This window comes from Prosopis cineraria, unplaced genomic scaffold (genome assembly GCF_029017545.1).
Source record: "Prosopis cineraria cultivar Desert tree isolate PC_DT_omini unplaced genomic scaffold, ASM2901754v1 PC1, whole genome shotgun sequence".
NCBI lineage: Eukaryota > Viridiplantae > Streptophyta > Magnoliopsida > Fabales > Fabaceae > Prosopis > Prosopis cineraria.
This window is the reverse complement of record NW_026555332.1, coordinates 17,050,843-17,122,931: the sequence shown is the minus strand read 5'-3', so window position 1 is coordinate 17,122,931 and position 72,089 is coordinate 17,050,843. Positions and strand designations below refer to the sequence as shown.

Genomic DNA, 72,089 nt, shown 5'->3' with positions numbered 1-72,089 from the left:
TAAGGCCTAAAACATCCATTAATGACATTTGCTATAAATAATCTCATTTTTAACTTCCATTAACTTATGCAACCTTTATTAATCTTAACTGACTCTATTAAACTATTTCATTTGCTTAATCAAGGGTACTTAGCATTAGAGTTAACTCTAAACACATTATTAACACTCTTAAACACTATCATTAGCCTAAACTAATAATTAGAAACATAAAACAACATCCCAAGACTCCATTGAAGTCATAAGGAAATGTAGAGCTTAGCTCAAGATTCAGACCTTATCCTACTATCCTAAAATTTAATAGAAAGACAAAGAGCACGGAAGCATGGAGATGAGGAAGCTTACTTAATGATTTTCCAATGTCAAAAAAGCCTCCACTAGTCATACTAGCAAAGCCCTAATGAGCTCTTCATGACCACCTCTTGTTTTCTTAGTTGAGCATACTAATTCTAAGAGTGAGTATGTGTTACTAGCAAGAGGTGATACCTTGCAAGAATTCAATTAGTAGGGGAGTCCATAGTCTATGTTTGGGGAGTAGTGACATTTAGTTAGGTTACCCCTCAAACTTGGGAAACCTTAGGATAGTTTGGCACGAATTGGTCCTATTATAAGTAGTAGCATGTGGACTCAATTAGAGGGAATAAGGAGGAGATAAAAGAGTAATAATGATTATGCATGCATAATTATTGTGATAATGTGATCTATATTATATTTACTCACTTTACACGACTTTAAAAGCTTATGCTTATATGGTAGAAGTTAGAATTTATTAATTACTAAGATGTTTATCTCATACTTTGGTTAACATTTTACAGGTGATGCTTTAACCAGTTGCAAGGGAAAGGAACTAGAGGCAAAAAACTAGATAACTTAATTACAATGCCTCCTTGTGTTTTGTGTAGATGATTTGATTGTATAACTCTCTCTCTCTCTATATATATATGTATATATATATATATATATAGTGTGTGTGTGTGTTACCAACTAGGAACACATTTTGCATTTGCGATTGAATTTGGAATTATATTTACACTAGATGCATGTTTAGCCATGTTATGGATAAAGCCAATAGGGTTGTGGTTAGCTAGTGGGTCTAAATATAGATTTATAAGTATATTTATGGAATGAGAAGTATGATGGGATTATATTATTGTGTGGAAATGACTCCCTTGATTATTATGCTTGAATTGCACACTTGGGAGGTCAAAATGTGTTATATTGATTATTAATTGAATATGATGATTGTCATGTGTTTGTTTAAGTCCCTTGAGCATGACTCGAGGCCTAAATGAGGCTATAGGCTTGTGGTTATGGAAATGGACACTTAGGTTGTTTTGAAAATGAAAATGTGAGGTTTTTAGTCCCATACATTTGTATTTTGGACTGAAACTAAGGCTAATAGTTAAAGCTCAAAAAGAACTTCATTTGGGTACTTAAATCACCTCAAACGAACATTAAATGGAAAAAAGGTGTACACCAAAAGTTTGATTCATGGTGTTGCAAGCATGCATGAATGCATCCTATGTTGTGGCCCATGATATAGAAAAGGTAAGCTAGCCAACACCCTCTATGTTGTTAGCAGCATTGGATGTGCAATTAGCCATGGTAGACTTGTCAATTAGGATGAAATTACCATTTTGCTCCTAACTTGATGTGTGATGCTATTTAATTATTATAAGACCCTTATGTCTGTTAGAGTACTCTAATTTTTTATGCTTGAGTTCAAAGATTTTGTATTTTATACTTTCCAAACATAGGATCCTATTTTCAAAGTATTTTTAATTCTAACTTGTGATTGTCTTCTCAGACCATGATTAATTCTATCTACTATGGTAATGACTATTATAGGATCTAATCCCTTATTTTCATGGTAGTGAAAGTTAATTGGTGGGTTAATTATGGTAAACATTATAGTTATTTAGAACAATGAATCAGTTTCCCCTATCTTAGTATCATCTAGGCAAGAAAGAAGCATCTCAAGCTAGTGAAGGCTGTGAAGCATTGGTGTATATGAGCTAGTGAAGTTGGAGTAAAGTTTCTTGAGCAAGAGAGAGAAGCATGATGCAAGTTTGAGAGAGAGAGAAAGAAGATAGAGTTTGACCCTATGAATAAGTTGGAACCCATGGAGTTAGTTGGAAGGTAGCCCTAGGTGAGCTTTGAAGGAAACAAGTTAGAAGATGATGAAGAAGAAGATGGAATGAAGAGAGATTAATCCTACTTAGGGTCATTTATGTAGTCCCAGTGATGGTTTCTAAAATGGTGTCATTGTCAACCATTGCTTCAGCCTTTGCCCATCACTGTTGCTCACATGCGGTAATATCTTAAAAATTTTAAATAGGATTAATCAAGTTAATTAAAGGGAAAATGGTAAATGGTAAATTGAAGGCTAACTCAAGTAAAATGCAGTTAACGAATAGCTAATAGGTTTATTGAATCTTGATTGAAGCTTAAAGTTGGACCTTAGGTGATATTAGACTATATTAGGCCCAAATGAATGGAACTAAATGGTGGGTTTGCTTATTGTATCATTTGCCACGACGAATTGAATGTTTCATAAATTTAAAAATGTTAATGAATTAAATAATGAAAAAATAAATTTAAATTATAAAAATTTAATTTTAACTATATAGACTTTTATTAAATTAAAATATTTTATGAAGCAATTTTTTACCATTTATCCTCTACTGTTCTTAAATGTAAATTTTAACATTCTTAAATACACATTTATTTTTTTTGGTTTATACATTTGTTATTTTATATTTTTAAAAGATATTATATCTCTACTATTTAAACTTGATCTAATAATATAAGTAGAAAGGAAATGAAGAGGAAGCAAAGTGAAGAGAATGCTCTTTTACATTGTTCAAAGTTGAACTCAACCTTGTAAATTTTCAAAAAATAGAACTCTTGACAACATACTTTTAAAAAATTTGATTTTTCTCTATTATATTTTTTATGCCAAAATATTAAATGTTTAGATTAAATTTTAGAGGAAATAATAATTAAGGACCCTATAAGAATATTAATGACAATTATATACCCTAAATTATTAAATTTTTAATAATAGATCATAATTCTTACTTGTAATAAATTATCTTTTTGTTGATTGATTTGAGATTTACAATAGATTTTGGTCAATTCCCATTTAATGCTATAAAAATTTCCAAGTATTTTTATTAAGTTCTTTTGCAATAGTAAAAAAAACCACAAGTGATTGCCTTGTGATTCACAACTAACTTTCATAAATTTCTAACTAAGATTAAAAATAATCCCAAGAGTATTTTGAAGATTTTTTAAGTGATTTATCTATATATTGATAGCAAAAAAATACAAGGAGAATTTTAACTAAGGATCAAGGAAGAGAAATATTTACTAGTAAGTCCCAAAAAAATTTGAAAATTCTCTATAGGTTTTTTGGACTAAACAGGAATAAAGTTGGTGGATAAAAAAATTGATATGCTCTTCTACAAAAGAAAAAAAATTATTAACAACTAATGTTGGTAAATTAACAAGTTAGATAATTAATGCAACATCATTAAAATCAACCTCTTATTAATCAAACTAATTAAGGATAATTAAGTAAGTTAATATGGTGTGTGGTAAAAAGGACTAATGAGTATTTTGGATTGCAATTTTAGCCTTAGATTTAGGTCCAAAGTGAAGTTAGGTCACTTGTGCAAAATCCTAAGTTTTCTATATGAGAATTATTAGTGCTTCTAAGAGGTATTTTGATTAAATTTGATAAATTATTGCTTGGTAGTGTTTAAGGGAGACTAATATAGCTTTTGAATCATTGGATAGCCTTAGAAAGGGCTGGATTAGAGGTTGAGCTGCTCATGGCACAGAGAAAGGCTCAATTTATATAAGAGGTTCTTTGTGCCATGTGACACAGTGGATGTGCCAATGCACCGCAACACATGTATAGAAATTTGCATATATCAGATATACAATTGGCTAAAAACTAAAGGAAAGAAAGAAGGAAAAATAAGAGAAAACAAAAGAGGAGACCCAAAGGCAGTTAGGGCACAATCTTAAAAGCATCTTTGAGGCACACTAGGCTAACTACACTATGGGTAAGCTTCCCTTTCTGCCTCCTCTCCCTTTTATGCAAATTTTGATGCTTTTGAATATAGTTGAGATTTGTTTTCGATTATTCTTGGGTAATGGACAAACCTATTAACTTATTTAAGGTCTTGGAAAGTTAAATTAAGCATTTAACCCTAGGTTTATGGGTTTAGTTTGGATTTGGAATTTTTGTTAAAGGTTTGGACAAACCCTAGGCATAATTTGAGAGTTTTCAAACAATATGAATGGCTAAATGATGATTTTGATATATTTGGGTGCTAAATAGGATTGTTAAAGTGTTTTAGAAGGGTTGTATTGTTAGATAAGGAAATTGGGTGTTATGGGTACTTGAAACCTAGTGAATTTGAGGTTTATTCGGAGTGATAATTGATAATTGTCACTTAATTATGTAGATTGAGTGTTGCTTAAGCTTTATCATGCGTATAGAATGTGTGGAGCTAATGTTGAACCATGGTAACTTTTTGTGACAAATGATTGAGGTAACGAAATAATTTATACTATTTGATTATATTACTTAACTATTTGTGAGTAGATATGCATGTTTGCTACTTGTAATTTGATAACATTACATATTGCAAAATATGATTTTTGTGCATATGAAATGATTTTGAAATGATGAAGTTTGTGAAAGTTTTATATGATCGTAGTGAGAATTGGATAGGTATATAAATTATGTATGAGATATATGAGCATAATCATATTAGAGGGTGGGAGTTCATCTAAAGGAAGGAGTAGTGAAAGTTTATATGGCATGTATCTCCTTAGTGCTTAGTGAGACATGGTGTTGGAGATTTTTTCCTTAGTATCCAAATGGGATACGACATTGGAGATTTACACTCCTTAGCATCAGTGATGCGGTGTTGAAGTAATGACACCCCAATTCATGTGCAATAGGAGGAGACCATAATTGAAAGTAGGATAGGACACCTTTAGTTGGGTGATCCTACTAATGAAGGTGAGCGCTAGTCATTGTGAATGTATACTTAGCCCAAGAGTGTAACATCCTAAATTTCTTAATCCTGAGGTTAGTGGTTAATCAAGGGTAAAGTGATAATTAGTGTAGGATTAGAGATTTGGATGACTACTTGATAAATTTTTTCATTAGGATGTTGTATGAATAGGTAGGGGTAGAAGGAGTGTGTTTCGGGTTGAAGCAAATGTGCATAGTGAGAATAAATCTCACTGTGCCATATGACGCATGGACCAGAAATGACTTTTTAAGTCCTGAAATCTGGGTGACTTTTATAAAGGAAAATTTAAAAACACAAGAGAAAAGGAGAGAAGAAGGGTTGATTAGCTAAGGCAATCTATTTCAAGTCATTGGAAGGTGTATCTAATCAATAACTTAGCGAGTAAGCCACATATAACTCTTATATTTCATTTTACACAAATTTCTTTGAAAATGAGTTATAGGAAAATTGAATCAGTGGAATTTGAGGGGTTTGATTCTTGCCCAATAGTAATAAAAAGGTTTTTAAAAGTTAAATCAGACTTTTGTGACTGGTTTAAAGCTGAACGATAGAGCTTTAAACCCGTAGGTTTAATTTGGCCCTTAGAGAGAGAATTTAAGGCAGAAATTGGAGTTAAGTGAAAAAAGATCGGATGAGGTGGTGTAAAGTAGTAATAAAGTAGTAATGGACTTAAAATAGATAAATGGATGAGAGTTTACGAATGAATATAGCCCTAAGTAGTAAATAACTAAAATGTGCCAAATATGTTTAGATTGGCATATTAGACGTGTGAGTAGAAAAAGAAAGCTTGAGATAAGTTATAATGGTGATTGAAACCCACGAGTAACCTTTCTAGTGATAGAAGGGTTGAGGTAATAATAACTTCCTTTGTTTAACTATTTGTTATAACTGTATGTAAGTATGCTATGTAGTGCATGAAATGGTTTTCAACTAAGCATGATTATGGCATTTTGTGAATGTTGCATGAAATGACTTTTGATTGGATGAAAGGATTGAAAAATGTGATTTTATATGGTTTGTATATATAAATGTGTTATATATGAGAAAACATGTAAAATAGTAATGAGGAACCTTGAGTGGTTCAGAAAGCATGATCATAGGGGCGAGAGTTTACTCAAGTGGAAAGGTGGTGATAAGACCACATGGTATATTCTCCTTAATGCCCAATAGGGTTTGGAGAAATACCTCCTTAGTGCCTTTTTAGGCACAGTGTTGGAGAAAATCTCCTTAGTGCCTATTGAGGTGCTCTATTGGAGATTTGAGACTCCTTGGTGTCTATATGAGATAATGTTAGAGTCAATGACACCCTATTATATGTATTGAGAAAAATCATAGTTTGGAAGTGAGATAGAACACTTTTAGCTAGGTGTTTCTACCACTAATGGTGAGCTCAATGCCAAAGAGAGTGTACATTATCTAAGGTAAGCCTATGGTTTTGTGTCAGGGTGATTTGAAGGTTCGGTCAGTCGTGATCATGATATGGTATGTTATGTGATACTTGTGCAAGTAAAGTAGTGTAAAGAGGTAAAATGTGAAACATTGATGTGACTTAAGTGAACTTGTGATATATACTATGTTAATGAGATTTTAAATGATATAATATGCTTTACTTTCATATAGTTGCATGTGATAGTTGATAGGAGTGAGCTATTATGTTATTGAAATTTTTATCTCACCCCCTTAGTTACATGTTTACAGAGCAAGGTAGTAATCAAGGCAAGGAAAGAGAGTCTTGATCGGTTTGAGTTATTGAAGCCGTGCATACTCTGAGTTTGTGTAATGAACTTGTATATATATGTGTAAATGAGTTACCATAGGGTTGCATGCATGACTTAAGTAGTGATTTTGTGGAAACCTAGCCCAAATGCATCTATGTGTGGTGAACTTGAATAAAAGGGGCTAAGGTTTAGGTGTGTATATGTTGAAAATGATGTGAATGTGGTGAATATTAAGCCCATATGTGAAATTATGATGAAATGAGTAATTTGGAGTTAAGATTACATTGTAAATATGTTATGAATGTAATTCTATGTGATTATGTTAAGAAAAAAGCCAAGTGGGCTAAGTTATGCTAAGTAATGGCAATTTGTGTAAAGTTAGAAAATGTGTAAATTGATTGTTGAGGGGTCAAATTTCAATATATGTGTAAAATTATGATGTAATATGGTCAATTAGGTGTATTAGGTCCTTTTGGATTTAATGCAAGGCCTTGTGTGGTCCAATGAGAGGAAGGGATTGATTTGAGTGCTTCGGTGTGAATTTTTTTTAGAAAAAGTGACTTTTTATAGCCAAGTGTTGAAATTTTGATCAAATCATTAGATCGAATCCAAACTTATCTCATTAACTAACTTATGAGTTAGGCTTCATGTGGGTACTTGAATCACTTTGATCAGACGTCGTATGTGAAAATGGTGCATATTAAAAGTTTGTCATTTTGCTATCAAGATGATAGTAGAAGATCAAATAGGCACACTGTGACGCATGGTGTCACATGCCACGGTGCATGGCATAAAAAGTTATGTATGTGGCTTCATGCCACATGTCACAATGCACGTACTGCACGCCACCGCACATTGGCCTGTATTCCAACTTGATTTTAATGCATGTAATGGATGAGATAAATGTCTATTATTTATTTTTGCTACATATTCTCTTATGTATTATAATGTATTATGATTTTATGAATCAAGTCTTTGGCTAAAGCTTTTCTAACAAAATTTTATTACTGAATTGTGTATTTGGATATGGTAGTTCTTGTAATCTTCTTCTGTATTGAGCGGATATGGGAGGGGGTTACAAAGAACTTATGGTTTCAGTCGGGGTGATATGGAAGCTCGAAAGGTATAATGATCATGCTAGAGTGGAAATGAATATTGATTATGAAAAAGATAATCTTAAATTATGCTAAAAGTATGTTTTGATGTATATAAGTTTTACTCCCATATGGTTGTGCATATTAAATAATAATAGTGAATTATTTTGTTGCTGAGATATTTATCTCACCTTATTGTTATATTTTATAGGTGAGGGCTCTAATAGGGGTAAGAGAAGGAAGAGACAATTAAAGAGTGAAGAGCTCATTTGTATAGCTCTTCTCCCTTGTCACTTTGGCCTTTTTTACGAATATTTTATGCATTTTGCCAACTTAGGATCATGATATTATTATGGTATTACTTACATGAGGATTTGTGATATGTGTACGTATCTCGGCCTAAGATTGATACTATTACGGTTGAATAAGTGTGTTCGGCCAAGATACAATTACGAGTGATATAATTGTGATGATTTATGTGTGAAAATGACCAAAATAATATTTATGTTAAGTTTTATCCACCCCTTTATGTTGTTGGAAATTGAAGGTTTGATGGTCATTTTAAGTATAATTGGTTATTTGTGTGATATGATTGGCTATGTGTGTTGTGTGTGGTCTATTTGAGGTAGGCAAAGTGATTTTGGAGCTAATGGCATTTAATTGTGTGAATTAGACACCTTCAAATGTGCTTTTAGGTGAAAATGGATCACTGTGGCTTCAGTGCCCATCTTTTAAATGGTTGAGAATTTGAGTGTGAGACTGGTGCTATTAGTTAAAGGGCTCGAAGAGTTTCATGTGGATACTTGAACCACTTAAATCGAACATCAGATGATGAAATGAGGCACTCTAAAAGTTCAGAGTGTTGTCATGATAGCAAATTTACTGTCATGACAATAGGTGCGCGCTATGGCGTAATGCTCACTAAGGGACTCATCCCTTTGTGCCATCAGCTATGGCAGGCGTGGCCTACGCCACATTATGCCAGTTTCTGGAGAAATTCTAGTCTTCTTCTATTTATTTTTATGTGTGGTTTACTTCCTATGCTTCCATTATCCTATTTGATTTATTTTAAATCATAGTTCGAGCTCAAACAAATTTTCAAAAAGAGTTTTTTTAGGATCCCACAGTTTTAAACTAATTACCTTTAAACCCTTAGGTTGTAATAACTGTTACTTGAGATTTTAATTAATCCTAGTTATCACAACAGCTTGTTAATGTTGTCTTGATAATGTTAAGGCAGATATTACAACCTGGACCTCAAAAAGGGAGGAAAATAAGGAAACACGACTTTATGCTAGATGCTATAGCATGTGTGACAAGCGCTATGGTGCACACACTAAATTTGACAACAATATAGTGGAGTTTCAATTTGAAAAACAGAGAGAGAAAAGAGAATTGAGTGAGAGAGAGAGAGAGAAGGAGAACACCAAGGGCTTTGTTAGGGCTTTAAAATTCAAAGCTTTGAGAGCATTTTGGAATATCTCAATACAAGAGGTAAGTTTTCTAAGCCCTAATCTTCCTTCCTCTTCCTCTTTTGATAGTTTTGGTGGTTAAGGTTTGTTGTTAGATAGGGCTTTCAGACTATAAAAGTTATAGGTCTAAACCCATTAACTTAAATAGAGTTAATAAGGGTTGTTTTAGTTATTTAAACTAAGGTTTATGAGCTAAGCACATTTTCATTGGTTGGATGCAATTAATGACCAAAAATGCATTTAATAAGGTTGTTAGAGTTGGTCGGGAAGTCGTTAATGATGGTTTGTGAGTTTAATGAAGCTCAAGGGAGCTAAAGTGAGTTAATAAACCTAGTGGCTAAGCTAAAATGTAGGAAACTAAGGTTTTGGGTATTTATAGAGTTGAAATTGGAACATATATTTGTATTAATTAGTGATATTGATGCTAGTGGGCTTGACTAATTGTAGATTAATTGTCTCATGCACCTTTCTGGCTTGAGGACAAGCTTAGAAGCATTTGTTTAAGGGGAAAACCTTTAACCAAAAGATTTGAGGTAACTAGGGAAAATCTTTTACGTGTAGTCGTTTATTAATTGATTTATGTTTTTGAAAATAAATTCCTTGATATGAATGAATGGATTGCATGATTATAAATATGTGGACTTAGACTAAAATATTTGATGATAAATGTGATATTTGAATTGAAAATATTTGAAATATCACAATTATATTTTAAAATAAGAAGTTGATGATTCGATGAGGTAATTGGGTTATGATATTAGCTTTGAGTACAATATGAGTATATTAGAATGGGAATATGAGTTGTGTGTGATAAGTATAGATAATTGCAACGCTCATATGTGATGGCTTATTGTATGAATTCAATGCTTTTGTAATTGTATATGTGAATATGTAAAATGAATGAGTATAATTCATAGCATGATCATTATTGGTTGGAGTTCTCCTAAGGAAAAGATTAGATAAAATCCACGTGGTAATAGTTGCCAATCGTTGGAATCGAGGGGCAAGCCATATCCATTATTTGTTGAGAGACTGTCCCATTATTTATTGAGGGACTTAAACCTAGCTAACTTTACTAATTTGTCGAGGAGATTAGCCCAAGGTATATAACATCCTAGTGATTTAAGAATGGGGAAAGCCGTAGTTTAAGAGTAGGTGTAGTGATCTTTAGCTGGGTCACTCCTCATAGTTAGTGAGCTTAGGTAGTCCATGCATATGGATGGGGCCTTAATTAAATTATAACTCATGGTTTTAAGGAAGAGGCATAAAGAGGATAGAAGGATAGTTAGATCATGCATTCTTATCCAATGTATCACATTGTTGTTAAATTGGTGCAAATTGTGATATTTGCTTTTGTCATTGTCACACTATTATTATTATTATGGCAATATGCATTGTACAATGATTGTGGAAAATGATAATGTGATTTTATTGTAAATTGAGAAATTTATATGTTTATGAGTATTTGCATATGTTAAGTTTTCAATCAATAAGCAATTCATAGATTATATGTACCTTAGTTACTATTGTACCTATTCTCTCTCAACATTTTGCAGGTTCTAGCTTGAGTGCTAATAAGGAAAAAGCTCCAAAAGCTTAGAAATTTGACAATCCTATTGTAAAGCCTCTTGTCTAATTTTTATTTATATGTAATTATAAAGATATTGCCAATTAGGAATGCATTTTGAGTATACTTACACTCTAGGGATTCTCATAACTAAATTATTGTACTTTTAGTCCTATAATAGTTATATGTAAATTTAGTTATTTTTAATATGGCCAAAATATTAGTTAGGGCTAAGCAACAGCTCATGACCCAATACACCCACCTAAACTCAGTCAAAATGAGTGGAGCCCCTTAAGGGAAAAAAAACAGGCAGGCCACTTATATGGGCTAGCCCATTAACAAGATTTATAGTTGGGACGAGCTACAAGTTACCCCTCAGGCTAGCTCGTCTCGACCCATATATGATTAACTTAAAAAATTGTAAAAAAATATCATACATGTGAGTCAAAGACATATGACCTATTAAGCAAAACAAGTAAATAATTTAATTTTAATTCTCAAACTCTCTTAGCCAATCTAGCATGCAAGATTTGACACTAGTGGCTTACTCTTGCACACATTTTGAATTCCAAAAATTGATTAGGCATAGTAATTTGTGATCTTCATCTTCCTCCCTCTCCCTTATCTCCTTCCCTCTCCCTTGCGTTGATCAGTGTAGATAATAGAGATATGACCAGTTGCCTCTTTCCCTCCTCCCTTGGCATGGCAACACCTCCCCCAAATGCCATAGCGACTCTATTCCTCCCTCAAGAGATCTCAAACTCAAATAGAGTTTGATCTCAAGACTGAAGCTCCTCCTCTTCTGTAAACTTTAAAGCCTTGTGCCACATCCTTCCACTCTATATCTAGAGTCTAAATTTAGAGAATTAATATCTCTGCTACCTCAAACTCACAAAGTTGCCATCACCACTACCTTACTTATGGAGTTGCCATCATTCCCTCTCCCATTGCTTCCTGTTGATGTCGTGTAGCTCATCTCTTCTATTCTTAATCAACTTATTGTTTATATCTCTTGTTGGTTAAGCTTTATTCTAGATCTATAAATTTGTTGATTTGTTGAATGTGTTCTAGATCTTTCCTATTGCTTTGTTCTAGATCTGTAGATTTGTTGAATGTGTTCTTGATCTCTCCTATTACTTTGTTCTAGATTTGTAGATTTGTAAATTTGTTAGTTGTAATATGGATCTAAAACTTGATTTTGCCTCTTCTTGATTTTATCTTTTGTTTTTGTATAAATTTGTGGTCTTACAAGTGGAAACGAGCTAGCCCGCACCCAATCTAACTCATGCAGGTTAGCCTAACCAATTTTTAAATGGGTAACAATGGGCAGACTATGGGTACGAGCTAACCTATGCCTATTTTAACTAATACGAGTGAGCTTTTGGTAGCCCCTCGAGCTAGCCCATCCCGCCTATTGCTCGGCCCTATTAGCACAAGTATAGTGAAAGTTATAATATTGTTAGAGTTGAATCAATTTGAAATTATGTCATGATGAACATCCCCTGTTATTTTTGATATTGAGGGATTGAGGATTGAAAATGAGATATTATTGTTATTATGTGCATGTGGTATATTGCACAAGCTATTCTATGTAACACCTTGATTTTCTAATCTTGAAACTAATTGCTAATTTAGGGTAAATTAATAATTAATGAGTGATTAAAATTTTGGATGAAGGTTGGGTATTTGGACTCATTGGAATGTTGAATGAACAAATACGGTTGGAAGGATAGCATTTGAAATGAAGCGTGTACGCATGGTGAGGATTTATTAGATAAATGATGTGTGAAGCATGTGAAAACAAAGGGAAAGGAAGAGGAAAACACAAAAGGAGAGAAAAGGAAGTCAAGTCTCTACTAGGGCAAGAGTTTTTGAAGCATTGGGAGAAGTTTCCGACTGATAGTTTATTAGGTAAGTTTTGTATTGCCCTTAGTTTCAATTCTACTATAATTTCTCTTAGTATAACTTATAGAGAAATTTAATTGAGGAATTTTAAAAGAGTTTGTTTCTTACCCTTTTGTAACTATTTTAGGATTAAATGATAAAGCTATAAGGTAGTATGCTCAATTTTAACCCCTAAACTAGAAAGAAATGAGAATAGGAATTGAGGAGGAAGTGTGTTAAAGTTGATAGATGTGATAGAATGGGATAATTGGGTTATGAGGAACCTAAATTGATCAAATAAAAGGAAAGAAGCAATTAAATATGGTTTTTAGTGGTAATTAGTACTTTCGGTCAATTTGATTAATTGACTAATAGTGCCAATTATGTGTAGATTGGAGTGTTATGCATTTAGATTAAGAAAGGAGGCATGTAAGGAGGCATTAATATGAGAAATCCATAGGTAATCTTTCTTGTGATGGAAGGATTGAGGAAACCGAATAACTCACTCTATTTGACTATCTAATGGAACTATTTGAGAGTATAATTGCTATTGCATGAAATTATTTTAAATTCTACATGATTTAAAACACATGATTTTTGTATAAAAAGAATTTCAATTAAACAAATTTACGAAATATACGATTATATACTATATATATACATAGATTTGAATACAAACAAGTGATTAGTATGAAAGCATGATCATAGGAGGTAGGAGTTCGCCTGTAGGGAGAAGTAGTGAAAGTCCATATGGCATATTCTCTTTAGTGCCCAACGGGGTGCGTTGTTGGAGAATTTTATCTCCTTAGTACCTATTGAGGTGAGGTGTTGGAGATTATCTCCTTAGTACCTATATAGGGTGCGGTATTAGAGATCAAAGCTCTTTAACCTCCGTGTGATGTAGTTTTAAAGTAACGACACCCCAATCATTATGAGTGATAGGGGAAACCATAATTTTGGAAGTGGGACAGAATACCTTTGGCCAGGTGATTCTACAACTAAATGTGTGCTTAGATCAATGAGTGTGCATTAGCCTAATGGGTGCCTATGATTTTAGTTGAACTGATAAGAAGGTTCGAATGGTAGTGATAGGGGTATAAACGGGTAAGTACAGGCCACCCATAGTTGTACCCATTACTCGCCCGTTTTTGGATAAATGGGTGGCCACTCACTCATACCCACATATGCCCATTTGCACTAGTTTAAATTTGGTGCAAATAGGTATGGGCAGGTACGGGTGGGTTTGGGCTACTCGTTTACCTGTAACACCCACTTTCTAAAAAAATAATCAAAACATATGTTTTTCATCTGAATGTCCAATCTAGTAGATCATCCAAATGTACTAAAAGGGAACCTATTTCAAGCATTTCACAAATTTAGAGATCACTCATTCATCAAAACTTCAAGATTATGGCAAAATCATGGAAAAAAAATAAAAAGTAGATCTTCACAGAATCACAGTAGTGCACAAATCCATAAAACACCATTATTTACAAATATTCTTTATTTATAATCAAAGATTGTCTAAGCAAAATGATAGAGCCCATGATTTCTCTAAGACTTATAAGAGGAGAGTGCAAAAGAAGAATAACTCATATGGAAAGGGATCAACTGGTCAAGATGATTATCCCTTAATCCATAGCCGTATGGACCAATGAATCATGATCTTGTGTTATGATTAGTATCTTTTAGACAGTAAGAGCTTGGAAAAGGCCATGCTATGAGTTTATATGTCTTTTGTTTGTTTTGAGGAGGGTATGTCTTTTTGGTGAGATTAGTGAGGAGAGACTGGCCTCTCGAACGCCACAAGGAGGGAACTCACTTTTGTGAGGTTTGTATCTTGTGTCACTGTTATTATTATGATCAGTTAGGGGAGATAGGGTTTTGGCCAGAATTAGAGGAAGTCCTTATAACTCTGATTCAGTTTCTCTCATTTAAATGAAAAACCTCAACATTTTCCCCTCATTTATTGTTGAATTGGTACCAATAGCTTGACACGAGGATGCATTTATGCAACTGGGTTGAATTCAAGAAAGAACTGTTTCATCATTTTCATTCTTCACAATCAAGAGGTGAGTAAGAGAGGCTTTTCACAGCAAAACAAGAGAAGACAGTGCTAGAATTTTTGTAAGAGTTCAAACTCTTGTCTGCATCATTGAAAGAAGCTTTAGAGGAGTGTTTGATTGGTGCATTTTGCTTTAGATTAAAAGACGAGATTTGGGCAGAGTTGAAGCTAACAAAAACCATGACCCTACTAGAATTAATAGAGATGGTAGTTTGTGTTAATGAAAGAAATCAAATGCTGGGAGAATGCAAAGAAGTTAGGGTTAACTGAACCCAACGTCACTAATTTAGGCCCAGATCAGATTTGGCATAACCCTCTTATTTCACACGGGTGGCTTACGTGACCAAGTCAAACAAGACTCCAGTAAATGTAGCAACATCACAAGCAGAAAAAATAAGGAAACCAGAGGCACAAACAGAGAACTCTAAACTTGAAAGTGTGTTGATTCAGAAATTGCTTACTAGAGATAGTTGGGGCTTTGTTTCAAGTAGAGACAAATATAGCCCAACCCATCAATGTAAGAACAAGAACCTCCAGATGCTGATAATGGAAATGGGGAATGAAGTACTCACAGACAAGGGAGATTCAGCACTAGAATTAGATGAAGAGTACCCTGAAACTAATGAAGAAGGGACATAAATAGAGTTATCTCTAAACTCCATGGCTAGGTTCGGTGACATTCATACTATAAAGGTTAAAGGTTCTATTGGGAGCATAGAGGTAATCATTCTCATTGATAATGGGGCCATACATAATTTTATTATGAAAGATTTGTAGAACAAATTGAGGTTACAAACTAATGAAATATTCGAATACGCTATCATAGTAGGGGATGGGTTCAATGTTAAAGGGAGGAAATGTTGTAAGGACCTTAGTATGATGGTGCAAGGGCTTAAGATTAATCAAACCTTCTACCCTTTTCCTCTCAATGGGGTGGATGCAGTCTTAGGTATGGAATGGTTGAAGTCATTGGGTGATATGAAGATTAATTGGAGTCAATTAACAATGAAAATTAGCAAGAAAAGGGAATGAATCTGTTTATAGGGTGATCCTAATCTTTCTAGGAATCAAGCTACTTTCAAGTCCTTAATTGATCTGTTAGGAAGAAAGGGGAAGTGTTCTTGATTGAATATAATGGCCTAACGAGTGATATTGAAGGTACGATAATTCTAAGTCCAAAAATTCAGACTTTGATGGAAAAAATTTCCTATGGTCTGTCAACCCATTGAGGGACTCCCTCCATCACGTTGTAAAGATCATACAATTGTCATCAAACCAGGAGAGCAACCCCCTAATTTAAGGCCCTATCGGTACCCTCATTAACAAAAAAATGAAATAGAGAGCATGGTGAGAGATATATTGAAAGCTAAGATTATTTAACCAGGTGACAGCTCTTACTCAAGTCCGATGTTGTTAGTGAAGAAAAAAAATGAAAGTTGGAGATTTTGTGTTGACTATAGAGCCTTAAATAAAATCACAGTCCCTGATAAATTTCTAATTCCAGCCATTGATGAGTTAAAGGGAGCAACAGTCTTCTCTAAGTTGGACTTGAAATTTGGATACTATCAAATTCAGATTAAGGCAGGGGATGAGCATAAAACAGCATTTCGAACACATGAGGGACATTATGAATTTAAGGTAATGCCTTTTGGGTTAACTAATGCCCCCTCCACTTTTCAATCACTAATGAATGAGGTATTTAGGGAATATTTATGAAAGTTTATGCTGGTGTTTTTTGATGATATTTTTATATATAGCAATGACCTAACCTCACATTTGAAGCATATAGAAATTGTATTTTTTATTTTACAAGAAAATCAGCTTGTGATAAATTTGAAGAAGTGCAGCTTTGTCCAACCCAAGATTGAATACTTAGGTCATCTTATATCTAAGGAAGGAGTTCAAGCAGATCCGGCTAAGATAAAGAGCATAGTGAAGTAGCCTAAGCCCAAGAATGTGAAATTCTTGAGAGGATTCTTAAGGCTTACCGGGTACTATCACAGATTTGTCAAGAATTATGGAAAGATTGCTAACCCTCTAACTGATTTACTTAAAAAGGATGCTTTTAAATGGACATAAATAGCCGAGGAGGCCTTTGAAAATCTCAAAATAGCTATGACTACACTTTCGGTACTCGTCATGCCTGATTTCACACTCCCTTTTGAGTTGAAGACTGATACATCCGGCACTAGCGTGGGGGCAGTCTTGATGCAGTAAGGCAGACCTGTGGAATATTTCAGTCAAAAACTCTCAAATAGGGCTCAACAATGCTCTATCTATGAAAGAGAGCTTATGGCTATTGTGATGGCAGTCAAAAAGTGGCAACATTATCTTTGGGGATAAAAGTTCAACATCCATACTGATCAAAAGGCTTTAAAATATTTGCTAGAACAAAGGGTAGTTGATGAAAACTAGAAAAAATGGATCTCTAAATTAATAGGATTCAAATTTGAAATTGTGTACAAGCCAGGAAGAGAGAATAGGGCTGCAAATGCTTTATTTAGACAAGGAGAATTGCTGGAACTAATGGGATTTTCCTTATGGTAGTATAATAATGTGGAGGAATGGAAGAAGGTGCAAGCTAATCTGAAATTGAGTAAAATTCTACAGCCACTCATCACTGATAAAAAAAGGTTAGAAGGGTACAACTTAATACATGGGTTCCTACACTATAAAAGGAGGTTAGTTCTACCAAAAGGTTCCACCAAAATTTCCTTATTGCTTAAGGAATATCATGACTCTCTAATAGGGGGCATTCAGGCTATTTACATACTTATAAGCGGCTATCTAATTTTATGTATTGAGAGGGAATAAAAAGGGATGTCCAACAATATGTAGCAACTCGTGAGGTATGCCAAATGAATAAACACCAAGCATTGTCTCTGGCTGGCCTGTTACAACCATTACCTATTCCACAAAATGTTTGGGAGGATATTAGCATGGATTTCATTACCGAGCTCCCTAAGTCAAAGAGCTATGACACCGTACTTGTAGTTATGGACAAGCTTACAAAATATACTCATTTCCTTTCTCTTTCCCACCCTTTTACTGCTAAAGATATTGTTGAAATGTTCATAATAGAGATTGTGAAGCTGCATGGTTTCCCTAAAACCATTATTTTTGATCGAGACAAGGTCTTTATGAGTGAATTTTGGCAAGAATTATTCAAGCAGGCTGGTACTCAACTTTGTCTCAGTTTATCTTATCATCTTGAATCTGATAGACAAACTGAGGTGTTAAAGAGGAGCTTAAAGACTTACTTGTATTGCTTTGTGAATGAAAAGCCTACTCAATAGTCTAAATGGCTATCTTGGACTGAGTAATAGTATAATACTTCTTACCACGATGCAACTAGTATGACACCTTTTAAGGCGGTGTATGGTAGGGATCCTCCTGCATTCTTGAAATTAAGTAATGAACTTTCAACTATTAAAGACGTGAATGAGCAAATCTAAATTCCATATCAGATTATTTCTCTTTTAAGAGATAATTTAGCTAAGGCTCAAAGCCAAATGAAAGAGCAAGCTAATAAGCAAAGAAGGGATGTGCAATTCAAAGTTGGGGACCTTATTTATGTGAAACTAAGACCTTATAGGCTGAAAAATTTGGCTAGGAAGGTCAATAAAAAGCTAAGCCCTTATTTTTATGGCCCTTTCAAGTTGGAATTACCACCCACAGCCCACATTCACCCTGTGTTTCATATTTCACAACTAAGAAAATATGTGCCTTATGCAGTTATGAGTCCAACCATTCCTCCAACCCTTTCTAATGAACTAGAATTACAAGTATAACCTAAAGATATAAGAAGGGTATGCAAGCTTTTGAATGGAAAGCAAGAGGTATTGATTAAATGGCAAGATTTACCTAAGTTTGAAAATTCTTGGGAATGTACAGAATGATCAGCAACCAATTTCCATCCTTTCCCCTTGAAGACAAGGTGAAACTTTTAGGGGAAGGTAATGATAGAGCCCATGATTTCTTCAAGACTTATAAAAGGAGAGTACAGAAGAAGAATGATTCATATAGAAAGGGATTGACTGGTCAAGATGATTATCCCTTGGTCCATGGCCGCATGGAACAGTGAATCATGGTCTTGTGTAATGATTAGTTCTTTTGGATAGCAAGAGCTAGGAAAAGGCCATGCTGTGAGTTTATAAGCCTTTTATTTGTTTTGGGGAGGGTGTGTCTTTTTAGTGAGATTGGTGAGGAGAGACTGGCCTCTCGAATGCCAGAAGGAGGGAACTCACTTTTTTGAGGTTTGTATCTTGTGTTGTTGTTACTATTGTGATCAGTTAATGGAGATAGGGTTTTAGCTAGAGTTAAAGGAAGTCCTTGTAACTCTGATTTGGTTTCTCTCATTTAAATGAAAAACTTCAGTATTTTCCCTTTATCTATTGTTGCTACTATTTTTATTATTGTTTTTGTTGAGATATTAGTTTCGGTCTTATTACAAAATGTGATAGATAATGAGAGGAAGTTGAAGTTAAAGTCATTGCACTAATCGATTTAAAGTCCTGATAAAGTTAAAGCTAAAGGTCGACAGGGTTAATGAACAACAAAGCTGAAAGCTCTCTCATGACTTAAGTAAACAGGGGAGAAGTTGAAAAATAAGGTAAAGTGTGACTGGAAATATGAACGAGTGGAGCTCTCTTACGATTGTGACTTAAGAAAACAAGGGAAAAGTTAAAGAGCAGGTGGAGTGCGACTAGGAACTACAAACGATAACTTGAACAAGCAGAGCTCTCTTGTGATCGTGACTTAGGTTAATAAGGTAAAGTGCGAAATGTGACTTGTAAGTGGCAACTATGAATGAATGGAGCTCTCTTATAACTCAGGCAAATAAAGGAGAAGTTGAAGAATAAGGTGAAGCGGTGAATAGTGAAGTGCTATTGCAAAGTGCAACCAAAAAAACCAATAGATTTAGTCACGATTAGGCACGTACTCACTACTTAATTAGTCACGCAATACAGAATTGCATATCTAGATTGCACACAAAGGCAAGTCGACAATGAGTGTTTTTTATTTTTTTTAAACTTGGAATTAAAGTCAGGACTTGGGCGAAGTGGGTAACGCAGAATGCACGGGTTTGGGCTTTTGCTGTTATGTTTCTGACTGTAGGCTGGCGTTTTCCTTTTTTTAATATAAATTCTGGCTAAAGAGTGGAGACTAATGTGGGTTTTTTAGGAGACTAAAAAAATAAAAAATATATATGGTATAAACGGGCAGGTACGGGCCACTCGTGGCCTTACCTGTTACCCACTTGTTTATTCATGTATCAATAAATACTCGCCTATACCCATTTTTCTTCCTAATTTTGGAATGGGTTGACCTATTTTTGAATAGCTCGGGCGAGTATGGATGGGTTTGTAAGTTTGCAGGTAAAATGCACACCCCTAGGTAGTGATCATGTTAGTGATGGTGATTTATAGTGAAAATAATTTTATGAAGTGATACTTATGTTATATGTTATGGTTGACTATATATATGCTATGCTTGCTTATAGTTATTTATGATAGTTAGTAGTAATGAGTTATTCTATTACCAAGATTATATCTCACCTCGTGGTTACATTTTTAGATGTTAAAGTTATGAGTTGGGCAAAAGACAAGACACAAGACCGGCATAGTTATGCTATTACTACTTCATTTTAGAGTTTGTGTAATGAATTTATCCTTTTATATTTCTATAATGATTTAAGTTGCCATAGGGTCATATGCATATTTTGAACTGTAACATGTAGTGATTTTGTGAATCTTATCCCTGTATGTGAGAAAATGTGATTTATATGATGAATTACGCCACGATGGGTTAAGATTGAATTGCAAGTAGGTTGTAAATATGTTGTGAAAGTTTGAGTAGTAAGTATATGATGATTGTTAGAAAATTGGCCAATAGTGTAACAAGTAGTGATATTGTAAAGCAGCCCTTATTTGTGTAAATGGGCAATAAATGGCCAAATCTTGATTTATGTATATGTATGTTGTAAATATTAGTCAATTAGGTGTGAATGATCCTTTTGGACTTGGTTTTAAGCCCAAAATGATTTAATGAGATAAAGTGTGTGATTTAAACACTTTGGTGCATGAAATTTTTAAAAAAGGTAACTTTTTGCACCTGAGTATCCAAATTTAGATCAGAATGTTAGATTGTATCCAAACTTATCTCATTAGCTAGCTTATAAAATAAGCATCATGTGGGCACTTGAATCACTCTAATCGGACATCGTATGTGGAAATGGCACACGGTGAAATTTCACTTCAGTAAACTATCATATGATAGTAAAATTCTGTCATGTGCTCTGCAATGTATGGCACAAAATGGGAGCTTGTAGCTCTATGCCACATACCGCAGTGTATGTGGTGCACACCCCGGTGTGCTGCCCAATTTCTGGCCTCATTATTCTTATATTAAAGCATGTGTTTAGAGTGATGTATACGGTTTTATGTTTTTCACTGTGCAATGTATAATATGTATTTGATTTTAAATGATTTTAACTAAAGAGTCTTGGGTCCCAAGCATTTTCAAATTAGATTTTCCTTGAGTATAGCTTTGTGGTTTGAAGTAGTGATTAAATCAACCCTTCTTTATATTGAATATGTGGTGGTACTATAGTTTGGTATGAGGAGAGCTTACATTCTAAGTCTCTTGAGTATAGTCTAGGTTAGAGCTGATAATTTAGGCCAAGCCTAAATCTGCCCAAAAAAAGTTAGGGTTAGGTTTAGCTATATAAGCTTTTTAAAAAGAGTAAGATAATTCAAGCCCAATTCGAATAAGCCCAGCTCGAATGAGCCCAACCACTAGAATTTATAGCTATATATACATATAAATTTGGCAATTTTGGTTAAGCCTGATTAGCTGGCCCAAACTCACCCAAAAAAATAAGGGTTAGGGTTGACTATATGAAATTTTTTTAAGAGGATAGGATACTTTAAACCCTATTTGAATAAGCTGAGCTTGAATTAAGCCCGACCTAAATAAGCCCGACCTACCTTAATTACCGACTCTAATATAGATATTTGTTGTAGCTTTTAGCACAAGTCTTGAGTTTTGGATACCCTTATGACGTGTCAAAAATATGTTTATGTGTTCAACTCCTTTATATGAACTTATTTGGGAGTAAACCTATACCTTTAAATAGACTATGAAAAGAATTTTTTACAAACACCTAGATTGGATGTCGAACAGAGAAATAGGCACATTAGAAGTTGCCCCTAGGTGCTATCATATAACAGCACAATGCTACCAAATTTTATGCCGCATGCCACACATAAAGAGGAGAAGCCATGGTGTGGCTGATAGAAATAATTTATTACACACTTTTCTATACTAATTAAGACCACTAATCATGTGTTATTAGCTCAAAGTGCACTCATATTGCATTAAAGTTGAAAATTTACCTAAATGTTTAGTTTTTATACACTAGGGATATTTTGGTTCAAAAATGAACTTTTAAGAAAATGTGTAAGAAAATTAAAAATTTTATTTAAATTATAGAAGAAGAGTAGTCAAATTAATTTTTACAAATTCATTTTAGTTTGGGAGCACCTAAATAAAAGTAAACACTTTTTTTATTGACTTTCTCAATTGTGTTCATTTGACCTAGTTTTGGGTTTGCATTTATGTGTGAATCTTGGATGAATTTATGCACCCATTACTTGGACATTTTTAATAAATTTTCCCTTCTGAATATGAATACAATGCTACACTTTAATTAGATTTTATGATATTACATTTTACTAAATTGAATTATGTGGATTTTGTGAGATAGGTGAAATATGCACATGTGTATCAATTAGGTAAACATGTCAAAGGAGAGAAATATGATTATTTGAGTATACAACTGCTGTGATTTGTAGGAGCAGATCTAATTAAATTATTGATGATGCATCGGATTAAGATAGAACACTTTGGAATCATCTACAAGTTGATAAGAGCATGCCACTTTACAAGCCTCTTCTATATAACTTAGATCCACTTATATTTTCATTTCATTTCATTTTATTTTAGTCAATTGGAGAGCTTAAACAAAGCAATCTGCATGTCCTTTTCCATAGACAATTAGATCAAACTTATCTCTTAAGCCATTCCATCTCTCATTTTTCTCTCACTTGTTTAATAAGTTCATCCATTGTTCTTCATTACATGGCACCCTCTAATTCTCCATAATTCCTCACACAACTCCACATAAAACACACACTACTCTCCTCCCCTTATTGAGTTCATCCATCCCCTTCTATTTTTCTCAAGTTGCAAGGCTTCAAATCCTTATTTCAATGGCTAAAGAGTTGGACTACCTCGTGAAGATCAAGAAGACCATAGAGATGGAGAAGAGAAGCTAAACACCTTAGAGGAATCCTAAAGAGAAAAAGATGGAGGATGAACCATGAGCATCTCTTAGCTCAGCTCCCCTAAATTCCTATCTGTTCTCTTTTAACTTGATGATTAGATACCTTAGTTGAGGAATTGATCATCATGGTTTTGTAATTCTAATTTGAATTTACTCTTTATGTAAAGAAAAGATGCTCGTGACATTGAATTCTCTCTCAATTAGTTTAATTCAACTACTTAATAATTTATACATAATCTTGTGTTTATCATTTGGTGAATTGCTTGCTTTAATGTTACATAATATTATGAGATTGATGCTTGAACCTGAGTTGCTTTACATAGTCTCATGGTTGCTCATTTCTTTACTTTGGGCTTTAACACTTGAGGGATGAATTTGATTGTCTCACTTGTCCAACACTTGCACCAACTAGGGAAATGAACTAAGGACTTTACTTTAAGACTTAGAGAATTGAACTAGTTAGGTTAATTAGCTTGGGATAGTGGTCTTAGGCTAATACAATTTGGCTAAGGGGAAGATGAAGGAACTAATTAGCTTAAACCATCAAGAAGATAAAGATTCTAATATCAACCAATCTCTAGTGTTCTAACTCTTTAAAAGGGAATTTCCAATCCACTCACTTTAGGCTAGGATTCAATTACTTGCATAGGATATTTTTAGCAATCAATTCCAACACTTGGTTTACTTATTTCACAAGTTAACCTCATAGTTAGAGATTAAACACTTACTAAGAAGATGACCGATGTTGATCCTCTACTATATTAAAGGTTAATTCTAATACTATTTTCATTGGGCGTGCAATAGTTGTGTTAGTATCCCTCTATTTTTCTTCCTTCTTGATGTTTTCAACTAGTTTTGAGACTTTTTAACTACTAAATGGTATCGCATGCTTCCGTACTTGTTTTTGCTTTGTTTTAAACTAAATAAAGTCATATTTAGGTTGTTTTATAAAGTTTTAACTTGGATCCCAATTGTTGAAAGAAATACATTTGACATTTGGAAATACTTTTTAATGGTTAACCATAGTTGGGTAGTCCTCTTGGATTAATTTCTTGATTATAGGTGGTGTGTTAGTTGGGTAGTGGATTAGTAAGAGTGACCTTACAATTAACAACTAATAATTTTGCATTTCAAACAAAATGATTGAATTAGTATAATTATTGACAGGTGAAGTCATATAATTTACAACTAATATTAGTAAATTAACAAGTAAAAGTTAGATAATTAATAACCAATGATTCTACATTTTGGATAAAATGATTGAACTATTATGACTATTAACAAGTGAAGTTAGGTAATTTACAATTGATATTGATAAATTATAAGTGAAGTAAGAAAATTAATAACTTATAATGGTGTTTTTTATCAAATTGAGTGAACAAGTCTTGTAAATGATTCACAAGTTAAGCCAAGTAGTTAATAAGTCATATTGACAAATTAATAAGTAAAGTTATAGAATTAACAAGTAATGTTCTTAAGATTATTGAGTTATATAATTAACTAGCTAACCATTTAATAAGTATTGTTAATGAATTAACAAGAAAGAGTAAGTAATTAACAAGTAAAGTTAGGTAGTAACCAAGTAATGTTGTTGACTTTAGGGAGTTTTAGAATAAACTTGCCACATCTATTGCTGCAATATCATTTCAAAGTTTTTATAACTAATACAAAGGAAACTAGTGATGTAACATGATTAACATGTAATATTTACAGACTTCACAAAAAAATTTTTACTTGTTAATTTTGTAGAAGGGCATTTTGATTTTTTTAGCAACCAATTTTACTTCAGTTCAATCTAAAAAACCTATAGAGAATTTTCAAATTTTATTGAGAGCCATTGGTAAATATTTCTCTTCCCTCATCCTTTTTTGAAATTGTAACATCCTGGATTTATTAACCTTATGATTAGTTACTAACTGAGGGTAAAGTAGTAATTAGTGTGGGATTAGAGATTTAAATGATTACTTGGTAAATTGACTTATTCGTATATTGTATGAGTAGATACGAGTGAGAGGAGTGCATTTTAGTTCGAAGCAAGTGCGCATGGTGAGAATAAATCTTACTTTCCCATGCACCATGGCGTATGGACCAAAAATTACCTTTATAAGTTGTGAAAATTAGAAACACACGAAGTAAAATTTAGAAACACATGAGAGAGAGAGAAAAGAAAGGCTGAGAAGCTAGAGCAAGCTATTTCAAGTCATTAGAAGGTGCTTCTGATCAATAACTTGTCAAGTAATTACATATAACTCTTACCTTTTATTCTACATAAATTTCTCTAAAAATGAGTTATAGAAAAATTGAACCGGTGGAATTTAAGGGGTTTGATTCTTACCCAATAGTAATAAAAAGGTTCTTGGGAATTAAATTAGATCTTTAAGACTGGTTTAAAGCTAATCGATAAAGCTTTGAACCCATAGGCTCAATTTTGGCCTTAGAGAGAGAAAGGTTAAGGCAAAAATTTGATTTGAGTAAAATGAGATCAATTGAGGTAATGTAAATTAGTAACTGAGTAGTAATAAACCTAAAATAGATAAATGAAAAAGAGTTTACGGATGAATATAGCCCTAAGTAGTAAATATGAGTTTTTGGTCAAAATTGACCAAATAACTAAAATGTGCTAAATGTGTTTAGAGTGGCATATGAGACGTGTGAGTAGAGAAAAGAAGCTTGAGATAAGCCATTGTGATTATTGAAATCCAGAAGAAACCTTCTAATTACAGAAGGGTTGAGGTAACTGAATAACTTCCTTTGTGTAACTGGCTATTGCAATTGTGTGTTAGTATACTACGTAATGCATGAACTTGTTTTGGATTAAGCATGTTTTGTAGCATTATGTGAATGTTGCATGAAAAAGCTTTTGATTAATATAAAGCATTGAAATGGGTGTCTTTAAATGGTATGTTAATATATATTCTATGTATGAGAAAATGAGTAAAATGATAAATGGGAACCTTAAATGGTTCAGAAAGCATAATCATAGGGGTAAGAGTTTACCCGAGTAGAGAGGTGATGATAAAGACCATATAGCAAGGTTTCCTTAATACCCAACAAGGTGGAGTGTTGGAAACAATTCTCCTTAGTGCCTTATAAGGTGTGGTATTGGAGAAGATCTCCTTAGTGCCTATTGAGGTGCGATATTAGATATGTGAGACTCCTTAGTGTCTTCGTGATATGATGTTGGAGTCAACGACACCCTATTATGTATATTAGGGTAAACCATAGTCTGTATATGTGTTTGAACATCTTTGGCTAGGTAATTTTACCACTGCTAGTGAGCTCAAAGCTAATAAGAGTGTACATTGATCTAAGATGAGTCTATAGTTTCGTGTCAGAGTGATTTGGAGGTTTGGTTAGTAGTGATCATACTATGATATGTTATGGAATGATATATGGAAGTAGTGAAAAGTAAGGAATGGATATGTGATATATGAATATGAATGGAAATGAAATATGTAATATAAATGCTACTTTTAATGAGATTTAAATGATATACTACGCTTTACTTTCATATTGTTGCATGTGATGGTTAATAGGATTTGTTACTGAGATTTTTATCTCACCCCCATTGTTACATGTTTAAAGGACTAGGAAGTGATCAGGGTAAGGGAAGAGAGTCTGAACAGGCTTGAGTTGAGAAGCCATGTATGCTTTGAGTTGTATAATGAACTGAACTAAGAATTTATGTTTATATGTGTATATGAGTTGTTATAGGGTTGCATATATGTTTTGAGTAGTGGATTTGTGAAATTGTAGCCTGATTGTGTATATTTATGGTGATTTGAATTTAAGGGCTGTGATTTGGTTATGTTTATGTGAATTTGTTAATTGTTGGTGAATCTTAAACTCAGGTAAGAAATTATAATGAAATGAGTAATTTAGAACTAAAATTGAGTAATACATGTGTTGTAATGTGAATGTATATAATTATGTTGAAAAAAAAGGCCAAGTGGCCTATGTTGTGCCAAGAAATGGCAAGTTGTGCAAAGTTAGAAAATGTCAAAATTGATCATAGAATGGTCAAATTTTGATATGTGTGTATAATTGTGATGAATTTTGGTCAATCAGATGTATTAGGTCCTTTTAAACTTGATTCAACTCCTAGAGTAATCTAATGAGAGAAAGGGATCGATTTGAATGCTTGGGTATGCAAATTTTTAGAAAAAGTAACTTTTTACACTTGAGTGTCAAATTTTGATCGGACCATTAGATTGTGTCCAAACCTGTCTTATTAATTAGCTTATGAGTTAAGCTACATGTAGGTGCTTGAATCACTCCAATCAGATATCGTATGTGAAAATGACGCATGCCAGAAGTCCATTATTTTTGCTGTCAAAATGATAGAAGAATATTGGACAAGCGTGCCACAGCACATGGTGACACATGCCGTGGTGCATGACATAGAAAAGTTGAGTGTATGGCTTTATGCCACATGCTGCGATGCACGTACTGCACACCATGGCATACGAACCAATCCTTAACTTGATTTTGTGATGAAAATGCATGCAATTAAGATGAGAGTGCTCATGAGTTGTATCTACTGCATATTAGATAAATATATGATTTTATTTTCGTTGTGTATTGCTCTGATTGCATTGTGATTTGAATAGTTTTTTTAAAATGAGTTTTAGGTCCAAACTTTTCAAATAAAATATTTGATTATAGAAAGGTGGTTTGTTATGGTAATTCTATTAATCTTCTCCTATATCTTAAGGATATAAGAGGATACTACAAAAATTCTCCTAAAACACAAGTAATTGGCTTACGATTTACAACTGACTCTTATAAATTCTCAACTGATATTACAAAAGTTTTAAATATATTTTCTTAATTTCTTAAGTGGTTTATTTATATATTGATAGTAAAAAATCAAGATTTTAACTCTCGTAAATTCCAATTAAAGTTACTGATGATTTCTAATATTTTAATGAATTTACTAGAGTTTTTAATGTAAATGAAAATCATCTTGTGGAATTAATCAGTAAATTTATGATTAAATGATTGATTATTTGTGGGAATAGAGGTGAATAAAGTTCAAGATAATTGTAGAAGTTATTGGATCAATTATGACATTAAATTTAGGTTTTATGCATATAATGTAACATCATAAGTTTCTTAATTGGCAATTATCAGTGTTTCCAAAAGTAAATTGGTTAATTTTGATAAATTATTAATTAATGAGGTTTATTGGAGACTAGTATGGTTTTTGGATCCTTGGACAATCTTAGAAAAGGGCTAGGGCTATGTTTGAGTAGGCCATAACATAGAAGGGAGTTTGAAATTTTGTGAAATTTTTTGTGCCATGCATGGCGACGAGTATGTCAATGCGTCATGGCGTACGTGCAAAATTAATACTTATCAGTTCATAAAAACAGACTAGAAATAGAAGGGAGAAAGAAGGAAACATGAGAGAGCGACGGAGAGGAGTCCTGGTCTGCTAGGGCATAATCCTTAGGCTACTTTAGAAGTATTTGGAGCTAAAATTACCATTGGATAAGTTTCACATTCCCTCTTCTCCCTCTTTTATGTAAAAATTTGGACATTTAGGGTAATAGGGGCTTTGATTTTGGTTCCTTTGGGTTTAACCGAACTCATTAGTTTATTTAAGGTCTTGGGGAGTTAAATCAAGCCTCTAACCCTAAGTTTATGAGATTTATAGTGATTGAGAATTTTTGGTAAGGGTTTGGACGAACCCTATGTATAATTTAAAGATTTTGAGACGATGTGGAAAATTAGTTGATGATTTTGATGTATGGGGATATTTAATAGGATAGTTAGAGTGTTTGGAAATGGTTGATGTTCTTAGAAAAGGAATTTGGATATTTTAGACACTTAGAATCTAGTGAATTCAAGGTTATTTGGAGTGATAATTGATGATTGTCACTTGATTGTATAGATTGAGTATCACTTAAGTTACCTCATGTGTATAAAACGTGTGGAGCTAACATTGAGTCACGGTAACCCTTTTGTGTGATAAAGGGTTGAGGTAACCATATAGTTTATTATGTTTATTAACTATTATAACTGTGTAAAAGTAAATACAAAGTGATGAATTTGTTGTTTAAGAATTTTGTGCATGATTTGATATTGAAAAATGATTTTAGCATGAATATTGGTTTTTGAAATGGATTTTGAAAAGTCATTGATTCCAATTGATATGTATATATATGATATAAAAGTAAATGTGGTGGAAATGTTGATAAGCAATGATAAGTGTGAAAAAGCATGATCATAAGGGGTGGGAGTTCACCCGATATATGTGAGGATATGTGTGTGTGGAGATATGTGAGTAAAAAAATCCATATGGTCAGGCTGGCACCCTAGGACATCTGGTGTAGCATTATATGGGACTATTACCATGAGACTTCCAGGCAGTATGGTAACTCCCTAATACTCGTTAGGCTACAGTTAGGAGTCAACAATGCCTCTCTCATAAGTATGTGAAGAGGGAAAAACCATAGTTTGGAGGTGAGTTAGATTACCTTTGACCGGGTGTTTTTACCACTGAAAGTGTACTCGGGTTAACAAGTGGTTGATCCAAAAGAGCCTATAGTTTCAGTCAGGGAGCACTAGAGGTTCGGTGGTTAAATCATCATGCTAGTGTAAAATTGTGTGGAATTATTGTGAAAAAATGTATTTATCTCATAAATCTGATATACTTAATAATTACCTTAGTTTTGATACTTTATCATAGTTATCTGTGGTAATAAGTATTTGATAAACTATATTGATTCCCGAGATGTTTGTCTCACCTCGTGGTTATATTTTATAAGTGAGAGCTCTGATAGGGGCAAGGGAAAGGAAGAGGTGTTTGAAGAGTAAAAAGCATAGTTGTATAGCTCTTCCTTTTTCTCTTTTTAGATATTGTAACAAATATTGCCATTATATAATGCCAACTTAGGAACATGATGTTATTTTGGGATATCACTTGTATGAATTTGTGATAAATATGCATATCTTAGTCCAAGATTGATGTGATGGATTATGTGTGTGCGTATTAGGCTAAGTTACAATGACAAGTGATGAATTTAAAGTAATTTATGTGCCAAAATGATCAATTGACATGTGTGTTAAAATTTATCCACCTTTTTATGTTGTTGTGAAATGGGGGTTTTAGTAGTTATTTTGAGTGTGAATGCTTAATTGAGTGTTATGATTAAATTGCCATACTGTATGTGGTCTATTTAGATGGTCAAAGTGTCTCTAGGGCTAATAATAATTGGCATTGTGAGTTAGATACCTTTGTGTGTGTTTTAAGGTAAAAACAAACCATTTTGGGTTTGGGTCTCTATCTTTTAAACGGATGATTTTTGACTGTGAGACTAGTGCTATTAACGAGAGGGCTTGAAGAGCTTCGTGTGGATACTTGAACCACCTAAATCGAACGTCAGATGAAAAAACGGTAAGCTCTAAAAGTTTGTAGAGCTCCCATAACAATAAGTGTGCGCCATGGTGCAAGAGGCCTTTGACGGACTTGTCCCTTTGTGCCATCCATCGGAGCAGGCATGGGTTGCGCTGCGGCAGACAAGCTAGATAATTGTAAAATGGCTTGTTTCAGCCTATTTTGAAGTGATTTAATTTCCATACTTCCATATTTGTTATTAATTGATTTTTAACTTAGTTTGAGCTCAAACATTATTTTTTAAAAAAAAGGGTTCTTGGGATCCCATTATATAACTAATTATTTTTTAAACTCTTGGGTTATGATAACTCCTTCTCGAAATTTAACTATTCCTAATTATCATAATGGCATGTAAAAGTGTTGTCTTGGTAATGTCAAGGCGGACATTACATATAGGGAAGCCCAATTTATTAGCCTAAAGTTGACAATTTCAAAACTCATAACAAATTAAATTCTACACAATAATGCTGCATCATTGAATTAGATGTCGCGACATGAGAACAATTTTAAACAAAATATATAGCTTTACTTAATTTTGGTTTTAAGGGTTTATGAGGATCATTTTTCATTCTAGTTCATCTTTTGATAACAACTGCATATCCAAGGAGCATTCTAAGCTGGAGAAAGAGTTGGAGAAATTTAGGAAATAATTGGGTCTTGTGATTTGTGACAAAAATAATCCCTCCTAAGCTTTCTTCTTCGTTTGTGATAAAAATTGATGATTAAATGGATGATTTTTTTGTGAGAATGGATGTGGATAAAGTTTAAGATAATTATAAAAGTTATTAGATCAATTATGGTATTAAATTTGGGTTTTATACATATAGGAATGCCCAATTTATAAGCTAAAAGCTGACAATGTCAAAGCTCACGACAAATTAAATTCTGCATAGTGATACTACAACACTGAACTAGATGTTGCAAATCAGACCAATTTTTAGTAAAATGCACAACTTCACTTAATTTCAACTATAAGGTTTATGAGGACCATTTTTCATTGCAGTTCATCTTGTGACAACAATTACACGTTCAGGGAGCATTCTGAGGTAGAGAAAGAGTTAGAGAAGCTTGAGGAATTCTTAGGTCTTGTGATTTGTGACAAAAATCATCCCTCCTAAGCTTTTTTTTTCCTTTTCTTTACATTTTGATATTTCTTTTGTTGAATATTCTAGTTTCTGCTAGTTTAATGGCTGTTAGTAGCTGATTATACATAACTATAAACTTGCTAGTGGATTAAAGTTTGTTTTTACCTCTTAGTTATGCTTAATATTGATTTTGGTTACTCAATCTTGCAATTAATTATCTATTTGATATTTGGCCATCATTAAATATGAATATTGGTGTTGAGGTTTTTCCTTGGCAAAAGGGAATCTCATTTGGACTATTAGATTGAGTAATAAGGAATTATATTTTTATCTAATTTGCAATTATAATAAAAATATACCTAAGTGCCTCATCTAATCAAGTTAGAGTGAGTGAGAATTGAATTTGCCTCTTAGATAATTTTGTTAGAAATGACATAATTAGTTTGGGAGAGGCCTATTTAAGGTTCGAAAGGCCTTCATAACTAACAATAGTCTAGATTAACTGGCACTAAAATTAATTAATTGGGTAAAAGTATGATGAAGCTAGCAAGAGATTAGTAACTCTAGGTTGCCTTGGACATACATGGGTCTTGGATTAAGATTTTCATTTCATTTTATTTACTTCAAAATTTAATTTTAGTTAATCAATCAATTTCAATTAATTTTGCTTAACTTGAACAAAAACAGGAAATTTATTGCCTAATCACTATTTTGCTTGATTCCTTGTAAAATCAACCTTGACACACTAATATATTGTATATTGATTGGTATACTTATGGTGAAACATTTTATGTGCATCAAGTTTTTAGCACTATCATTGGGGAATCTAAGCATGATTAGAATTAGAGAAACCTACGTAGTTTTCTATTAAGCTTTTTTTTTTTGTCTTGTTTAATTAGATCTTTGATCTTTTTCTTTGTTTTTGCAAGACTACTTGTGTAACATCTTGAAATTTTAAGATTCAAATTTAAAAAAATAATAATAAAATATTTAGAATTAAATTAAAATTAAGAATACTATGATAGAGGTCTTGAGTTTGAATTTTACTCAGCAAAAGTTTAGTTTTATTTTATTTTTAATTATGAAAAAATTACCAAAGTTAACCCAAGCTTTTGTGCTATAATAAAAAATGTTGGGCCCTTTCTTGTAATTTTTTCTAAATTATTTAAATCGGTTTTTAAAAGGGAAAAATGAATGCATAAATGAAAATAGAACAAAGAACAAAGGAAAGAAACAAACGGACAAGAGAGTGTGAGGAAGAAGAGAGGAGGAAGAGAGGGAGTGAGGTTCAAATCTAGGAGGCTTTGCGAGCGTTACAAGCTTGGTTACACGATAGGTAAACTCCCTACTTCAATCATCTACCCTCCCTCTTTGTTTTGTTCAATTTTGGAAGAGAAAATTTATAAAGTTTGATCTAAAAGGCTTTATTCTTGTAAGCTTTACTTTTCTTGGGTCCTTGGGAGGTTGTTTTGAGTTTGTACATGATGCCCTAATATTTTAAGTGAGTAATTGGATAAAAATGGAGTTTTAGGGCAAATTCAAACCCCAAGAGGTTGGGTTTTGCTCCTCAATGGTTTAAGTCTATTAATTTAGTTATAATTTTGCTATTTGAGCTCAATAAGATTTAAATTAAGGTTTGGTTTTCATTATAAGGGCTAATGGTGAAAGGTGGTGATACTAAGTGAAGATTTTTAATTGATTAGAAATTATATGAATTGAAAATTAGCCTAGTGATGGCTAATAAATAGTTTTGGTGGTTAAGTGACAATATGCGAATAGTTGGTTTAATATATGAACCATTAGGATGGATTATGACTCATTGACCCAAGTTGTGTGATATGATTTATAGTCTTCATTAATGCTATTTATCATGATAAGTGATGTAGATCACTTATATGTTGTAGGGATTGTTGGTGGAATTTGTTCGAAAGTTAAAGGACAAGCCAAGTCTTATTTTGAATAAGGGGAAACCCTTTTGGTACAAAAGGGTTGAGATAACAGGAGAATTTATATTTCTTATTGCTTTATTTAGCTATTTTTGAGTAGATAATATTATCTAGCATGCATTACATGTTTTAAACAATTGAATGCAAATAAAATGTGTTTTAAAAGAATTTATAGGGTATTACTTTAATAATAATACATTTATGTTTTCTATCTACTTAATAATGATGTGATTTGTGGAAATAAGATTATTAGCATACATTGTAATCATAAAAAGGAGGAGTTGCACTTAGGAAAGTGTAACTAAGTTTGGTACCTTAGATAAGCTAAGGAATCACTTAAGGGATGAATTATGAGTGTTATACTACCTTAAAGTGTTAAAGTGGTCAATACTCGGGAAAGGTAGAAAGGAATAGGAGGCATGATCTCGGTGGGAGTTCACTAATGAGGAGATGTGGTCTTGTGATATTCTTTGGCTCACTGTCAGTGCTCAGTGTTTCCTTTCGTGTTGTGGGCTCAGTACACTAAAGTAGTTAGTGGATTGAGTGTTCGACACCTCTCAATGGGGAAGGGAATCTGGCATATGGAGTGTCAGGTTAAGTGCCTAGGCCAAGGTAGCCCTCATATGAAGAGTAAGTCAGGATGGCTCTAGGAGGGAGTTAGCTTTGACTGTTCAGGATTCACATCGAAGGGGCACAGGCTATTCGGTGGATCAGATCATGTGTTGGTTTATAGTTTATGCCTGTGGAGGTACAGTGGGTATAAGGTTCACCTATAAGCTAAAGAGTGCCAGGGGGCATTCTATTGGTCAAGAAAGGCCATATCAGCCTATCTCATGCATTCAAGCATTTTAATTAGTTAATTATCTGTTATTTTAAATATATATTATTTATTTACTTGACTATGGCTTTCCTTGTAATAAGAATATTTATTTCTCTGTTACTGAGACTGTAGTTATATCAACCTTTTTTTTACAATATTTACAGGTACAGGCGAAAGATTCAGTGGTGGATGAGAAAAGAGCTAAGCTAGGGGTTTGCTTGGAATACCCCTTTCTTTTGAGCAAGTATATTGTAATGTATTTAGGATTAGGGTGCTAATACGATGTGACTATACGTATATGTAAATATGTGTGGATTGTGACTTATGTATGAATTTTTGTCTGCTTGTAGACTTGTGGCTAACAAAGTTAGTTATGGTGTGTGCTTTTGATGGATTTATTTAGTAAACCAAGTTTCTACTATAAGCAGATATTTATTTTAATATATATGTAATTCTAAAAGCAAATGCAAAGTTGTTGTATTGCAAATGGTAGCTCTGGGCAAATATATGCCTTGGATGAAGAGAGTGGGTGCATGGGCCCCACGAGGATCTTTAAGCCAAGTGAAAATGTTTAGCATGTGCATTATATAAATATATGGTGTTTGGATTGATTTTTGACCACTTATATGATTTGTGCATTTTGTGGGTTTAAGGTCTATTTTGGGAAATAGCATCCGGGTGGTCAAATTTTAATGTATGAGGGTTTTTCATCATTTGAATGTTCTATTAGGTACTCTTAGTTCTATTTGATGTGTCCAAAGTGTTCTCATAAGTTTGTGACCCTTAGGATGAGATTTGGACAAATTTGAAAATGGTTTTTACTAAAAAGTTGCACTTTTACATCCGGGTGTCTAAATTTCAATCCAACCATTAAATTTTTCTGAAATTTAGGTCACAATTAAAACTTTTTATAAGCTTCGTGTGGGCTTTGGAATCATGTCAATCGAACACTAGATGGAGAGACGGCGTACTCCAAAATTTGATCCGGAGGAGCTATCATGCTAGCAAAAGTGCTGTCATGACAGCAAAAGTGCCAATGTTGCATCATGCACGAATTTAAATATGTCTGTTGGATCTTTTCAAAATTTGATATGCTAATAGTAATATTTAAAAGTGACATGTAGACTTTGAAATCGCTCCAATCGGAGATTAGATGATGAAATTGTGCACTCTAAAAGTTGGTCTAAAAATGCTGTCATGACAGTAACTTTATCCAATCTTTTAGAGTGTTCAAATTCTAATCTAACCATTAGATCATTTTGTAATTTGGTATACTACTAGTAATTATTAAAAATGACGTGTGAGCTTTAAAATTACTTAGATTGAAGGTCGAATGGTGGAACGGCACCTCCTAAAAGTTGGCTCGAGAAGGCTATTTAATGCTATCATGACAGCATCTTTTTATCTCACATTCATCTAGCTTACTTTAGTGCGCTATAGGTAGAACCTATAAATTTTACTAAAGGCTTTAAATTTTTATTTTATGATGGTGTATTTTTTTATCAATTTAAATGATTTGTTACCTAAATTAGTTTTTAGATCAACTCTTTAACCACACTTAGTTTGTTTAAATTGTGTGATTTTTGGATAACACTCGGGACAAGTGTTACAACTTGCATGCCACATAAAGCTAAGTCAAAAAAGACATCTATGAGGACAAAGAGTCTCAAATAACTCTTGGAAACTACTTCACCTCAAACTCAACCTCTAACTAGTGAAAAGGTTATAAAAGAAGAGATAGTTAAGGATGAGAATGATAAGTTATATGTCACTGATTTTTGGATAGATAAGTAAGAGGATACTAGTTTAGGATTAAAGTGCCTGACTTCCAAGCAAATAACTTTAAGATTAAGCAGACCATGCTTAAGATTCTTCAGATGAATGGCTAATTTATAAGTAATCAGGATGAGGACCCTAATAGACATTTGGTCAACTTCCTTGATATATGTGACTCTTTCAAGAAGAATGGAGTTCCACCAGATGTCATCTATCTCTGACTCTTCCCTTACTCTCTATAAGGAAAAGTTAAGGATTAGCTCAACAATTTAGATACGAAAGTGTCTCATCATAGGATGAAATGAAAAGAAAGTTTAGATCTAGATTCTTCCCACATAACAAGGTGGTTGATACTAGAGCCAACATTATCAATTTTAATCAACAGTTTGGTGAACATTTGTATGAAGCTTAAGAAAGGTTTGAGTAGTTGGTTAAGTAGAGTCCTAGGCATAATCAAGAGAAATGGATTTTGATTCAAGTTTTCAATAGTCGATCAATTCTTGAGTTTAATATGAAATGAATGTAATCCCTAATGGTGAGATTACAAAGCAACTAGTGGACTATGTATGGAACTATTTAGATAATCATGCTATTGCTTATGTCTAGAACAATAATGAGAGAATACCTAGGAGACCATTAGAAAGAGTTGCCGATGACTCTTCATCTTCACAAATAGTAACTATGCTTCAAACTCTTATTAAGAGATTTGACCACCTAGAAGCACATGTTGATCAAAGAATGGTGGGCTTATAGGAGATCATGCCATATGTACCCAATAAGATTATTGTAGAGATGTGTATGCTATTGAACAAGCCATTTCTCAACAGGTTGAGATGGTAAATTATGCTAGAAATTATTGTGGTAACAATCCAGTCAACCCATCTTCAAACAATTATAGTGCTGGGTGGCATCAGAATCCTAACTTCTCTTGGAGAAGTAGTGTGACACTCAATCAAGCTTCATTTTTTGGTGGAACGCCAATTAATCCTTTAGGATTCTCTCAATTTGAAAGGCAATTCATTCCTATCCAAGAGCCTAAATTTGATTTAGAGGATATTTTAGCCAAATTAATAACTGCACAAATAAAGAATAATCAGGAGCAAGCCAGCATTAATGCAAAGGTTAACTCATCTCTTAGAAATATTAAAACACCAATTGGCTAATTAGCTACTAATATAAATACCTTGAGCCAAGGTCGCTTACCAAGTGACAAAATTTAAAGCATAAGATAAGGAGAAAAGGAACCTATAAAAGATCGCAAACTTATTATGATCAAGAGTGAAATAGAACTAGAGGATAACTCATCAATATCTCAAGTTGTTGAAAACAAAGGAGAAACTAAAATGATGGATTTTAAAAATGAAGAGAAAATTCAAGGGTTTTCTCATGATGTTAAAAATGATGAAGAGTGTGCTTGAAGGAAGAATGACAACAAAGAAGAAGTTCATATAAGAGTTAGGAAGAGGAATATAGAAAGTGCATTGGAAATAGAGAACAAAGTGAAATCAAAAGCACTGTTTGTTCCTCCTTTACCTTTTCTTTAAAAAAATTTTTAAAAGAAGATTGACGAATAATATATTAAGCCTTTAGAAGTGTTAATGTAGTTGCATGTCAATACCCTTTTTATGGAGATGCTTGAGAATATGCCTAGTTATGCAAAATTCTTGAAAGAGGTATTATCCAAGAAGAAAAGATTTCATGGATTTAAAACTATAGTATTTGATGAAAAGTGCTTTACTATGGTACAACAAAAGATCCCACCTAAAGCTCTAATACAAGACAATTTATTGTTCCTTGTAATATTAGAGATATTTTTACTGGTAATGCTCTTTGTGATCTAGGAGCAAGTGTGAATTTGATGCTACTATTTGTGTGCAAGCAACTAGGTCTTGAGATTGTCAAACCCACTATTGTTGTTTTACAATTAGTAGACCAATCTTTCCAAGATCTAGTAAGTCTTCTTTAAAATGTATTATTGAAAATAAACAAATTAATCATTCTAGTAGATTTTGTGGTGGTTGATTATGGAGAGGATAAGGAAGCACCACTCATTTTTGGTTGTCCTGCTTTAGCTATAGCAAGAATTATTGTTGATGTTTTAAAAGGAGAAATCACTATAGGAGTTATGGGAGAAGTCAAGTTCAAGGTGCTAAAAGACTTCAAGGAAAGAAATTACAAGTAAATAAAAAAGAAAAATATACAAGAAAATGAAAGGTTTTGTCATGAAGGCTTTCAAGTGCCTTAATGTTTAATGAGAGAAAATGGAATCCACCTTGATGGTTTTGAAAAGTCTAGCTGAAAACTATAACCTTAGCACTACTTAAGAGATAACCCATAATACATTTGCAATTTCTTTTAAATTTTGTGTGTTTATTTGGTCGTGTTTTATTTGATGTTTCTTTGTTTTGTAGGATGTAGAGTTCATGGTATTATTCAGTTATTTAAGCAAGTTAAGTTGGAGCAAAGCACAAATCAAAGTAAAGCATGTGAAGATTAAATTTAGGGAGTTATTTAAACTCAAAATTGTCAATATATTTTTCTGTTCATATGGATATTGTGGTTGATTGATTGTGTTTGTAAAGGTTGAATGCATTTTAGGATAGTCAATTTGGGTTTAGTATGTTAATATTTGGTTTGTTAATGGTTTTTAGGATAGGATTTTGTTAGCTATGCATTTTTGTACGTTGATATTATGACATCCCATTTTGTGTCCAAATGAGTGCTGTGAAATCTAGCATTAGCAAAGCTCCAAGTTAGATTCCAAGAGCAATAGTGCCACGACATTGTTGCAATGTGTTGTGGGAGTGCTACAACATTCCTTGTGCATTCTGATCCCTCCTGACACCCAGAGCATGGATGCTGCGACACTCTTGCAGCATAATGTTATAATGTCACGACACTATTGATCTTGGGACAATTTATGGAAGCTATTATTGCAATAAAAAATGATAATAATAAAAGAATTTTAATTTTAATTCAAATTTCAAATTTTCAAAATTTTAAAAAACAATGTGTCCTTTATCTGATTTTAGTTTCTTTTAATTAAATACCATTTCTTAAAAAAAAGGTCTCAATATTTCTTTTATCTAATTTGTAATTTAACTAAATACATTTAAAAATAAAAAATAAATTGTTGGTGTAATTTTTTTCTCTTCCATTTGAAACCCTATTCCTTTCTCTCATTTTCACTATTTCCCATTGCCGCCTTCACCTTCCTCCACAATTCACCACCGCCTTCTACCAATTTAGTTTTCATTATCCTCCACACCATCCTTTACCGTAATGTCTCATTCACTATCAAGCTTCTCCTTTACTATCAACTTTGCTAAATAGTGCCTACCATATAATGCCCTACTTTGTGTTAATCTCGTACTCACCATCTCAGCATCATTGTCAGCACTTCTTCCCTTCTCAAATCTCTCTACCGTTTCTTCATAGTGTGTTTTTCCTTCACCACATTGCCAATCACCACTTAGAAATCCAACACTATCGCCTTCACTCTCGTCTTCCATACTATTATGCATCATAGTTTTAAACTTTCACCCAACCCCATTCCTGTTGTTGTTGTAAAGTGCCTCTATTTTTTGATGTTGCTAATCATGAGTGCTTTTCTCCATCATCTTCATTTCAACTATAGTAGGTTTTCTCTGGGTTTTACTTTTTCTCATTTTGTATTTCCCATCCTCTTTAGGAACATTCCCACTATCTTTCACCGCCGTGTTTACCTTTTTCTTGCTTTATTATCCCCGAAACCTTTAATTTTATGCTCCCTTGCCCTTTTGCTCCATTCTATTTATTTACTTTTTAAGGATTTTGGTTATGTTGTAGCTGGTTTAATTTTTGTTGGGTGAGCACTTTTTAAATTTTAGGCTATATCTTATTTTTTTAAGTGTTTTTTATTTTTGGTTCATAAGATGTTCTTCTTCCTCTTCATGAATTAACAACTTTGTATATGTGCTTTCTTTGTATTCCTTTGTAATGATACCTGAGTGCCCTCCTTTATGACTTGCATAAGTGAGTTCTTGTTCTTGTTAGTTGTACATTGTTAGGATTTGTGGGATTTACTTAATGTTGTTGACTGTTCTTTATACTCTTGAAAACTTTTGTTGAGTTTAGAGTAACTTTGTTGTTGCACAATTGTGAGTTTATGCTAGCTTTCTAATTGGTGCTCAAATATGTGTTTATTGAACTAAAATTTGATCATGCCCAATGTTTGAGTTTAGGATACATTGTTGCTTTATTTTGCTGCACTGTTTTGTTTCTGAAATTGGGGAATTGATATATGTGAATTTGGAATGCTTTGGTTGCTTGTTCTTTATTCTAAGTTTCTAATGGTAAATCTGCTTGTTTGTCCCTTGATAGTATGAATGTAATTTGCATATCTTAAATATTTGATTTGATAATATATTTCTCTCTTATCTTAGGCACGGTCCCAAAGAGATATGAAAATCTACAGGATAAATGAGCAGCTAACACAAGTGCTAGCTCAATAGTTACCTTCCATTACAAGTAGTGATTAATCCAATGTTCTCTCCTATGCTAGAGATTTAATGGCTACTGAAGGCCACTTAAACTAGCACTACATAGGCTTTTTTTTTATTTTATTTAGTTCTTTATTTCTCTTGTGCTTTGATTTATGGCGTACTTGAATTATTCCATTGGATTTTAACTCCTCCTCATTGTTCACCCCTTGGGCTAGAAATGCTAATAAATACCTAATGCTTATTGGCCTCTAATTCTATTTATGTTGCTTAAGCTAAATCTTATAGACTTATCATAGCCATTTATATACACAACTATAATTTAGGCATTCATTTTCTTAGCTAGTTTGGCCAAATATTCATTATGTTTCCTAAAAATTTATTGTTTCACCCATTTAAACCCTGGCCTTATATATATATATATATATACACACATATATATATATGTATATATATATATATATATATAAGCCCACTCTAAGTTTAATCCATTTATCATCCATTTTTCTTACCATTAACTATTTTGGTAAATGCTAAGTATTACATTTATGAAAGAAAATAAAATAACTAGAATTTAGTTGGGGTTTCAAAGTGATACAAATAAAAGGAAAATAAGAAATTGAAATTGAAAGAAAAAAAACAGAGAGAGAGAGAGAAGAAGAAGGGAGAGAAAAGATTGAGAGTCAAAAAATGTTGAATAATACAACAACAAAAAAGATTTCAAGTGACAAAAAATATTGATCCTCATTGATGCCTCTTGTAATTAGTTGTGGTTTGTCTTCAATGTTCTTGCTCATCATTTAAGATGCTTAGCATTAATTAGAGTTTGTAATTTTATCACATTGAATAATTTATTTCCATCACCACACCTTAAGACATTAAAACCTTTGAAAAGTCTTTTTGATTTGTGTGTGCATTGGCATAATTAAGTGAAGATTAAGATGAGAACCAAGCTTATGGTAGACGATTTGCAATTAATGGAATTGAGTGAAACACTAACCTTTAAACACCTTGAGCGCTTAGATTGCAAACACTTGACTGTTTAGGGACTTGTTGAAAATTATCTTTACTTAATTAATTTCCTCGTTGCTTTTATTTTTGGAAGGAGAGAAATGTTTCTAGTTAGATTAAGTTTTTGAAAGTTTGAATTGCATTTGACTTTGCAATATTCACAATTTCTTTTATTCATTTTGTATAGTGATTTTCTTTGGCTCAAGGACAAGCTAATGTTCAAGTGTGGGGGTTTGATGACTTCCAATATGTTAATGAATTTATTGAAGTTTTTAATGTAATTGGAAGTTCTCTTGTAAAATTATTTAGCAAATTTATAATTAAATGGATTATTATTTGCGTGAATGGAGGAAAATAACGTTTAAGATAATTATAGAAGTTATTGGATTAATTATAATATTAAATTAAATTTGAGTTATACATATCAGGATGCCTAATTTATGACCTTAAAGCTGACAGTTTCAGAGCTCATAATAAATTAAATTTTGCTTAGTGATATTACAACACTGAATTGGATGTTGCGAATCAGACCAATTTTTAGCAAAACGTATAGCTTTACTTAATTTTAGTTGTAAGAGTTTTTTAGGACCATTTTTCATTCCAATTTGTCTTTTGACGATAGCTGCACGTCCATGAAGCATTCTAAGGTGGAGAAAGAGTTGGAGAAGCTTCAGGAACATTTGGGTCTTGTGATTTGTAACAAAAATCATCCCTCTTAAACTTTTTTCTTCCTTTTTCTTTACATTTTGATGCATCTTTTGTTGAATATTACTGGTTTAATGGCTGTTAGTGGCCGATTATGCTTGACCTAACTTGTTGGTGGATTAGAGTTTGCTTTTTACCCATTAGTTTTGTTTAATGTTGATTTTAGTTGCTCAATCTTGCAAGTAATTATCTACTTGATGTTTGGCCACAATTAAATATGAATATTGGTGTTGAGGTTTTTGTTTGACAAAAGATAATCTCATTTGGACCATTAGATTGAGTAATATAAGATTAAATTTTTACCTAATTTTCAATTAGGATAGATTTATACCTAAGTTCCTCATATGATCAAATTAGAGGGAGTTGGAATTAAATTTACCTCTTAAATAATTTTGTTAGAAATAACATAATTAATTTAGGAGAGGGCTATTTAAGATTTGAAAAGCACTTATAGCTACCAATACTCTAGAAATTGGCATTACAATTAATTAACTAGGTAAAAGCAAGATCTATAAGCTAGCAACGGATTAATGGCTATAGGTTGCCTTGAATGTACGTGGGTGTTGGATTGAGATTTTCATTGTAGTTTATTAACTTCAATTTTTAATTAGGAGAATTATGTTTTCACAAAAAAAAAATTAATTACTACAATGTTCATTAATAATTGAATTAAGACCATTAACTACTAGCCTTAGTTCATTGTTAATGAATCTTGTAGTAATTAATTTTTTTGTATAGGACCTATATGTAATTCTCCCTTTTTAATTTTAGTTAATTAATCAATTTCAATTAATTTTGCTTGACTTAAATAAAAATGAAAATTTTATTACCTAATCACTATTTTAATTGATTCTTTGTGGAATCATCCTTGATACATTAATATATTGCATATACACTTGCGATGAAACATTTATTAGAAATAATTTTAAGCATATTTTGTTGATTTCTCAATTGATTATTTACATTTTTTAATTATAAGTAAGGATCATGATCTTTTATTAAAATTTTAATAATTCATAGTCTATGGTTGTTACTAATATTGTTATGAGGTTTCTAATTATCATTTTTTCTAAATTTTATTTATAAAAATTAATCTATTCTTTAAAAAATTATTAAATTTAAATTATTTAATTCAATTTAACAGTTACTCCCTTCTTTCAAAAATTTAATATAGTTTTTAAGGAGTTAAATGTTAAACAATATAAAATAATTTTAATCTTTCAAGATATAATTATTATCTTTTTTAAAAATATTTTTATTAAATAAATTACTTTATATTTATTTTAAGGTGAAATACTTTATTAAAAAAACATAAATATAAAAATATAAAATTAATTTAAAAATAAATAATTATTTTATTAAAAAAATTAATTAAAAATATTTTACACTTTCAAACCATGATGTAATAATATTTTGAGGAGAAATTATATATATATATATATATATACACACACACGCATTGCACCGTTAAATTTTTGCCTCTGCGAAGTGCGAACTCGAAGGAACTCAAGACAAAAAAGCAGAAACCCTCGGGTTCCCGTCGGCTCCTCCCTCTTTTATCCTCTCTGCCGACTTTCTCGGCGCCTGCATCTCGATCTTCTCCACCTTCTCGCGATCCATCGTCGCCCTTTGCAATCGAAGAAGGTTCGTCTTTGTCGCCCCCTTGTTTTATGTTCCGGTTTTGTCTGTCTGCCCTTTCGCAATTAGATTGACCCGTGATTTTGATGATATGAAGTACATATCATATAAGGCTTTGCTTTAATATGCCTCCTCACATGTTTATCATAAATTTTATAGGGTGCAAGGTTGTCTTCTTGCTTGCTTGCTCTCGTTAGGTTCTTCATGCGGAAGTGAGGGGGAAGTAAATTTGCAATTTGATAGAAGGACTTTTACTTGAAACCATCTTTTTGGAAATTGTTGCTGATCTTATTTTTTTTTTCTTTTGTGTGTGTCTTTCTATTCTGTAACCGTAAGTTGTCAATACTTGGTTTATAGTAGTCTTCATTAATAATATATATTTGTGTATCACTTTAGACCCCAGTCTGGAATTCTGCAAAAGTAATGTGAGGGAAGGTTATTGTCTTAGAAATATGTTTGTAAGTTGTAAGTTGTATTATGTTTGAACTTTTTAATAGGTTTATGGTGTTTATTATTTGTGTTGCATGTGATTTGTACTGAAATAGCAGTGGTGGAAGTGCAGGTTTTGCTCTGCTATTGATTTCTTTTTAAAAAAGCAAAAAACAAAAACAAAATCAGGTTAATTGCGAAAACGGGCTAGCCAAGAAGGAATATTATCTGCCCTTGTTTTGTTTCGCAGGATTGATAAACAAAACGAAGAAACGCGACACAATCATCAGCGCCTGGTGGAAACTTCGAAATTGGAACTTGTAACTTTCTGATTCCATCATCTTCGCAGAGACTAGCTGTACGATGCAAATCAGTGAATAAAAGATTGAGAGGGTCATTGACATAATCTTTTAGAATGTATTACAGAGGGTAAGAGGCTTAGTTCCTATTTTCACCTTTTGTTTGTTTGATTTTCTAATGAAGTTTGTGGCTTTTTATTTCCTCATCCTCTTCAGTGCAAATCATGGGTTGTTTTCATCAGTTAATGTAATCGATTGTAGTTCTATGGCAGATTCTCTTAGGCAACCTCGTCTCATCGATTGAGAACTTCCTGTGTTGAAAATTGGGATTCGTTTGTCTATTAAGCTATAAACTTCTGGTGTTGAATTTTTGGGAGGGATTAGGTTTGGGTTCTTAATAAAATTTCATTTCCTTTTCTCATCTTCTCCCCTAGTCTATTATTTTTGAGCGGTTAAACTCACAATGATAATATTGGAAATTTTATCTTTCAGACCCATTCCACCCTGTTAGTGACATTGTATCGTGTAATGAGTTGGGAAGTTGGGAGACTAAACCATCTGTCTATTTTTAATTAAATTTCCAATCAACGGAGTAGTTGCCTCACCCACCCAAGGCCACCTCACCCCCACCACACCCTCTTGAAAACTCCCAGTCAAGACCTTAGTTATTTCAAGGTCTTATTTGTAAAAATGAGCGGGGTTAATTTAGAAGGAAGCACTATCTCAGTGGTTTTAAGGGAAGCTTTAGCAATTTAGGCTTGGAACTCTATGGCTTTTATGCATATTTGGTAAGAAAACAAGTTTTGTCCTAGGTATGCTATATTGATTAGCTTGAGATGACATCAATTACGCTGTTAAATGAATGCTGTGAGGGAATATAGCCCCTGTTATCATTTAAGTTGGCTCAACTTGTGAATTGAGAAGAAACTTCTTGGTCATAAGATGTGTTCTTAAATGTAACCTGGAAGAATAGGTGGATCATTGTATTATATTATTTCCAGAATTACTTTCCTGTTAAAGATTTCCCTTGATTTTTACCTATTCATAACAAAGGGTGATTGATGCTGAATCGTGCTGATCATTGAGGGTTTTTCTTTCTCTGGAGAATTCAATGATCACATCTGATTCGGGATGATACTGATTCATTATCAACAAGTTCATTAATAACTTAGTTGCTGAAACTAATATTTGGATATTCTTTGTTGACATGCTCAACTCTTGCATGCCTATGGGTTTCTTCCTTAAACCTTCAGTGATAAATGCTTTTCTTAATTTTTCCCCAGGAGAAAGCCATAACAACCATGAACATTTTCCTATCTACTTACTTTTGATTTCACATGCTTCCTTTTCTGAAATGCACCACAAAAGACCTACCTTCCATTTATATTTTGGCTTTTTTTAATCTAATAATGGAACCCAAAGCCACCAAATCAGAGTGGCCTTTAACTGCCCCTTGGCAGAGAGACTTTCATCTTTGCAAGAGTTTTTGAACAAGACTAACTGGAATATTTGTTATAAGCGAGTTGCATTTAGGAGAATTATTTCCTCATCAAGTTTTGCATAATATTGATTAACAAATAAAATAAAATCTTACAGTTTTGTACAACAGAGTTACTAAGAAATTAAATATTTTATCAGAATATTTAGCATTTCTGATAAGGTTGTTAAAGCGAGATGTATGTATATTTAGTTTTAAATGTAATTATTATTTGAATTTGAATTTTATAGAACTACCCTTGTCAATGATTAAGTGCAATCTGATCCTTTTTGTGATTGCCAATTTTTCATTACTTCTTTTAATTAATTGACTTTTCCATTAAATTAGTCTTCATAGGGTGGCCTTTATATTGGTCGTTATAGAAATTGTACACAGTGGACCTACCTAGATTGGTGGAAGGATAGGGTAAAATAAGAGAAGGTCTGGATAATGACAAGCCAGGGTTGATAGAAGATACAAATCTCTGGCGTTATCAAGAAACAAGATTTCCCTGAAAGATAATTCAGCTGTATTCTCTTATGCAAGTTTCTTCTGGGGAAGATCAAATATGTTGTGATATAGCTAGCTTTTGAAGGATTCAAGAACGGAATTCTCATCCTTTGATTTTTAATTTTTTTTGGGTTCTTTTTGCCCCCATTGGCTTAGTAATGAGTTTCTCGCATTCTGTTTTGGCCGTTGTGTGAATGATGCAGTAAATTTGCTGATGGTGGTGATGGGCGTGAAATGGCTGCAAAACGTCAACGAATTGTTGATCCAGGATCATCATTCTATGGGACTTCTCCTGGTTCCAGTTTTATGTACAATCCACCCCCATATGGCTATGTCAATCAACCTCCTTTTCCTGTTGTTCATCTGCGTGGCCTCCCCTTTGACTGCACTGAAACCGATGTCGTCGAGTTCTTCCATGGTCTTGATGTAGTTGATGTCCTCTTTGTTCATAAAGGTGGCAAGTTCACTGGGGAGGGTTTCTGTGTTCTCGGGTACCCCCTTCAAGTTGACTTTGCTCTTCAGAGAAACCGGCAGAACATGGGTAGAAGATATGTGGAGGTTTTCAGAAGCAAGAGGCAGGAATACTACAAGGCAATTGCAAATGAGGTTTCCGATGCCCGTGGCGGTGGGTCACCCCGTCGAAGTGCTTCAAAGGCTAAATCCTATGATGAAGGAAAAGATTCAGCCGAGCATACTGGGGTTTTGCGATTGAGAGGATTGCCATTTTCTGCCACTAAGGATGACATAATGGAGTTCTTCAAGGATTTTGTGCTGTCAGAGGATTCTATTCATATTGTGATGAATTCAGAAGGGAGACCTTCTGGGGAAGCTTATGTGGAATTTGCAAGTGCAGATGATTCAAAATCAGCAATGGCGAAGGACAGGATGACACTTGGAAGTCGCTACATTGAGTTGTTTCCTTCATCACAGAGGGAGATGGATGAAGCAATTTCAAGAGGGCGGTGACTCCTAGCATGCCTTTACACTTGCATGCTATTCATTAGTTGTTATCTTATGTTTGCTAATTAAATCTTATAATTAGTCGAGAATTTTGCTGTAGTTTTTAATTTTTAGCAGTATGGATTTGCTATGTTGCATTAGAGGAATATGGTTTTTATAGCCAGCATTAAGAAAATAAACGGTTGCCTATTTTGAACTTAGATATGTTTATAGACGTCCATTTTCAAATTATCTTTGCGCAAATTAATTATTCTGTTTGTAAGAGATAGGTTAATTATGTACGAGGAATAAATTGCATCTAATCATATTCTTACGAGGGTAACGTCCTGATCTTTCTCATTCTGCTTGTTTGTTAGTTATTATCATTTGTTGATGTGATTTTGTGCGTTAAAAAGTCTATTGGAGATTCCAAATACCAGGAAAAAAAATCAAAATTGATGTACACAGGGCAGACCTAATCATATCTGGCGGCTCATATGGAGGCTCCAAGTACCAGAAAAGATCAAAATGCTCCTCTGGCTGATGGTGAATGAAGAAAATAAGAACCTCCTGCTCCTGTTTAATAATTATCTTATTTGTCTCAGTTTTTTAAGCTTTGAGCCAATCCTTCATTTGTCTGAAATTGAGAGGTATTGAATGCCGAAAGGCTATAGGCCTCCTTTGCTTCTGTTTGTACATGGTTTTTCTTTACGAATATATGTTCTAGTTTCATTAAATATAAGTCTATGGATTGATGGAAGAAGCCACATGGTCTGACATTGTTCTGAAGCTCTCTGACCTTGTTGTTTGCCCCGGCCAACAAACGTGAAGTTTTTTTTTATCTTTTTGAATTAACATTCAAAGAAATATGTAGTTTTTTTTTATCTTTTTGAATTAACATTCAAAGAAATATGTATAGTTAAGAGTTAAAGACGAGTTCAAACAGGGAGGGAGAAAGAGACCAATGGAAATTAAGTCTATTCCTGTGGAATTAATGTTCAAATTTTTTGCTGAAAAATGTGTTAATATTTAGTGTTCTGTATCGAATATAATTACTTTCAACGATATATTGTTCATGTGGGTAAAAAAAAAATATGGGAAGAGAGTTCATAAATAAACACCAGTGAAGATTATCCAGATATGAATTCAGGATTTTAATTTTTCAATGTAATTTATAATAAACGAATGAAAAAGCATGCAATTTGGGCCAGGGGAAATTGCATCCGCATTCAATGCTCTGCGGGCGCTCATCAGATTGGGCCTTCGTTTTACTCAATGATTCCTACCGTTTTCTTTATTTTAAATTGATTTTTAGGTAAGCTCAAAATTGTATTTATCCAAGTAAAAATTATAAAAATTATAAAAAAATTAATATTAAATCTAGATCATCAAAGTATATTTGAATAGTCAGTTTATAAATTTTTTTAAAAAAATTATTATTAAATTAAACTATCCATGTTAAATATGTTATTGATAAGGATTTTACCCCAAAAAAAAAAATATGTTATTGGGTAGGTTGGTGTCAAAAAAATTTTGTTAAAAAAATTATAATTTTTATTTTGATAAAAATAAAATAAAATAAAATAATTTAAATATAAAAATATTCAAATATTCCCAAGAGTGATGAGTAGAAAAGACAGTCTAGATTTAGAATTAGTTTTTATAAGTTTTTATTTTAATAAATATAATTTTAAAAATACTTCAAAATCAATTATAAACAGTAGATTTGAAGATAAAATGAAAGGCCAATATTTGATGACCACTCAGTCTCAGTATACGAAACAATTTCAAAATTTTAATAAAGGACCAAAGGTTCATAACAATGAGATAAATTACTTAATTAACTTTTATTTAAAATATTTATGTTAAAATTCAAAAAATGAGTTAAAAATTATCACTCCCTCCAGTTCAAAATATAAACATTTTCCCTAACTAATCTTGGTTCAAAATATAAGTGACCTAATACATGCAAAAAAAGAAAAATCCCCATTTTACCCTTTATTTATTAACTTAAATTATTGTATTTATCCTTCACTTATCATGAAGTCTATTGATAGTTGGAACTAAAGGTAAAAAAAAAAATAATATATATTCTTATAAAAATTAGGATTTTACTAGTATACAAAATTTTTTTCTTTAAAAACTACTTATATTTTGAACTCAAAACAAAATATGTAATAAGTGCTGAGTTGCGAAAAATGTGTGTCAAATTTTTGCAACAATTACCTCTGAAATTTAACAGTAGTCTTTTGAAATTTAACATTGATATGCAAAAATATTTATAATTAATGTTTCAACTTTTAACATAAAAAAATTGAAAAGAAAAATCTTTAATTAATAAATGTAAGTGTAGGAATATTACATTGAACCAACAAACATGTAACTCAACTAATAAAAGGTTGTACTAACTTAATTAATGGTCTTGAATTTGAATCTTGGTATATAGTTTTGTTAAATACTTATTGAAAGAGCTTTGTTGCTAATATGATTTTATCCAGTTTGACTTGTGAATAATGGGTAAATGTATAAAAAAAATACACATTGAGTTTTCAAAAATTTGACATTAATGTACAAAATATATATATATATATATATAAAATTGATGTTCCAACTCTTAACATGAAAGATTTGAAATAGGGATGGTGACAGAAAAATACCTTCAAAATATTAAAATGATAATTACATACTGCAAAATATGATAATTATTTTTTAGTCCCTCGGTACTTGTTTGTCAATTAATTTTAATGTGAAACATACTATTACATCCCTTTGAAAAAAATTGCCAGACCCAATTGTCCTCTTCCTTCTCTTTTCCTTTCTCTCCCTCTACAGTATCTGATGAAGGAGGAACCTGAACTACAAAGACAAAGCAAATGATTCTCACCTCAGAATCACTAATTTGGTCCGCACCACCGAAAGCAATCTCTTGCCAATTTCCTTTGCCAATTTGAAAAGATAAGATTAAAATAAAAAAGAAATTAGAAGAAGGCTCTTTTTTATCCTCATTTTCTAGAGGACACATATTGTTACTCTTCGTGTGTTCCATAACAAAAAATTTAGCATTGATAGGCAAAAGCAATTGACCTTGTTACAATAAGAGAGTACTACCATGAGGTTAGGCTATATTATCCTCTCACAAATCAGTTACACATACAAACTGGAATCATTTGTTCAATAAAAAACATGCTCTCCAGATAACATTTACGATTACAAAAAATATAATTAGAAACAAGTGCGAAGTTAGAATGAAGTAAACGTAGTTGGAGGTGGCTGTGGAACTAAAAATACAAGCTCAAGATCAAGAGGATGAAAGTAGTGCTCCTTTGACAGCGAGGTTCTCTTCTTCTTGGGGCGTCTGGCTCATTGCCGACTTCAATATCTAGCAGCTGCCATGGGTGGGTGTCCAGCAACCTTCCATGATCTTCATCAATTCAAGACACGTTAGTTGCAATGAGTGTAAAATCTGAGGAAGGAGGAATCAAAACTACGAAGATGAAGCAAATGATTCTCACCTTAGAATCACTAATCTAGTATTACACCTCCAATTTCTCAGATGAATATTGTAGAGGGAGAAAGGGAAGAGAAGGGAGAAAGACAATTTGGTTTGGTTATTTTTTTTCATAGGGGTTGACAAAGAGATCTCTAAGAGCTAGATAATAATCATTAAAATGCACAGTATTTGATTGTCATTTGGTATTTCAAAGGTATTTTTTTTGTCATTTTTTCTTGGAAATATTGGTTGCAACAACTGGACATTCATATTTTGCAAATTGCAAATGATGATGATGATGATGTTAAAATACATGAAACCTTCTTAAATTTTAAAGCTGTTGTATATGACCTCTCACCTTTTAACATTTAAAAATAACTCCTCAACTTTTAATTACATTTTCAATTCCCCTTAAGTTAATTAATTGTTATTTTATTAATATACTTGCTGTCATATCATATTAATACAATATCAATATCTAGGGCACATGACATAATTTTTTTTATTTCTCAGCATAATATAAGGAGGAGTAAAATTATAATCTTTACTTTTAACACACATGACAATATTCTTTATTTTTTTTAGTTAAGCAACATTATTCTCATTATTTATGGGTAGGGTAAAACAATTTAAGAGAAAAATTATAATTTTATTATTCTTTGTTAATTAAAATAGCCTTTTATATTAGACAAATGAAAGTAAAAATATCTAAAAACTATTATTGATAAGAGTCATATAGATTTTATCATTTACTTTGTTTATATTTTTTGTACTCTTATTTGTTTGTAACTATTGTTTTCTCTTTTGAATGAAATTTTCAATACTTATTTAAACAAAAAAATTACTAGCATGTTACAAATGGAATGTGTGATACTTTAGAATAAGATATTTTTTGTTATTAGTAATTTGTATTGATTTTTTAAAAAATAACTTGTAAAATATCATAGTTTTTTATATTAAAGGATAAATTTTTATTTATATGATTCTCACTAATGATAGCTTTTAGATAATTTTCAATTTAATATAAAAGGAAGTTTTAATTGATGAAGAATAATAAAATTATAATTTTTTTCTTAAATTAAAATCTCACAAACAATGTTACTCAAATTTAAAAAGTGGGAGAATCGTGTGTTAAAAGTGAAAATTATAATTTTTTCCCTCCTTAAATTATGTTGAAAGATAACAAAAATATTTTTTCCATTGTTATGTGCATTATATTAATTTAACATAAAAATAATTATATTAATAAAATATCAGTTAATTAATGGTAGGGTTTTGAAAAATAAAATTAAAAGTTCAATGATTAATTTTAAATGTTTAAAGATGAAGAGAATTATATACAACTGTCTCAAAGTTTAAAAAAATTTTATACATTTTAACTTAATAATAATATTGTTCGGATGGGATAACAATAATAATAATGTTGTTGTTGTTGTTGTTGTTGTTTGTATATGATCTTCAAATTTTTTTCATGAACCATTTTAAGAAAAACGATAATGATGTAATTTTCTATATACAATTATTAAGGAACAAAGATTCTTTACTAGAGTTTTGAAAATTTTGTATTTCCAAATTGAAATAAAATTGATATAGTGGTTCCGAAACGTTATGCCCCCAATTTTCTATCACACTATAATTGTCATGTACATCAATGAATAATTAATAATTTCTTAATTATACTCTTAACAACTTATTAATTAATGTATAATTTTTAAAAAATTGTTGCGCTTACGTAATAATTGAAATATATATAATAATAAAGATAATATAAATTACGTTAAAAAAAAAAAGGAAAATGCAGAGTGATATTTCCCAATAAAAATAATTGGAAGAATATAATTAAATGCAGTCATATAGATAATAAAAATCATAATATTGCATGAGTAGGCAAGACCTTTCCTAAGACACGAGCTGTTGTACACTTTTCCCTGTAACTATTAATTGGACATGCTTCATCTCACGCTTTCATAACTCCGATATTGGTGCTAAGCCAGGGGGGCCTTCATAGAAGGAAGAATTACACATAGGTTCCAAATAAAAAATTTAATGACTTACAAGTCCCAGTTCACTTATAAGTACTAAAATTTCAAATGTAAATGTAGAAGTTTGATTTGTAAATGGATTGATAAAATAATTAATTTTCTGATTTGAAATCTAATTGTAATTCCCCCTTAATAACAATTGATAGAGGTTATTTGGTCTTAGAAGACACACTTGTATATGATATATATAAATTAAAGTTAAGGGTCATTTTTATTTTTTAATTTTACTCAAAGTATCATTAGGAATCCTAAATTTAATTATAAGTCAATTTTGTTTTTCAATATTAAAAATTTCCTCATCTATCACCATAATATTAAAAACACTTAATGTTTATTAGTCATTAGTTGATCTCAATATATTTTTTATTGAATTAAGGGTCATTTTGCCCCTCAATTTTTATTCGAAGGGTCAGCGAACACCTTCGATTCAAATATTTTATAATATAAAAATATTTTAAAAAATGTGATGTAAAGTTAACTAGCGATCAACTAACAAAAAAAAAAAATAAAGTGATAAAGGAGCAAACCTTTAAAATTAAGAAATAAAATTATATATAATTGAGTTTAAAATTCTCGGTGACCTTTCAAGTGAAATTGAGGGACAAAAATAACTACTAATTCTATAAAGTAATGTTTATACATCTCATTAAGTACAAAAACAAGTACAAATAAGATTTAGCTTAATGGTATTGGATCATAAATTCTAAACTGCCAAATTAAGAGGGAATTAGAAATTTCAGATTGGAAGTACCAAGCTCACTTCAAAAATTTAAAATTTAGAAAGTCCAATCATTTTTCTCGTATTCTTTCTTCTTCCTCTTGTTCTGCAAACTTATGCAAGATCAAGGATCCTCCTAAACTGCTTACAGAAAATTTTAGCCAACTGGTCAAAACGAATGGCCATTGCTTTCAATCTACCAAACATGAAACATTTATTCTTTTCAAGGCTTGACTAGTTCTCCATAGGAACTATTCAGCATTGTCAGCATAAACCTACGAACACTAAGCGAAGCATTTCAATCTTTAAATCAAGTCCTTGTTTGGTTTTCACTATGGATTGAACACTAACAGACATGCGCGCGCAAATACGACTTCCAATACTGTTGCATAGAAAGATCTAAATTGCCCCTAGAGAATGAAAGAAAACTGGGTAAGACTTTAAGAATTGGTCTATTCATTTCATTATATACTTTGAACAAACTCCACATTTACATCTGATATCACTGAAAATTTGAAAAACAAATTTTGTATAAATTTGAAAACCATCATCACCTATAGACTTGAACAATGTACAATTCTTAGTTAAAGTGGCTCCTAGGGGTCAAATACGGAGCCTCATCAGTACTGGGTCTGTTTCCAATAACATCCAATGTTTCCTCAGTATCATTTGGTAAAACAGGCCTAAGTCTCACCCTTGGTTTACTTGCAGGTAACAATGGAACCGGTGCTTCTCCCTTGAGAATCCTAGCTGCATCTCTCACTCTTGGCCGGTTCTCGTGGTCCGGGTGAACACATAAAAGCCCCACCATGAGCATCCTCTCCATCTCTCTCACATCAAACTTCCCTATCAACCTTGGGTCTCCTGCTTCAACCAGCTTTCTTCTTTCCCACATCTTCCACACGTAATCTACAACCACAGTTCCATCATCATCCACTGGTTTCCTCCCAGTAGCCACTTCTAGCACCACTACGCCGAAGCTGTACACATCAGTCTTGACAGTTGGAACACCAGAATATACATATTCAGGTGCAAGGTACCCCATTGTTCCCGCAGGTAAAGTAGCTTCTCTTGTGTCACAACTATGCTCATAGACTTCAGCTAGGCCAAAGTCCCCAAGCTTGGCATTGAAATCTGCATCGAGCATTATATTGCAGGTCTTTACATCTCGGTGAATGATTTGCCTCTCACATTCTTCATGAAGATAGGTAAGGGCAGAAGCAACCCCCAGAATTATGTTCACCCTTTGCTTCCATGAAAGAACCAATGAAGAATTGTAGTTCTTGTGCAGGATTCTGTTGAGGCTACCATTGGGTAGGTACTCATAGACAAGTACTAACTCAGACCCTTCACAACACCATCCTTGAAGCTGAACCAAGTTCTTGTGCCTTAAGCAACCTGCCATGGTGGCAAACTCAGTGGTGAAAGGATTGTGCACATAATCCATACTTTCACTGCCATTATTAACCTTGCCAAATCTTTTCACAGCAACATCTCCTCCATATGGAAGAGACCCTTTATAGACTTTTGCTGATGTTCCTTCCCCAACAAGTCTGTCTCTACTAAATCCCATCGTGGCTGAGTTGATTTCAGAGAGTGACAGTCTTGAGGGTAGATTTGTGGTTTGGAATTCACAATGTTGGTCTTCTCTCAGAGGATTTCCATCACTTCCCTTTCTTCTCTTTGACAAGAATATGCAGATTAATAATGCAGAGACAATAAATGCAGCGATGCCTCCCAGCCTAAGAGCCATCTCCTCTAGCTTCTCTCTTCCATAGTGAGCACTATCAATCTGTTGAGTAGCTATGGTAGAAGTCTCTGGATGACAAAAGAAACAGTCTCCTTCTTCTACCATATCCATAGAATTCATTGAACTAATAAACCCAAAAGTTTTGAATTGCCAACGGTCGATAATATGAATACCTGAGCCCATCACATTGGACGCAGAGAAACCAACATGCATAAACTCCTTAAGTTTCTCAGAGAGGTCAATTTGAGCAATCAAAATAGGGGTTGGAGGCCGATCTGGAGAATGACCCACCCATACGCGAACAATTTTCTGGGCATCTCTGTACTCAATCCAAGCTGTAATTTTTCTCCCACTCTTCAGATCAATTCCTTCAGAGATAGCATCCACTGAGGCGATAGATATGATTGTATCAACGTCGATACCAATGTGATTCCCATTAATGTCACCCAGTGGAGGGTCAAAATTGGTGTCAAATTCCACGGCAAAATAAGAATCTTGCTGATTTGCAGATAGAGATGGGAGACCCATATACCCACGAGAGAAGCTGACCAAGTCGGTGTCGGAGATGATCATGAAGGCAATGCCATCGCCAGAATGACACGAAGGCGAGGAGACGATTGAAAAAGTGAAGCGACAAGAGAAAGAAGCCGTAGAGTTCGTCTCAGAATCAAGAAACCGAACCGGGTTTACATAGAAAGCTCTTCCAACCCCAGAAGAGGAGGAAGGAGAAGAAGAATGGTGGCAACTGAGATCTTGGGTGAGACTAATGGCGTTATTTCCGAAATAGGCGTCACCAAAGAGGGTTACGTTTTGTGAGGGCAAGAAAGGGACAGAAGAAAGTGGGGGAAAATTGAAGATGATAAAGAAAAAGAAATGGGCCCACAAGAAACGCGGATAGAGCGAATGCATTGCAGAGTCATAAGTGTAGGATCAGAGTAAATGCAGAAACTTGCAGGAGAAAGAGTGAGACAGAGAAAGTTTCTGGGCATCTTTTGATTGTTTCATGAGCTTGGAGGGAACTGGAAAAGGCAGAATGCAAGAAGCGGGAGAGAGCGACGTGGGTATTGGATCTGTATCCGCATGTTTCGGATTCGGGTTGGGTCATCCAATCCTCCGGAAAGCCACAAGGGGGCGAATCCGGGTGACACGCACACAATTACGAAATGATCGAACATTCAAACAACACTAAAAAGAAGGAGGAAGAAGTTTAAGGGGGAAAAAAAAGAGGTAGAAGATAAAATTATACCTTATATATATTTATTTTTTTATTATTTGATTTTTATTATTAATATTACGTAACTATGATCATAAAAATTATATGATTTTTTTATTATGATAATATATAAAACAAAGCTCAAATTTATTTTTGGTTTATCTTAAATTTTTCTAGTTTCATTTTCATCTCTTAATTTTAATTTGGCTCAATCTTGCTTCTTAAAAGGTTTTTAATTTCATTTTCATTTATTAATTTCAATTTATCCTTTTAACATCACTTTTAATTTTGTTTTCATCCCTTAATTTTGTTCCAAGTTGGCAAGTTCCAATTAACATGATGCCCGTGAGATGCACAGGTTAAATTTTTTTAAAAAAAATATATATTTTAACAAAACATATCTTTTTTAAAAAAATTTTATTGTTTCAAGTTCCGACTAGCATGTTTGGGAGTTTCATAAGTTCTCAAGTAAACCTTCCTATGTATTTTCTCCTTTCTTAAAGGTATTTTCTTTGCTAAGCAAACATTCTTAAGATCCAAGTTTTCTATTAACAGAGTACTCTAGGAGAACAAAGAAATTAATAAAAAAAAAGCAAAAATTAAAAGTTGTGTTAAAGCTTTAAGGTTATACATAACCTCCTAACCTCTAAATATTGCTTAATATATTGTGATAAGTTATTAACTCGCCAGAATGAAATGTTAAGCATGTTGATTGTTGCTTGAAGAAGTTCTTGTGCTTAAAAAAATGCTTTGGGCCGTGTGTATTAACTTTTTTTGACCTATTGCACCCAAATGTGAAAGTTATGATATAAATTGATTTGGTTATCCTTTTTGTTGAGCTTGCTTATTTATATGATTGGCTTATGTTAATGAGATTTCCCCAAATGTCACCCCAAGTTTCAGACATTTTAGGGCCAAGCACATCCAAAAAGAACTAAAGTTTGGTCACATGATTGAAGCTTGCAATGCTCATTTTGTTATGTTATGTCCTTGAGAATGTAGTGTTTATTTTGTGATGATGTTAGAAACTTAATTATGTGATAAAATTATATGCACTGAATGACGTGGTTGTAAGACTATAGTTTGACTCTTTTGTATGTTAAAATTTGATTGGTTCACTTCCATGCCAAGATTTAGCTAAAGGACCAAATTCAAAGTGCAATTATATTAAATGCTCATTAGTCACCACTATAAGCAAAACTGAAAATTGACGGTTATGTTACCCAACAAACGACGATTCAAAACAGTCATTTATTAAACTATCATTTAAAGTTTTACCCTTTAGTTGATGATTTTTAATTTTAATGATCAAATACGTCTAAAGGAAATTATGGTTAAATGAAAACCGTCAAATAAAAAGACCAATTTGATCCTCTTGTTGAGGAAGATTAAATTTGACATTATTCTCCAGTAACCATCAAATTTATTGCTTAAATATAACGGTTAAACTCCTTAACAGTACAATTTAAACAAAAAAAATGACAGATTGACAGTTATTTTAAATATCTATAAATCTATAAAATAAATCTTGTTTTTTTTCTTTAAAAAAAAAACTACTTTTAGTCCCTGCATGTTTCTTTTAGCGTTTCAAGTTTATATATTTTTCTCCATCTCTAATGTTAATACCTACAACATTGATGTGACACAAATAATGTTAATAATATTGATATATCAATTAAGAATTTATATATCAAATTGATGTTGACATAGGTTTTTTAATGGGCAAAAATTTAAAAACAAAAGCCTATATCAGATGAAATAAAAACATTGACATAAATTTTTGAATAAGCAAAAATTAAAAAAAAACTAACATCAAATGAGATAAAGATGCTGGCATAGATTTTTTAATAAGCAAAAATTTAACAAGTCCAGGTCAGCATTTGTATTTCATCTGATGCATTTTTTTTTACTCATTAAAAAAATCCACATCAGTATCAATTTGACACTTAAATACAAAATTAATAGTATTATTTGACAGATTCACATTATTAACACAATTTATACAACATCAACATCGACCAACATTTGCACAGAGAAAAGTATAAAAATCTAAAATATTAAAAAAAAAAGTACAGAAATTTTTACCAAAACTTAAATAAAATGTAAGAATTAAAAGTAATGTTTTTTTCTTTTTAAAACCTCAAACCTCGTAACATAATACATGTTCCAAAGAAACAAACCAAACAACAATGTACAAACATACTACCCAACATCCATAAAAACAAAGTCCTACAACTTTAATTCATTTCAATTAACAAGTTCCTTGTACATAAACAACAAATTTCCAACATTTCAACAAAAATCCACAACAAAACGAAAGTAGTCAATCTCACACCAACTAGCCAAAGTGCAATGGCAAAATCTTTATAACTCCACCCTTTTGAGTTTTGCCAACTTGCACGCCACAATTTATACGCTAATCCTACATAAACAAAAACCTAGCTTGTTTACAAAACACAGTACTACTCAAAAAATTATGCACAGACACCCTGCCATTAAAATGGTAACTTTTGATAATTAGTTAATCTAAAAAATTATAAAAAATAACTTAAAAATTACAAATAAAATATTCCAAAAGTTACAAAAATTTTTTATCTTTATTTCTCTAATCCATTCAATTTTATTTTTTTTCTAGGAAAGAAATGGGACTTAATATTTTTTTTTTTCACTTCCTTTTATGGAATGTTCAGAGTTTATTATTTAATTAATCGTATCAGGATTTGACACTTGTCCTCCTCCTAATCTTCAGTACAGGCTGATGGATCATCTAGTAGGCTTCCTTTGCCCTAGTTTCCTCCGCTACAACCGAAATTGAGCCATCTAGAGAAGATGGAATTTAATCGAATACGTGAGTTCTAGATGAAAACATAATGAACATGTTTGAGTACATGTTTTCATAACAGTTTTTTTTTTTTTTTGGTTTTGAAAAACAAAAATTAAATAAATAAATAAAAACATGTTAAAAAATGTGTTTTTTAATATCTATTCTAAAAAAGAAAAAAGCTATAAGTTGTTATGAAAAACTAAAAAAACAAAACATCCTTTTAATATTTTATTACCTTTTGTTTTGCAAAATTAAAAAAAGACAAAATATTTAATAAAATAAAGGACAAGCCTGCAATAAAAACAATTCCTAAATGAACCCAGTCCATCTAATAAAAATATGGTATTTAGACATTAATAATAGTTAAAAAAAAGATAAAAAATTAAATAATCATTCAATTATATAAATAAAATAATTAAAAATAATGATATATAAAATTTTATTTAATTAAATTGTTATAATTTTGTTAAATGAACCATGAATAACGTAATATACTAAATCTACCTAAAAATTTCTCATTAGCACTATATACTGAATATACTTTTATTTAATCAAATCAAGATATGTGAATTTTAATATATTAATAATATTAATAATAAGACTTTGTTATAAATTAAATAATTTATAAAAGATGCACATATCTTGAATTAACTAAAAACAAGTACTTTAAATATATAAAGCTGAATATATAATTTTTTTCACTAAAATAAATAATTCTTTCAACCTTTATTTCACAACTTTAGATATTTTTATTTTTTGTTATAAAATTGTTCTAAGAACATAAAAACAGAAAGCAGGATCAAACCAGTCCTAAGTCATGGAAAGTTGTTTCTTCTAATTTCGAATAGGAAATGATGATACAAGAAGCAGATAGCAGACAACCTATGTCTAATACAGGGACCCCAGTGTTCTATCTGTACAATATTAACACAAAACAAAGAAAGTGGCGAAAGAAATGCCATTCCTCCGAAGTAGCTTGCAAGGCTCTAAAACCTTCGTAATTCCCAGCAACGCAGCAACAATGGACGACACATAACCAAAATTTATACTCCATCTAGTCTCATGTAAGAAACAAATAACTAACTCACATGGATTAATAAAGTTGGTTAAAAAGCAGCTGAAGTTCTACCAAATAAAATATATTTTCTAACAACACCCTTATTTAATTCCCACTTAACATGCATATGGAAGCTAAATGGGCGTCTCGTACATACAATATTATTTTTTTTCTTGGGGGTGGGGGGGGGCGCACAGGATTGGAATGTTACGATTAACATGCCAGACAATACTTGTTTGTTTCTTATATTTAAGACCAAACCAAGCCTAAAAAAAATCTCATATATTCTAATCATTATGGCTTGACAATAATCAAACCACGCAGGTATTCTAACTTCTAAATATCCCATTCCTGTTGGTTACAACTCAACTATTTCCTAAGCATACAGCTAACGGTTTCCAGTGTCAGCACAAGGAACATCAAGTTTCAACAAGGACCCTATAGGAATAATACAAATATTCTTCAATCAACCGGTTTCAGGGTAAACAAGAGAATATTGCTCACGTGTATAGATAATTTTCTCAATCACAAGTGTTAGCAGAAGCAAGAACAAAAACAAAATATCCAGTATTACACTTGATACAAATACTCCCTCCACTCAGTATTATAAGACACTTTTAACCGAATTATACCCTCTAATGAATTGATTAATTGTCTTTACAATTACACTCTCTTTCTATGTTTATCCTTATTTAAAATAAAATGTCTCAATTAAAAAAAACCTTATTAATTACACCCCTTAATTAAGGGAATTTTTGAAAGAAGAAAAAACTCATTAATTACATCTTGAAAGACCCAACATGCTTTATATTTTTTAATATGATTCAATGAAAAAATGCCTTATAATATTAAATGAAGGGAGTAAACTATAGCATTTTAGAGATGAAATGGAAGCGACCATTACAATTAAGATTCAGTCTCATCTCATGTTATGCGGTCCACAAATTGAATTCCCAAGGTAGAGTGGAAACGACACATAACACATGCATATTAAAAAGCCCGTAGCTTCTTTACTTTCCTCTTCATTTTCCACTTGTGCTAAAATGCTACAAACATGCAGTGACATAATAACCAAAGAATAACTGGCAATTCAACTGAATAGAGATAGATGATAGGACTTTGAAAAGAAAATACAAGAAAGATATGGTTACACATTGTCATTCAAATCTAAGAAAAATTCTATCCATAGATATTGTCAATGTGCACTATAAATGATGTAAAGTCAGTATAATACTAAGATACAGAAGCAGAATTATAGACACACAAGTGAATAATTGAAAGATTATCCACAAAGTAATTTAGGTTCTGTTACAATTTGAGCAGGCTGATATCAAGTGTACTTTGAAAGGCAAAACCCAAAATCTAAAAGACTCAAATGTTGTTATACAAGTTAAAATTATTAACATTTAATCTTGGGAGATCTTAGAGAGGTACATTGACTTATACATCGAAGTGGCATATGAAGGAGACAATTCAGATGAGATGGAGTACTAGTGCCAGGAAGTATAGCACAAGAAACAATTATGTTCATATCAGGGTTCTTACTCAATCTAGGATAAAGTTGGTAATTCATAAATTTACAATATATAAGTATATATACACCATAGTTTTAAACGAGCAAGATTGTTTGAGTAGGAAAACGAAATAAAAACGAGAGAAACACAATAAACAATGAATAAACCAGTGCTCAATTGAATTCAAATCTGATGAGAATGATTTCAAACAAGTCATCAAATATATATTTTGGCTACCTCTCCTCAAATGTAATCATGACAATAAATGTAAAACATATACAACACTTACAGACTCTATAAGATGAAGCCATAAACTAGATTGCAACATTCACTATCTCTTTTTGATCCTCATGTCACTGCATGGGATCCGAACAATTGGAAGACTGATATAGCCATAATGTTTTTGAAACATCATGCAAACTAGTTTCTATTATTATTTAATGGGAGTACATCAAGCATATAGCCAAAGCGTGGGTGGTTGAAATTCCTTATACCAATTGTTTACATTACAAACAAAAACAATTAATTTGCAAAAACAATAAAAGAGAGTTAAAAAATACCGTAAATGCCGTTAACTCAGCTGGGAGAAACAGAAATTTCACTTAATTCCTTCTGTCTAAGATATTGGTGCAATATGGCAAGCCTTGCAGTTTCAAACGCAAAGTATCCCAGGGCCGAAAAGCAAGCACTATGAAGAACTCGAGGACCCATCCCTCTAGTCAACCCAATCCAACTTTCTTCCTTCAAAATTTGCTTCACAGTATCCGAAACCCCACTGTACATAGCAGCAGAAACTTTATTCATAGCTTCCCCATGAACCTGAGTCATCAATCTGGTCTTGACCACATCCAGTGGTGTAGTAAGAGAAGCAGATATTGCCCCAGCAAGTGCCCCACAAAGGACACTCTGAATAGGCTCCAAATGATTCTTTTTCGTCGTACGCAATACTGCAGCTTTCAGATACTCAAATGATGAATAACTCAAAACCCCAGCAGGCAAATTTCTCAGTAATGTAGCAGAGTACCCTGCATACAGACCCAATATACCATCTTTCTCTAAAATTCTCAACAAAACCTCCCAAGACCTTCCTTTAGTAGCTCCAGCTTGCATTCGCTGGGTGATCAACTCCTTTGGGACCATTATTGCGGAAGACATTATATTGCCCATTGCTCCAGCCGTTGGTGGAATCAGAACCGAAGGATACTTCTCGAATCTCGACAAGAACGACTTTCCAAACTCACAAGTACCAAAATACACTGCCGAGGAAGCGGTGGAACCAACAATCACCGCCGAAACACCACTGTAAAACCCTAGAATCCCCTTTGTTTGGAAGGTCTTAACAATGGCATCGAAAGCATTCTTATAGATCTCAGACGCACCTTTGGTTTGCATCTTGGTCTTGATGGTATCTAGCGGGTGCAGGCAGACATAGGTGAATGCTCCGGCAATGCCGCCGCCAGCTGCCCCGATAAGGGCTCGTTCGAAGACCGACAGATTCTTCATCAGGGTTTGAACCTTGGGCCTGTTTCTTGAACTGGGTTTCAGAAATTTCTGGGATGTAGTCATCGTGTGGGTCTGAGTGGCCATGGAGGTTGAAGCGAATGTGAGATTGGGAATGCGACTGTCGCGAAACTCGAATCTGTTCGTCTCATCGGAGAAGCGAGTGATTCTGTTGAAGTAGTTTAAGAGGCCAGTGAAGTCTGTGAGAGTTGAAGTGTAACAGAGATTTGGGGATGGAAGGCCAAGAGAAGCCGAGATACTGGCCTCCATTGCAATTATGCTACTGCTTCGCTGCTCATCAAGACAAGGGAATCTGAAGAGAGAGGCAAAATAGGGTTTTTATAATTGGAAAATGAATAACTGAGCAATTGACAACTTCCTTTCTTGGGCCACGCCAACGAACAACTGCCAGTTTGCATATTGTTCAAAAGTTAGCAAATTTACCATTGAAAGTTAATTTGAGTGATAAGTGAATTGATTTTGTTTAAATAAAATCTTGAGTTTGAATCTTGTATATATGTAAAAAAATTCTTACGGAGAGGCTCACCCACTAAAGTTTGGTGTGTTATTCGGGTTAAATCTGAATATAATCGAGGTGAAATTTCAATAAACTAGGTGGGCAACCAAAAAAAAATGTTAGATAAATTTACAATCATAACCAAATTTTGACCTACAATTAGGGGTGTACATGGGTAGGGTTGGGCTGGACAGAAGCTTGCCTGATGCCCAGCCCAAAGAATGTTTTGCAGTCCAAAGCCCAGCCCTGCCCACAAAATGCCCCATTAGTTTGGGCTGGGCTGGGCTGACTGCGTAGCTTTGTCCAACCCATCAAATAATTACCCTGCCCATTAAATCACAACTCTTTTTATCATTTTGAAATAAAACTTTCACAAATCAACAATAATCCTATGCATCAACTCAAAATAGCATCCATAAAATCAAAAACCATAAATCCACAATAATAATGACGCCACAATATCTAATTATCCATAATTCAACACCCTACTTGAAAACAAGTCTTGGCACAATATCAAATTATCCATAATTGAATCCAAAATAACAGCTATGATCATTGAAAACAACAAATTTTACAAAAGCTTGGAGTATCATATGAGAAACAGCAATTTGAAAGAGTAGACTCCAATTCACAAAAGACTTCTTCCCAACTCCCAACCTTCATGAATGGAAGAGAAAAAAAATGTCATAACTAAACAGATTAAAATCCTTATTCAAGGCAAATGCATAGTAAATCTTGAATGGAGTAAAAGGAAGCTCACATACAAGCCAACATTTGCTCTGGAATACATCAGATCTGCCCTCCTCTAGATAAAAAGGGTCAAAAGAAATGGAATCTGCAATAGCCAAGCATAACTTTGGTAAATAGCAAAGCAGAATAAAAGGGGCCAGCAGGGGGCATGCATGCATAAGGGACCTATGACTAGTGTCCACTTCATCCAACTTAACCAAATTTACACACTTGTTATTTAATTTTTCAAAGAGTTAATAAAGGGTCAAGATATACTTGTAAAGAAATACTTTAATCAACACTAGCAGCCGCATTCTCCCCTCCAAGTGTTGCATCTAAAGACAAAAAAAATTACATTAATATAAAAACTAAAATAAAGGGTATATATGTGCATGTGTAAACTTTAGAAAAAAAATGTTACTTATAAGTTGAATAATATTTTCTGTCTCATTAAAGTTATCGAACTCATGAAGCTTATCAACCAACTCAGAGAGAGATTGCCTACTTTGCAGCCAATTTTGCCCACAAATCGATACTTCTGTCATTTTAGGAGATAAAGAGCTCCTATATTGATCAACTACACGTCCACCAGTACTAAATGCAGACTCAGAAGCCACTGTAGAAACTGGCATAGCCAATACATCTCGTGCCATGTAGGAGAGAATTTTATATTTTTTAGAATTTGCTTTCCACCATGATAGTATGTCAAACTCAGAATCAGATGATGAGATTTCAGCTCTAGAATCAGTTGCAAGATATCTATCTAGCTCACTTTGTGGATCTATTGAAGTTGTTTTCTTCAAAGACTCTAACCACATTGCCTCTAGATCCTCAATGTTGTCGTCGTCATCATCATCAAGAAAGGGCAATGAACTTGTAGGTGCATTACTAGCATGGGTAGGCCCTGATTCAGTAGAAATCCCAACAGAATACTCATCAAACAATCGATACAAACAAGTTTTGACCTTATCCATCATCAATGCACATTCTTTAGGGTTACTGAAAAGGAGTTCAAACATGTGATTTACATAAACTAATTTGTACCGAGGATCTAAAATCACAGCCAGAATCAATAATGGATTCATATTATCTGCCTGACCCCAATACTTATCAAACTTCATATGCATCTTAAAGGTCATATTTGCCAAAAAAGTATTACTACTGTTTCCAATATGCTTTTGCAACATCTGCTGAACATGAGCAATTTGATGGAAACAATCATTTGATGTTACAATAAGGGAGCTTGAAAATTTCAAAGTTATGTCATAAAAGACCTTTAAGAATTTGATAAAGACTTTAGCATTTTTCCAATCATCAAGAATAGGGCCAAAGAAAACACCTCCCTCTTGCTTAGAGTTAAAAAATGAAATATAGTCATCATCTTCATCACGCATCCGCTCAAACACCTTTTGAAACTTCATTGCAGCTTCTAACATCAAATATGTTGAATTCCATCGAGTACTAACATCAAGGCAGACAAGGCTCTTAGTTTCTATTTTTTTCATATTTAACCCAATTTTTAAACTTTAGAAACCGTGAAGGAGAAGACCGAACATATCTCACAGCACTTTGAATGGCTTCAAAACTATCTTTCATGTGTTTGATGCCTTCATTGACCACCAAATTAAGAACATGTGCACAACATCTTAATTGTAGATAGTCTCCTCCACAAATTAAGCCCTTCCAACTTCTCAACCTCCTTTTAAGATATCCCAAAGCTGTGTCATTAGATGAAGCATTATCCATAGTTATGCTAAACACCTTGTCAATACCCCAATCCAACAAGTATTGCTCAATGGTCTTCCCTATAGTCTCACCTTTATGATTTTCAATCATAACAAAACTTAGGATCCTTTTGTGAAGCTTTCATTCATTGTCAATAAAATGTGCCGTCAAATATAAGTAATTGAAATTTTGGTTTAACGTTCAGCAATCTGTCGTGAGACAAACACACTTAGAACATTGTTTCAAGATCTTCTTTAGCACTTTTACTTCACCAAGATATAGCTGCCACACATCCCTTGCAATTGTTGTTCTTAAAGGGATTGGAAAGCGAGGTTCAAACTCATTCAATAATTTCTTAAATGTAGGCTTCTCAATAATTCTAAATAACTGCTCATCACAAATAATAAATTCAGCAAGAGCTCTTCTACACCTCTTTTCATCATATAAGTGAGTGATTATAGATTTTCCTTGCCTACTTGTCCCACCAAATAATAGATTTATCATTGCCTGTTTCTTATCTTTGGTGGCCTTGTGAGGGTTCTTTAGACACTTTGGGATGTGCCTCAACAAAGAATGTGTCCCATGACGTAATGGATCAGAAGCATAAGTCGTGTGGCAATAGTTGCATGCTGCTTTATGCTCCCCATTAGTTTCTTCTATAGGCAACCTAATAAAGTAATCCCACACCTCTGATGTATAGTTGGGTTCCTTTGCTTTCCTTTTTCGACCCCTTCTCTTAGTATCTGTCACTTGTGTGACATGTTCTGTGGGTGTTTGGGTGGGAGGAGCACAGGGGGGAAGAGAAGGAGGTGCAGTAGGAGGGACAGATTGAGGGGGAGGGGCAGGGGTTGCTGTTTGTGTAGGGGGAGTATGGGTTGGGGTTTGTGTAGGTCCAGTAGAGGTTGGTGAATGGAAAGGTCCAGTAGGGGTTGATGTTTGAGATGTTTCAAGGGGCGATGCAATTGAAGCTTAATCCTCCATACTAGCATAAAAAAGTACAGAACCATAAATTATTAGTTAAGAAGAATCTAATCCAAGTCCAACAATAATTCACACACATATAACTCCAAAATGTAACCCAAGTCTAACAACAATTCACACACACATATATCCATTTAGAAGTGCAAATCTAAGTTCCAACAATATATTCAAGTCCAACAATAAATTCACACACACATAAATGTAATCCAAGTCCAAAATGTAATCTAATTCCATCAATTCAATTCTTTCTCTTGACTTCTTGGGCAAAATTTGGCATAAGAAAAATCAAGAGAAAATCTAACTCTGGGTAAAAGAGAGCTTCAAAATGCATGTAGCATGGAATGTGATATGTACTAATGCAACCAAAAATAAAGGAAATTGAGAATAATGCCTTACAAAATGCGATATAATTGCACTGAGGTATATATGCAACCAACCCAAGCAGTAGTTAAAGAAAGCTTCAGATGGCCGTAACAATGCCAAACCACATGTTCAAAAATCAGCCTAATGAAAGCAGACAAGGTTTTAAACTAAACATCTAAGCTACTATTTCTTAGCAAAAATACATTAGATCAATTTTGAGCACAAAAATTTCACAACATAAACTAGAAACCTCCTCAAGGGAAAGAATCTAAAAACAGGGCTACTCAAATCAAATATTTCTGCAATACAAAGAACCATGACAAGATTATGGAAAAAAATTGAGAGAAAATCTTACCTTGGGCAGACGAGACTGTGAAGCTGGGCAAACGAGACCTTCTGTGCGATGAGAGCAACAGTCTGTGAACTTAGACAAACGAGAGCTTCTGTATGACTTCGAGAGACCGGAGAAGGAAGTTAGGAACGGCACTATGCTGTGCAGCTGTGGAGATTGGAGACTAGAGACTGGAGACAGGTAGAGCAAGAGATGTTGAGTTCAGTCAAGGACTCAAGCTCCTTCACACAATCGCATGCCGCACTGCCACTCGCACTCACACACGGGAGAAAAGACGAAGACTAAGCATCAATTTACAGATGGGAGGGAAGGGGATCATCGCACTCACATGCCATTGATGGGATTTGGGAAATGATCTGACTTCATTCAAGCTTAAGAGCTCAGACGGCAAAGGAGATTGGAGAGGAAAGAAGATTAGAAGAGCTCAATCGCGATTGCCTGTCACTCACTCGCTCTCACCTGTCGCTCACTCGCTGTCACCCCTGTGAGTCTCAAGTCTCAACAAGCCGTGACTCTCAACCTCACTGTCTCAGAGACTCAGACGAAGCTAAGGAAATCCAGAACCAGAAATGGCAGATTAGCTTGGCTGGCGTGACATGACAACAAAAAAATTCCAACCCTAATCTTTTCCCTCCCTCTTTTTATCTAACCATGAGTCCGTGACCAATTTGGCAATTCACTCCCACTCTCCATAATTCTAAACTTTAAACTAAAAATAATAATAATTAAAAAAATAGGCCCGGGCTAAACAGGCAAGGCTGTATGACTTGCGCGCTGCCCGGCCCTGCCCGCACATTGCCCAGCCTAAATATGAACAAAATATTTCGGGCTTTTTTTTTTTTAGCCAGGCTGGGCAAAAAATAATCGGGTTCGGTCAGGCATACCGGGTAACCGGGCATCATGAACACCCCTACCCGCAATGCAATTTTTTACTTACATATAAGTGATGTAAAAATTGGCTTGAGATATTTTTAAGTAGTTATAAAACAATTTTATCATTTAAAGGGTAAACATAAAATAAAAAAATGAAAATTTTAAAATAATTTATTTTTATATACTTGTAATATGTTACTTTATGAAAATGTAAATTTAAATAAAAATTTATTAAATTTTAAAATTTGTTTTACCCAGATATATTAAAGATATAAATAATAGTTTAGTTTTATTTTAAAATTTGTTGATCCTATAATGGATTTAAGGAGGCAATACCTACAATTGTGCTCTTTCTTCAATTGATGATGCGAGGGTAAACTTTAAGATTGTATTAAAGAATAAGTTTTCTATAAAGTTCTGTAACATAATTAATTAAAAAAGAAAATTTATTCTCCAAAAAATATTATTAGATTTGTCACTATTTGCTCTGTCTAAATTTCTAAGTAACAATTTTTATTTTACAATATATTATCTCATGCATACTAAAAATTATAAATATTTTTTTAGTTTAGCAAATCATGCAAAATAAAATTATCTTATTTTCTTTAAGAATTTATTGGTCAATGCATCATAAAAAAAATAAAACATATATCATAATGAATCACACACTATAATTTATGTCATAATAATATTTATAAATCATAATTACAGCCAAAAGTAAAAATAAATACGAATAATGATTTTAAATCAAGCAAGTAGAATAAACAATATTATGCCTATAATGATAAAAACAATGACCAAGAGAAGTTTAAGGTAGGAGATGTAAAATGAAAAATAAATTCATCAACCTCATAGGATTAAATTTGAAGGATATGATTATAATATTTTAAGTAGATTTTCAAGTTGTGATATACTTGTATATATTAATAATAAATTTGTTTCCTCATGCATATTAAAAATATTCACAATAAGTTATTTTATTTTCATATATACTATTTTATAATTTGGTGCTTTTTGCACATATGAAAAATATAATAAACAATTTTTTTATCCTGTAATGTGTTATTCTCACATAAATCAAAATTTAAATAACAATATATTCTACTTTATATTTTGTTATTTTGAAATAAATTATATTTTATAATTTATATATTATTGTATACTTCATCCATTTAAAAATAAAAGGCATTTTTAATCAAATATCACCCCCAATAAAATAGTTACCTACTTTTAAACTAACCTTATATTTTTATATTTATCCCTATTAAACGCCTTATAACAAATATAAAATCATTATCAACAGGGAACTTTTAAAAAAAAGTAATGATTATACTTTAAAAAATTAAAAGTGTCTTATATTTTTTAATATCCAACTCCTTAAAAAATATCTTACATTTTTTAATGAAGGTAGTATAAAATAAAATTTAAATAACTGATTATAGTTTAATTTTTTTGGTGGTACATATTGAAAACATAAATAACATTCTATTCTATATTAAAAATTGAATTTAAAGCATACCAAAAAAAATTGAATTTAAGTTCTCGTCTACAAATTTTATTGAATTTTTTTAATTTTATTATTTTTATAAAATGAAAAAAATTTCTCTTTCTTACTTAAAAAGGAAAATTTCACGAAAATTTACATATATCAATTTCAAAAGATTTAAATCCTAAACAATCATCTATAAAAATTTGTTACCCGTATAAATTAAAAATATAAAAAATAATTTATTATTTCTGCATATGTTATTCTTATATAAATTAAAATTTAAAAAATATAACATTCTATCTTATACCTATACAAAATACAAGTAATAAATAATATATGTCATACCTATCAATTTTACTATAAATAGTATATCTACTATTATTATTTTTTTTACCATGAACCCCACATTTATTTGTTCTACTATGAGGCCAACACTACTATGAGGCCAACATAATATTTTAACAACAACAACACATGACATTTTAACCTATAAAATATTTTTTTCTTTTTATATCATTGTTATTGTTCATTTCACTATAAATGAACAGTAACAATGATGTGTTATATATATATATATAGATTATAATTATAATATTTCACTATATATATATCAAGAAGAATCACAGTTAGAGTCCACAGAAACAATAAAAATTGTAAGTAAGGCTAATAGAATTTGAAATTATTTTGAAAGCCCAAAGGCTTCATCTGCAATTGTGTTTTCAAGTGAAATGACTCGTTTGCCCCTCCCAAAATTTACCAATGTTCACGCTTAAATTTTTGATCTCTTCCTTTCTTCTTTATTACTCTTCCTTCTCTCCCTTCAGTTGGAATCATCATTTTAAAAGCTTTAGGATGTGGTGTGTTCACCATATCTTTGAGCTTTTACTATATGTATGGGATTGCAAGAGTTGAGTTTGGAAAATTCGATCATAGGAATCTTCTATCAATGACAAATGTATAGGGGGTAAGGGGGTGCCCCCAATTGCAATTGCAATTGCAATTTTATTTTTAAAAATTTTCTTTGTAAAAAATGTGACAATTAGTTTTTACCCTCATATTTTTTATGGTTTTAAATTTTGCCCCCATGTTGGTAAGTTTAGATTTGTTAGTGTCTTCTATATATATCAAAGGCGTACATACTTGGAGAAAATAGAGTTCAGATAATTGGATTTAACAAACTCCTTTAAGGTAAACATCATTCCCATCCTCTCGTGATTCTCTTTCTGGGTTTGG

General features: G+C 32.7%; 3 protein-coding genes across 5 annotated transcripts; 1 reads left to right on the top strand and 2 right to left on the bottom strand.

Moving 5' to 3' along the window:
* Window positions 1-43,899: 43,899 nt before the first annotated feature.
* On the top strand, window positions 43,900-48,082 carry LOC129286238 (uncharacterized). Its single transcript, XM_054922248.1, has 3 exons — window positions 43,900-44,071; window positions 44,745-44,923; window positions 46,984-48,082. Exons 2-3 carry the CDS (start codon window positions 44,910-44,912, stop codon window positions 47,744-47,746), a joined length of 777 nt encoding a protein of 258 aa, XP_054778223.1. The 5' UTR covers window positions 43,900-44,071; window positions 44,745-44,909; the 3' UTR covers window positions 47,747-48,082.
* Window positions 48,083-54,430: 6,348 nt separating this feature from the next.
* On the bottom strand, window positions 54,431-56,919 carry LOC129295372 (L-type lectin-domain containing receptor kinase S.6). Its single transcript, XM_054933889.1, has one exon. It carries the CDS (start codon window positions 56,626-56,628, stop codon window positions 54,550-54,552), a length of 2,079 nt encoding a protein of 692 aa, XP_054789864.1. The 5' UTR covers window positions 56,629-56,919; the 3' UTR covers window positions 54,431-54,549.
* Window positions 56,920-59,035: 2,116 nt separating this feature from the next.
* On the bottom strand, window positions 59,036-64,153 carry LOC129304450 (protein MITOFERRINLIKE 1, chloroplastic). 3 transcript variants are annotated; one of them, XM_054944113.1, is made up of 2 exons: window positions 62,888-64,153; window positions 59,036-59,354 (listed from the first exon to the last, which is right to left on the bottom strand). In XM_054944113.1, exon 1 carries the CDS (start codon window positions 64,095-64,097, stop codon window positions 62,904-62,906), a length of 1,194 nt encoding a protein of 397 aa, XP_054800088.1. In that variant the 5' UTR covers window positions 64,098-64,153; the 3' UTR covers window positions 59,036-59,354; window positions 62,888-62,903. The 3 variants fall into 3 exon arrangements, with proteins under 3 accessions (XP_054800088.1, XP_054800105.1, XP_054800097.1); XM_054944130.1 differs by lacking the exon at window positions 59,036-59,354 and adding an exon at window positions 60,572-60,835; XM_054944122.1 differs by lacking the exon at window positions 59,036-59,354 and adding an exon at window positions 60,572-60,810.
* Window positions 64,154-72,089: the final 7,936 nt, after the last annotated feature.

Excerpts from the sequence above, each read along its gene's own strand:
- LOC129295372 (XM_054933889.1), bottom strand. The coding sequence starts at position 56,628 with ATGCATTCGCTCTATCCGCGTTTCTTGTGGGCCCATTTCTTTTTCTTT.
- LOC129304450 (XM_054944113.1), bottom strand. The coding sequence starts at position 64,097 with ATGGAGGCCAGTATCTCGGCTTCTCTTGGCCTTCCATCCCCAAATCTC.